We start from the raw sequence: 72,089 nt of genomic DNA on the forward strand, positions 1-72,089 counted from the left end.
CAGTTGACTGGGGGTGAGTGTTTGATTTGCTCAAACGCTCCGTCCATCATCCCCTTTTGTATCGCTTTGTTCGCCCTAAATTGGCAGGGTATGCTCGGACGCGAGTCCCTTGCTCACTTGGCCACTGGACTCAAGATAGCCTGGCTGATGAGGATTATGAATCCGAAGCCAGTGCCAGGATGCTTGTTTCCGGTCCAGGGAAGACATGGCTTGGCAGTTCGGGCTGGACTGTTCCCATGAAGCACAGGGTCAGAATGATTTGCATATGGCTATGTCTGACTGGGTTGGCTGAGTGAGCTAAAGAATGGTGATGGATTAAACCCAGATCAGTAGACTGGGGGTGAGTGTTTGATTTGCTCAAACGCCCCGTCCATCATCCCCATTTGTATCGCGTACATTTACCAAGCATTACTGCTTGGATACGGAACTCATGAATGATGCTGCAGTGGGACAGGCGGTGCTACGTCATCCATTTCAATATAGGTGAGCATGCCTTGTCATCCCACCATCCTTGCTTTTATACGCACATTTCTATATTGTGTTCATTAAGGGTTGCTTTGATTGCAGTTTGGTACTTTCTATGTTTCACATTGATATGTTATTATCTGGTGAATTTGTATATGCTGTACCATCCGAAATGTGATTGTCATTGCTTGCTACCCTGATTCAGGCATGTGAATCTATGAAAGATACCCTAATACTGGATAATAAATGCGTTACTTACCTGCAACTGCAGTTATCCAGTATTGGTATCTTTCATAGATACACATGCAATCCACCCGCCTCCCCTGGAAGGGCTCGCCTAGTTCTCTCAGTGATACACCTACTTAGCACTGTGCTTACGAAAATCTGAGGGACTAGAGTTCCTCCCAGGAAGGTTCAAGAGGGTGGTGATAGTCGATTGGCTCTTCTCTAGAGTTTGCTCCTTTTTACAAAAGTACATGGATATGTTACTAATGTAAGGCCCTTGTGCTATTACTCTATATGTCTAATGAGACATTACTTTATTTATGTACCGGGACTCCCATCCCGACGATGTGGAATGATTTAGGCATATGAATCTATGAAAGATACCCTAATACTGGATAACCTCTGTATATAGGTGTCCCGCAGGGATCTATATTGACTCCAGTACTGTTTAACATCTACATGGCCCCACTTATAGAATTGATATCATCATTCAACATTGCAACTACATCTTATGCAGACAACACTCAGCTGATTCTAACATTAAACAATCAATCACTGCTGAAGAAAACTTTCAACATTGTCTTATAGAGGTTTATCATTGGATGACTCAGAATCATTTGAAGTGTAACTCGGAAAAAATTGAAATCATGCTCTTAGGCAAAGACAACACCTTTTCTCCCAGTCGCTGGTGGCCACTAAATACCCCTCCACCACCCAATACAGTGGAGGTAGTAAACAATCTTGGGGTAAAATTTTATTCTACCCTATCCTTCCGTCAGCAAGTACTATCAGTGGCAGGGAAGTGTTTCCAATTGATCAATTCCCTGAAAATATTATTTGACCTTGTCCCAGCCACAGCAAGGAAAACTATTACAGCAGCCCTAATATCTTCTGCAGCCCTAATATCTTCTAGGCTGGACTATTGCAATAGCCTCTATGAAGGTGCCAACAAATCAATCCTAAAAATGCTACAGACCGTTCAACACTCAGCAGCCGACCTGGAACTCAAGCTGCCACGCCGCTCCTCAGCATCCGCAGCTTTAAAAGTGTTGCATTGGCTACCCATTCACAAAAGAATGCTTTTTAAGATACGCGTCATCACTTTTAGAGCCTTCAGGGTCACAGGACCCATCTACCTAAGATCTAGATTCTCGCCCTATATCACCACACATACTCTTAGATCCACCTCAGCTAATCTCTTAAAACCCACCCTTTTCAAATATAAAACTAGAGGAGGTAAATCAGTAACTGTCCTCTGGGCAAAAGCTTGGAATACACTCCCCAGCCATCTTCATCTTAACCAATCTGAAGCCAGCTTCAGGAAACCCTTAAAAACTTGGATTATTGGAGCCCTGGACTCTATGCTCCTTTCTCATTTAACCCTTTCAGTCTATCCATGGCAACTCAGACCACTTTGTACCTTTCCATCTATTTCTGCATAGTGCCAAGATACTCCTGCTGAGTGATAGTCGCGCTAAAGAAATTCCAGATACAATACAGTAAAATACCACAGGTTAGGGTACAGGTGCATGAGCCCTTTACCCCTACAGTGTCCTTTCTTAGAGATTGTAAGTTGAGTAAAGCCATAAAGAATATATGGTCTGGGCATTTGTCATTACGAACTCCACAGCACCATAATGGCTTTACTGAAATTTGAGAAGTTTAATATCAAACTTTTCAGCACATTAAACCCACACTGATAGCTGTGTGGGATTTAATGCCAAATGCACTCAGAGGGCATCTTAGAGATGTCCCCTGTAAAACGAGCTAACTCCAGTGCCCCGGCTGCTCGTCTGCTGCCACTCCCAGATAATGTTTTTGGACCCCTGGGTCAAGAGCCTCTGGCTCTCTGGGTCCTGAAACAAAGCACACCCTGGGAAGAGGAGCCATGCCTCCACCCTCAGAATGGACAGGGTTCACAAAGGGGAAGCTTCAAAGGCTTGTCGCATTTGTGAGCTGCCCCAGCCATTTGCTGCTCCCAACAATTGGCCCCCACCAGTTCGAACCCCCACTTTGGAAGGGAGAATCAGCAGGGATACCAAGATAGGAGAGGTGTGCCCACCTTTGCCAACTTCACCCCTAAGATGGGAGGACGGGGCAAAGCACAACTCCCAGTTCCCACCATCATGAAGATAGGGGGAACCCGAGCCCACCAGAGGGAGGCTTATGCCCCCCTTCCACTGGAGGGTGGCATAATAGTGGGTGTACTCAGCCCAAGGAAGGGACCCATTATCCCTGACCTGTACCTACCTGAAACGCCTCTAGGTGGTAAGTGGACTGTGGCAGCGTCCCTACCGCTTTTAAAACCTAAGCGCATCTGCATCTGCGTGTAGCTCGCATGCTTTGCGGCGCGTGAGCGTTTTATGCTTTTTATGCTTTTTTAAAAAACTTTGGACATTACTTTCTCCTCACCTGGCTGGGAAGCACAGCGTGTTGTTAGCGGGTTGTGTGTGCCCCTCGCATTTTGCTCGGCTGAGCTCTGGTGGGCGGAATACGGAGTGCTGGACTCGCCCCTCCCTCCCGCCTCGGTCTGACGCCGGCGATTAGCGCCGTTTGAGCAGAGGGCGTGGAGGGTCCGAGCCAGGCACTTCCGGTAGGGAACAGCAGCGCTCTAGTTGTTGGAATGCTGGGGGGGATATAAGGCGGATGTGCTGTCGTCAGCGCAGCGGATGAGCGCAGCGGGCGCGACGAAGGCGCGCCGGAGTTGCGCCAGAGTTAAGCCCGTCTGCGCCCGTCCGCGGCCGATTGCGGCCCAGGGCCACACCCCCTGCTTCTCCCTCTTATCAAGTCTCCTGAAGTCGAGATGACTTATTTCTCCTCCGCAGAGAGCTGGGTGGGCTCTGCCCCCACAGCATTGATGCAGGGACTAATGCGGGCTGCAGCCACTGTGATTACACCTTCAACACAGGTAAGGCGCTAACCGCAGGCCAACATACTTTGGTATGTGGTCTACTAAACGTACGCTCCCTACGTAAACACTCCCTCGACATCCATGACCTTCTCACTGAGAAACAATGGGATCTGCTTTTCCTCACGGAAACTTGGCTTGACCAAGACTCCATGCCGTAGATCATTGAGGCCACCCCTGAAGGCTATTGCCTACAAAGGCTAGACAGAATACGGGGGAGAGGGGGCGGCATAGCCATTGTTGCTCGACAAGATTACCAATGTCAGCTAGATCGCACTGTGATTGATGACAGTGAGGCTGGCGCCTTTTCCATCTCTATTAATGGCTGTTTCACCCTGAAAGGCCTGTTAATTTACCGTCCTCCAGGCTCTACCACAGCCTTTGTTGAAAAGTTAGTGGAAGGCGTCACAGAAGCTGCTTTACGCTCGGACAAATACCTGGTCCTAGGGGATCTTAACCTACATCTAGATACCCCCACGGACAGGGTGGCGAGCGAGCTATGCCACACGATGGCCAGCTTACAATTCGAACAGAAGGTATCGCAACCCACCCATAAGTTGGGCCACCTCCTGGACCCAGTTTTTGCTAACTGGAGTCAAGTGGAAGCCCAAGCCCCGATTCCTATCGCATGGTCCGATCATTTCCTCGTCCCCTTTACCATCGAAACTCAGGGACCTCACCCCAATGACCCTCCCGCTGATAAACACCCGAGGCGCAGATGGACAGCGTTCTCCCAGGCCAAATTCAATCTGGCACTTACCGAGAAAGGTCATCCTGGGGGCGATGGGGCTGATGAAATTAATTACAACCTGGACCAGCGCATTCTGGAAGCCCTGAATCAGGTGGCACCTTTGGGTATGGCGAAATCAGGCGGCCGAGTGCAACGGTCGGCACCTTGGTACAATGAGGATTTGCGAACGGCCAAAGCTGCATGTAAACGTGCCGAAAGGCAATGGAGGATTGCATACTCCATGCAGGCCAAAACAGTTTACATAGATTGCAGACGTGCCTATCACACGCTGATTAGGAAGGCCAAATCATTGTACTACTGCAATAAAATTGAGGAAGCTAAGCAGTCCACCAAGGAGCTTTTCTCTATTTATAAATCTATTGCAATAGGAAAATCTGCCATAGTACCTAAGAAACTCTGCACCACGGAGGGCTGCAATCGAATTGCTGAGTACTTTGCAACCAAGGTCTCCAACATATATAACTCCTTCCCCCAGAGGACGGACAGCGGCCTTGCCCCCTTGGAATCCCCAAGAATGGAAGGGGAACATCGGCTAACCACTTTTTTCACTCCTTCCACTACGGAGCTTCTCCGTATTTGTGGATCCATAAAATCCTGTTCCCCTAGAGATCCGACCACTCCCAGTCGGCTAAAGGACAGCTTGCCAGTTCTGGAGCCCTATGTGCGTCAGCTGCTGGACATCTCCTTTGAGTCTCAGGTGGTCCCGAAGGCCTGGAAACAGGCAGTGGTACTTCCTCTGCAAAAGAAGGCCAACGTTAGCTTCGAAAAGCTGGATAACCTCCGTCCTATTTCCCTCCTTCCCTATATGGCGAAGGTGGCGGAAAAAATAGCCAACATACAGCTCATGCAGTTCGTGGAGACGGCTTCGCTACTCCACGACTCGCAATTTGGTTTCCGCCCCCGTCACTCGACGGAATCTGCTCTCCTCGTGGCGGTGGAAGCACTCAGACAGGGAGTAGATGAGGGCCAAACGATGGCATTGATCCTACTAGACTTAAGCGCAGCATTCGACACTGTAGCACATTCCACCTTGCTACAGTGTCTGAATGGAGGAGGGGTGACAGGAGCTGCGCTTGGTTGGATCATGTCCTTCCTTTCCGAGAGGTGCTTTCAAGTCAGGTTGGGTGATTGCTACTCCAGGGAGATTGAGTTGGGCCAGGGCGTACCTCAGGGTTCGTCCCTGAGCCCAACTCTTTTTAACATCTACGTCTCCCCCCTGGCGGCTATCGTGGAGGGGTACGGTCTCCGCCTGGTGTCCTACGCCGATGACACGCAGCTGGTCATCTCCCTATCGCGCGCGCCCGGACTTGCGGCAGACATCTTTAGAAACTGCATGAAAGACCTTGCTGCCTGGATGTCTGCAAACTGTTTAAAGCTAAACGGGAGCAAGACCGAGGTGCTTGTGGTGGGGGGTGCACCGTCTGCGTGGTCGTCGGCGTGGTGGCCACCCTGTCTGGGGGAGGTTCCTGCTCCCTGCCGTGAGGCCAGGAACCTGGGCGTGTGGCTGGATAAGGACCTCACCTTTGGCCCACATGTCGGTCGGGTGGCAGGGATCTGCTTCAGTGTTCTGAGAGCTCTTAGGAAAGTACTAGATCTGCTTCCCATTTCTGCTCGTCAGACACTGGTGCATGCCTTGGTCACCTGCCGACTTGATTATGGGAAATCTGCTTTATCTGGGGGCCACAGGCAGGGTCATCGGCCGCCTGCAGGTCCTTCAAAACGCGGCAGCGCGGCTGGTCCTTAGACTCCCCAGGAGGTCATCTGCCAAACCAGCCTTGCGAGCGCTCCACTGGCTCCCCATAGAGAGGAGAGTGGAGTTTAAGGCCCTTGCCACCTGTCACCGTATTCTGAATGGCAAAGCACCTCTTCCGCTCCAGAGCCTAGTAGCCCATTATGAGCCTGCACGCAGTCTTCGGTCTTCGCAGACCGGGCTGTTAAAAGTCCCAAGAATATTCAAAGCTCGTATGGGAGGCAGATCCTTCAAATACCTTGCTCCCAAGCGCTGGAATAACTTCCGCTGGATCTTCGGCTTGAACCCTCCGAAGTCCAGTTTAGGAAAAAACTAAAAACGCACCTTTTCAGTAGATAACTTGGTTGGGAGGAGGGGGGACAGCCACTACACTTGTCATAGCGCGGGGACACGCCAGTGGCGTAACCAGGCGCTTAATAAATGTCCATTAATAATAATAATAATAATAATAATAATTTAGTATTATGAGCAACCCCGAGCTTTGCCTCCTCAGGACAAGCAAGAAGAAGGACCGAAGAGCCATGCTGAAGAAAGGAGGAGGATGACACCAACTGCCTTGGTCCCAGCCCTACTGGCCTGTTCCAACCTGCTCCCGCGGAATCAGGATGTGTCCTGCAGCCAGCAGCCCCCCCAGAACCCAGAGGACCTGCCCTTCTTTCCCTACAAAGTCTCATGTGAGCACCGGACTTGCTCAAGAACCAGACTCTGGCTCCAGCCGAATCAGCAAGTCTGCACCACTCTGCACCCGATGCCCATGGCCAGAGTGGCCCAACCCCCAGCGATCCGGACTTGGGCCCTAGTGACCCCCTGAACTAACCTCAAGCCTCCGGACGACGCCTGCAGCCTCTACCGGGTACCCCGACTGCGACCGGAGCTGGTAAAGAAAGCCGGACGCCTCAAAACTAGGAGTGGGCAGAAGTCGCGGAAGGGACTATCGTGGAAAGGCACGGAGATTGAAGCAATTTCCGTGCCTCTCCTCAATATTCCCGTTTCGCGAGCCGCCCAGCTGGCCGCCTGCTCGCTGCCCGCCTTCTTAAATTAAATGTAAAGGCTAAATACAGAACTTAAATCAAACTTACCTTATTGCGCCGCAATCTTCTCCATCCCGGCTTCATCTTTGAAGACTGCGCATGCGCTGGAGCCTACGCATGGGCAGTCCTTGCCAGGCCTGCGCATGCTCCCGCAGCGTGTGCCACACCATCCCACGCTCTCAGTAGAGTCTTCGTGACCTGGGAGATCCGGAGGCTAGGGGGTCTGTGAGCCCGTTTAAGGAAGGGGACCTTCCAGAGATCTAGTTGGGCTATGGATCTATCTTGAAAGAGCCAGCTCTTCTCAGACTCGGAGCGCCCCCACTCCACTAGATATCACAGTTGTGTAGCGCGAAAGTATTCGAACACATTCAGAATGCCCAATCCTCCCTCGTCCGGTCTCAGGTATCCCAGGTGTTTGCACAACCGAGATCTCTCTCCCCCCCCCAGATAAAATGATTAATATCTCTCTGCAGAGCCTGCAGTGTGCCCGGGGGCGGCCAGACCGGTATAGTTTGAAAGAGATACAGCGCTATGGGCAACAGAGACATCTTAACTGCCGCTATCCTACCCAGCAGGAAAAGTGAGTGTCGTTTCCATACATTTAAATCTCTGGTGGTGCGCCGTAAGAGTTTAGAGTAGTTTAGGTATACCGTATGAGACACTAACGTCCCAAGCTCAATGCCCAAGTAGGGGATGGACGTGTAAACCGGCACCCCCGCGTATGACTGAGCAACAGGTAAAAGCCCTGAATCGCCGTCCCGGAACCAGAGGATCGAAGACTTCCCAATATTAACCCGCAAACCCGAAACCTGGCCGGAATCCTCCAATTCTTACAAGCAGGCGGTCCGGAAACTCCAGGGAAGCAATGATATCGTCCGTGTATAAACCAACAGTGTGCAGATCCCCCCAAATGCAATGCCCACTATCACTGCGTTGTCTCTGATCCTCTGCACCAACGGCTCAATATATAAGGCGAAGAGGAGGGGCGACAATGGGCACCCCTGCCTGGTCCCCCGTTGTATCTCAAAAGGTGTGAAAGTTACCCCGTTCTCTCTGACTGTCGCCCTGGGTTGAGAGTAGCAGCTCGAGATCCACGTTTGGAACCGTTCTCCAAAACCAAAGTGTATCAGGGTTCTATCAAGAAAGCGCCAATCCACCCACCCGATTAAACGCTTTCTCAGCGTCCACTGATAGGAGGAGGGCATTCACTTGGTTCTGTGGGCCTTATATATAAGATGGAATATACGTTTCCTGTTCTCACTGCTCTGTCGGCCTGTTAAAACTCAGACTGATCGGGGTCAATTAAGCCTGGCATAAGAGGGCCCAGTCGCGCCGCTAGTATCCCCATAAAAAATTTGAGATAAACATTGAACAGCGAGAAGGGCCGAAAGGAACTGCACTTGGAAGTGTCCTTCCCTGGCTTGGGTAGCACCACTATGGAGGCCAATAACATCTCCTGGGGAATGGTCCCTGGACCCGTGAAGGACTTAAAAAGTCTAGTCAGTATGGTGGCTATGATTGAACAGAACTGCTTATAAAACCCAGCCGAGAAGCCGTCTGGGCCCGGGGTTTTCAAGAGTTTGTGGCGGGAGAAAGCTCCCACCACCTCCTCAATGCAAATAGGAGCATCTAATGCTTCCCCGTGTATCAGTTTAATGCAGTTGTGTGGGCATCGTAAACGTAGGCATTAATCTGTGAGCCGGTGGAGGAGGCTCTTTCGTATGGATCAGCATAAAAATCCCGGAAGGCCTGTGCTATGTCTGTGTCGTCAGTAAGCTGTCCCCCCTCTGAACTACTAATTTCTTTAACCTTAATCTGCTGTGTTTTCGCCCGTAGCTTGCTAGCCAGCATCCGGCCTGACTTATCTCCTATGTAATAAGAGTGCTTGAGGCAGAGAGCAACAAACTCCACTTTGTCTAAGTCGAGCCCCGCCAGCAGGGCCCACACATTTTTCAACTGCTGCCAGATTCGGGGCGCTCTCAGCCGACTGTGGGCTCTCTCCAGCTCCAGCACCCGAACTGTAAGTTCTTCCCTCTTGGTCCTAGGCTCCCTATTATCTGCAGCATTAGGGCGATCAGCTCGGTTCTCAAAACCGCCTTGAGCTCCACCCAAAGTGTAGCCCCAGAGGTCTCTGGGTTATAGTTAACTTCCAGGTAATCTTTGATGCACATAAGGATTTGCTCCTGCATCATCGGTTTCTGAAGCATAGTCTCTCTCAACCTCCAACCCCCGGGGGTCTAGCTATGCATGGGACCTTTAGGGTAACCGCCACTGCGTCGTGGTCCAACAGGGCCGCAGCAGTGATATAAATATCTTTCACCATCTCTCGGACCTCTGCGGAGCCTAAAAAGCAATCTAGTCTCGCTTAAGTATGGTGTACATGTGAGTAGTAAGAGAATTGGAGGTCTGAGGGTGAGACGCCCTCCAGAGATCTATCAGGCCCATCTTCCCCAGCCATCTTTTGCCCACGTCCGAAACCTCCCCCACCTGGGAATAGCAGCTACCAGACCTATCTGCTAGAGTGTCCATAAGTAAATTCAGGTTGCTTCCATCCAAAATGAAGCGATCTTGTGGCTCTAAAGCCCCAGAATGGGCAGATTTAAGGAATACCTCCTGGCCCGCATTTGGAGCGTAGATCGTAACAATTGTTAGAGCGAGGCCCTGAATCCAAAAGCGATATGCCAAAAGCCGCCCTTTGACCTCCGCTACCTTGTCTCCCACTGACCCTCTAAACTTTTTAGCCACCAGCATCGCCACTCCTGCCTTCTTATCGGTCGTGGATGAGAAATATTGATAAGGAAATTTCCTGGACCTCATCCTATGCCAATTGCGGGCCAGCAAGTGCGTTTCTTGTATTGAGCAGATGTCTGCGCTCATATTCTCTAAACAGGATAGTATGGATCACCTCTTGTGATCTATAAGATCATTCGTAAGGACCGCACCGACCACACAGGAGGAGGAATCGCTATCGTCCATAAGAAGTCAATCCGCATCTTAACCAGCTCTGACGCCAATCTCACCAACTCTGAACACCTTCACTTCCAGATCCTCATCGACCCCAAGACCACACTCAGAGGCACCCTCCTCTACAGACCACCAGGACCCGCGCAAAATTCAGTGAAGACATCACGGACTTCATCACTCCTCACGCGCTCCCCTCCAAAGACTACATCCTTCTGGGAGACCTCAATTTTCACCTTGAAAAGATCAACGACCGCAACACCACCACCCTCTTGGACAATTTCGCCAACCTCGGACTTAAACAACTGGTAACATCGCCCACCCACATCGCAGGTCACACACTCGACCCCATCTTCACCTCCAGCAATCATGTCTCCTTCAGCCACACTACGGAGCTCCTCTGGACTGACCACAGCTGCGTTCACTTCACCTACAACAAACCAAAACCCACCAACCACCTCCAACCAACTCTGCAAAGAAACTGGAACAAAATCACCACAGACCAGATCTCCGCATCGCTCCTTCTAAACATCCCAGCCCACTCTTCTAACGCAAACGAAGCCGCCGCCAACCTCACCCTATGGTTATCCAACACCGCCGACACCTTGGCACCACTGAAGAAACGTCAAAACAAACCTGCCAGCAAAAAGGCCTCATGGTTTAACGATGATCTTAAGAAGTCCAAGAAACTCTGCCGCTCCCTCGAAAAGGCCTGGAAAAAAGACCCAACTACTAGCACCAAGGACGCCTTCAAAAACGCCACCCGCACTCACCACCAACTAATCCGAAAGGCCAAGAAAACAGCATTCAAGGATCGCCTAGACAACAACGCCCACAACAGCAAGGAACTTTTCAACATCGTCAAGGAATTTTCCAATCCCTCGGCCAACTCCAACGACATCACCCCCTCTCAAGCCCTCTGCGACTCCCTAGCCTCATTCTTCCACAACAAGATTGCAGACATCCACAACAGCTTCGACAACCAACCCGGAAACCAACCCACCCTACCTTGTGCTGAACATTCTCCCCCCGTGAACACCCTTAACGACTGGAACCCAATCTCCACTGAGGACACAATCCGCCTGATGAATTCCATCCACTCAGGATCCCCCACAGACCCATGTCCTCACCACATCTTCAACAAAGCAGACTCCGTCATAGCACCGCACCTCCGAGACGTCATCAACAGCTCCCTCAACTCCGCCACCTTCCCGGAAGACTGGAAACACGCTGAACTCACCGCCCTTCTGAAGAAACCCACAGCGGACCCCACCGAACTCAAAAATTACCGCCCCATCTCGCTCCTTCCATTCCCGGCCAAAGTCATCGAGAAAGCGGTCAACAACCAACTCGCCGCCTTCCTCGAAGCCAACAAATCCCTCGACTCCTCACAATCTGGCTTCCGAGCAAAACACAGCACTGAGACCGCCCTCATCGCAGCAACAGACGACATTCAAACTCTACTGGACAATGGAGACACAGTCGCCCTCATCCTCCTCGACCTCTCTGCAGCATTTGACACAGTCTGCCACAGCACCCTTTTACAACGCCTCAATAACATCGGAATCCAAGGAAAAGCACTTGAATGGATCACCTCGTTCCTCACCGGAAGAACTCAGAAAGTCCGCCTCCCACCATTCAAGTCCGAGGCCACTGAAGTCATCTGTGGCGTACCACAAGGATCCTCACTCAGCCCCACCCTCTTCAACGTATACATGAGCCCCCTCGCGACCATCGCCCGCCAACACAACCTCAACATCATCTCCTACGCGGATGACACTCAACTAATCCTTTCTCTCACCAATGACCCCAGCACCGCCAAAACTAACCTACACGAAGGAATGAAAGAAGTTGCCGAATGGATGAAACAAAGCCGTCTGAAACTGAACTCAGACAAAACAGAAGTCCTCATCTTAGGTACATCCCCCTCTGCATGGGACGACTCCTGGTGGCCGGAAGCCCTCGGAAAGGCACCCATCCCGACAGACCACGCACGGAACTTAGGCATCATACTGGACTCTTCACTCTCAATGAACAGACAAGTCAGCGCCGTATCCTCTTCCTGCTTCAACATTCTTCGCATGCTGAGAAAAACATTTCGCTGGATCCCCACCGAAACAAGGAAAACAGTCACCCATGCTCTGGTCACGAGCCGACTGGACTACGGAAACACCCTCTACGCAGGCATTACCGCTAAACTCCAGAAGAAACTCCAACGAATCCAAAACGCCTCAGCCAGGATCATATTAGACATCCCTCGCAACGAACACATCTCCGGTCACCTTAAAGACCTCCACTGGCTACCCGTCAATAAGAGGATCACTTTCCGACTGCTAACCCACGCACACAAATCACTCTACGACATCGGACCAGAATGCCTCAACTCACGACTGTCCTTCTACACCCCCTCCCGCCAACTACGTTCTTCCAGCCAAGCCCTTGCCACTGTACCTCGCATCAACAAGACCACCATGGGCGGCAGATCCTTCTCATACCTGGCTGCTAAAACATGGAACTCACTCCCCGCTTACCTTCGCCTTACCCAGAACCACCTAGCATTCAGAAAGCAGCTTAAAACGTGGATATTTGACAAGTAATCTTCCTCCCCTCTCTAAGCGCCTTGGGACCCTCTGGGTATGTAGTGCGCTATATAAATTCTCTGACTGACTTGACTTGACTTGTTGGGGGTATGTAGACCTTTAACGCCGAGTGTGAGGATGGTTAGCTCAGATTCCTCCATGGGACAACATGTGAACAGCCCGCTCCCTGACCTGCATTGCTAGCTGACTGAGTAAACCCAGGGCCCCTCCCGTGTGGTGATAGAACTGTAATTCGCGACCTGTATAAAGCAAAGACCCCCCTTGAGCACACCAGCTCTCCACCTTCCCCTCCTTAACCCCAACTCCAGCACCCAAAACATTCTTACCCAATACAGTCCTGTGCACACCATTCCCTGTGGTGCGCCTGCGGTGAAGTAGTTCAATCCAGGGCACCTCATGGCACGAGCAATGCAGCAAGACCCATTCCCACCATCCCCCAACCCCTTCCCCCGGCCCCATCATCTTCAAATACAAGCCAAAACCCCTGATCGCCGCTCTCCTCTCCTTGGCCAACATCTCCGGCTCAGGGCTTAGGGCCACCTCCCCAGATTGTCGCCTCTCCACCGTGTGCAGCCTGTCGGGGACCGACGTTGACCAGGCGGGCTCTCCGGCGCGGGGTGCTGGTGCGGCAAACCCAAGAGTTTGCATGCTTCTGAAAGAGACGGTATCTGATGTAGTCGTCCATGCCACTTGAATATGAGTTGAAAAGGGTGCCCACACGAGTATGCCAACCCCTTCTCCCAAAGATGTGCTGTAACATCTTTGAACTCCAGTCTCTTCTGCAGTGTGCTAGCTGCTAAGTCCTGGTACAAAGTGATGGTCAGGCCTTGGTACTGGACTGGGTTCTTCGCTCTAGCCTCCCTGAGAATGCGCTCCTTCAATGGGTAGTCTAGGAGGAAGGCTTGTATGTCTTATGGGGGTGCATTGGCTCGCCGCCTCAGGCCTACTCTGTGGGCCCTATCAATACGAATCTTCGTCTCCGAGGGGGCAGCCCAAATGTCTCGAAACAGACCCTGTAGGAAAGCGGTGATTTCAGATCCTTCTGCGTTTAATGGCACCCCCGAACTCGTATATTGTTCCGCCAAGAGCGGTTCTCGAGGTCTTCAGCGTGGGTCTGTAGGTCGAGCTGCTGTTATTTTAGGCGGATCACCTCTTGTTGTAGCTGTGTTACTTCCTCCTCTTTAGCCCGCTCCTGGTCTTCCCGATGGCCACCATTCTGTCTCCGAGGGTATCGACCTCTTGCCTTCACAGGAGACCCGGGCAGAGTACGGCGCAGAATCAGCTGGTCTGCATAGCGTCGCCGAGGGGAACCTTCCTGCCCCACCTCGCGGCCGTGCACCGCAACACTCCTCTGCAGCCCGGGCTGTAGACGTTCATCTCCGGCTCCGCTCTCCGGACGCCGTCGATCCCTCTCGGGGTCCGACCCCGCACCAACGGATACCCACTTAGGGTTGGGGCAGCGCACAGCTCTTTTCGCGCCGGTGACTTTACCCGCAGCCGGTGCCGACATCAAGCTCCACAGGTCCGGGCCTAAGGCGCAGCACCAGGAGCAGTCCGCGCCCCGCCACAATCTTGTCGGCTGCAGTCTCTCCATCCATGGGGTCAAAGCAGCCTCAAATCATGGCCCCCAGCCCGATGTCTCAACTGCAAGGTGTCAATGCGGCTGTTGGGAACACCACAGGTGCTTTTTAGGGGTGTAGGTGCAGTATTTGGGGCCAGAGCAGGCAAGGCAGGCGGGGAGATGAAGCAACACAGGTCTTATCCGCTCGCCATCTTGGCCACGCCCCCCCCATGATTACTTTTAAAGAATCTCTCACATATGTCTTCCTTCAGCGCCCATGTATTTTAAGGAGCTTTTGCAAGAAGTTGGAAAGCCAATGGAGACGTAACTAGCATCCGGTTAAAAAAAAAACTTCATAAAACAGAGCATCACATCTACTAAAAAACAATTGGTTCTGAATATTAACACCAAGTATTACCACAATCAAATTTTATTTGCAACAAATCCTTCTAAATAGATTTTTTCCGTATTATGCTCTAAATCATCCTGCTACAGCTAATATTTCTTCCCTACTTAATGTTTCTGCTCAGATAGCTATGATTTTTTTTTCCAGCATAAAACGACTAAACTACTTAAATAATTTCTGATCAGATACACACTCTTCCAGTACAAGTGTTCTCCACCTCACTTTCAGTGTATCAGCCTCCACCTGGTCTCCTTTGATCCTGTAGTTCTAGATGTCATACTTTCTAAGCGTCAATCTTTCACTTAAGACTCCAATCTGATCCATGTCCTCCAAAATTAGCTAAAGCAGTTGTCCTTTCTCTTCATCCTTTCATTATCTCGCTCTGTAATACTTCAATTCTGGTGCAGTAACTAACATTGAAAAAAAAATTCCTGCAATTCCTCTACTGTAAAACGCTACACTTGATCCTGCTATACACCTATTTTACTCTTTCCCCTGTCCACTAAGATCATCGTACGCAAATCAACTGTCTTGACACATCAAGAGACACTCTTGCTTAAACCTTCTACAAACCAGCTTCTGTCCTAATCTCAGCACTAAGCCTATCTTAGTTGCAACAACAAATTACATCAGGATGATTCTGGAAGCCAGCAGTTCTGCCGCTCGAATTGTTTTAGATATCAGAGCCTTCAACATGGTTTCCCCCAATATCTTGATACCTTTAGTATAAAGGGCACAGTACATAACTGGTTCTAATTTATTTTTCAAACGATGATCCCAAGCAGTATCGCTGGCATACCTTTTATGGGCATATAAATGTATCAATTGCAGTCTCCCAGAGCTCCTTATTGAACCCTATGCTTTTAAACATTTATGTGCCCGGCTTACTGCACTAATTTTATATTGGACCTCACATTTCAAGCAGACAATATCAAACTTGTCATGGAGATCCTAACCATCTTCAAACACAGTTTAAAGGCTGTCATGGCTTGGTAGCTAATTGGATAATTGCTCACTTTCTTAGGCTCATTGCAGATAAGGTCAGTGTAACTGTAATTGCATTTATGTAGTGCTTACTACCTCTGATAAGTCATTGAAGTGCCCCATGCAGGGCAGCATTCTGCTCCACAACTCAAAGTTAGTGGTTAGTCCAGCTATTGGAATTAATCTTGTGCGCTCAAGTATACCAATTCAATCAAGTTTCAAAGGGGTAGAAGCAATTACCAGGCATTTGGTGTGATAACTAGTGAGAGTAGCAGATATGTGAATTCATGCAAACCTTTGGTTGGATTAATAGACCAGCTAGAGGAGATTAGATATCGCTGTGTTACAGGGCGATGACTTTCCAGAAAGGAGATCATTAGCTATCCGGATTAATCTTGTGTACTCAAGAAAACCATTCAATCCAGTTTCAATGTGTAAGAAAAACGTACTAGGAATTTGGTGTGATAACAAGTGGAAATAGCAGATATGTTAATTTGTGCAAATCTTTGGTGGGATTAATAGATGAGCTGGAGGAGATTAGGTATTGCTAGGTTGCAGGACGATGACTTTCCAGAAAGGAGATCTTGATCTTTGAAATTAGTATACCAGCATTCATTAATGTGCTCATCAGGCCCTTCTCCTGGGGTGTCCAACACCTTCTACAGCTCAGAATCTTTAGGTAATTTTTGATGAAAAACTATGACATACATAAACTTAGTTTACACATAGTTTTTCATGCCCAAAATTATCAGGAAAATTGCTATGTTGCTTCCTTACTTCACCATCAAACTCTTGATCTAAACCTTCATCTTGTATAGACTGGATTATTTTAACCCACTTCTCAATAAATTGCAGCAAATTCAGAATACAATAGCCAGTCTTAATATAGGGGTTAAACAAGAGAACCTGTATTTTGGTACATCTCTCCACTCTTAATTTCTTGCCAAAGTATTTTAAGGTGTTTTTCTTTTGCCATAGAATCTACATAGTTTGTCATCTGACTATAGGCCTCTCCTTTTACATACCTGTGAGACCCCTTGACTGTAGTACTAAGCGTCATGTAAACTTTCTCAATTTATCAAAGCCTGCATTGGTGGCCATTCTTTTACAGTCATCACATCTAGAGCCAGGAATGCTCTACCTGTCTGTTCGAGCAGAAAAGGTTGTGTAAAAATTTCAAAGTGTTAAATACCGAACTATTCTCTATGTAAGTTTGTCTGTATGCTGGTGGCTTCTTTAGAACCAGGACACCCCGTTTTTGTGGTATTTACAAGCTTTATAGAAACATACATCAACTCAAATGGGATGGAGCTTGACCTGCTTTCAAGGGCACACTCGTGGCAGTGTCTTAATATAAGTAGATAATTTATGTATTTGGTTTGTGGTAGCAGCATAGATGGGAGGAGGGCAGTCATGAGAAATGGGGTTTTAGTTTCCAGTCCCAGCACCATCCAATTCCCTTTCCATTATTAACTTTAGACATCAGAGTGAAGTTGTATGTTAGAGCAGTACGGAATGTCTGGGAAGGCCTTAGTTGACAGGATCTTGGTCACCAGACAGTATGTGATCAACAAAAGAGCTTACAAAAAAGTACTGAGAGAAGGGTTTACACTTCACCCACCTGTAGGTTTCCAGAGTACAGGGTTTGATAGAGCTGCAGTTGTGTGCTTACACTGAAAAGATGGTTTGTACTGCACTTTTTGACTTGTCACAAAACTTTCGCTCAATACAACAGGACAAAGTTCGATGTGGTTGCAAGCAAATGATCAAAGGCCTGATCTATTAATCTGAAATGTTATGATAAAGACAGTGGGCATGGAGTATTTATTGTGAAATGCACGTTTAACATCAATCTCAGGATGGCTTGTTATTCTTCTGTATAAAAGCCTGCAGAGAAGGATTTTATTACATGGTATATCAGATTACTGGAGTTGGCAAACATTTTTGGTTATAAAGTAACTTTTTCAAAATGTGAATATGTCAGGTAAAAATAATTTTTGAAAGTTGGTTTGATTGATGCAATGCAATTAATAATGTGAAGTAGTTGGGCCACATTTTAACAGACTACATTTATTTTCTCATGGATGCAGTTTCTGGAGTACTGTTGATCTTGCACCTTCTCATTTCCCATCCCAATCAGTATTCTGCCGCAAACCATCTCACCTCTCATTTCCGCAGAGCATCAAGTGAATGACGCCAAAGATTAAACAAGCATTGGCATAGCCTATAGGTCTCACCTTTGGGACCCTATAAGTGTCTAGCCATGCAGCACATTATCCTGGATGCTGTGGCGCCAGGGATTGAAGAGCATTACAAATCTTATGTTGCAAGGCAGAATAGAAATAAAACACCACTTAACATCATTTTATTTACCGATTCTAGAGATCGGTTAAAAGAGAAACGTGTAGTAAGGCATGTCGCGATTGCTCTGCTGTTGTGTTTTATCTAAGACCCTAATTAAATATTTCATATTTAATAATAAGCCAATGCAAACCAAATGCGGCAAGGCTACTTTCTTAGACTCCAAGAAAGCACAACGAGTTCTTACAACATACCAAACCTCCAGCAACCTGGGAATTCCCTGTGCTTTTGTTTTGATTAGTCTTAGAACTCCTGCAAGCACTGAAAGAACGGTCAGTTCTTAGTGACATCTTTAATTGACGTCTTATGTCCAACCTTACGTCAAACAGGGCACCTTCCAGGTATAAATATACCAGCGTTTGCCTTAAGCAACACACGGTGGTGTGGAGCAGAGCGGCTATCTACTTATCCGAAGCCCAGCTGATGCGAGTGCCGAAAGAAGCCGTCCCTCCCATTTGACGCACTGAGAAAGACACTGTCTTTTCTCCTGCCGAGAAAATCCAGCTCCGGTGTTTCCAGTCACCCTTGCGGATTACTGGGAGATCGAGTCCTGAGAGCGAGATACAAGACCTCCTCCATTCTAAAAACCAAGGTACGGAGCCGATTAGATCCTTAGAGAATTCTTGGGTCCGATACTTGGCAAAAACTAACTTAACAAACTGCAACCCATTTACTCCTTCCCACGTACTAGGCTTAGGTTAGGTACACCGGGGTAGCCGTATTTAGAAGCACCAGTTGAGTACGTTTAGTCAAGCTTTTATCTTTGTATGTAACTGTATATATTTTATACCTTTTAAGTATCATATGGCTCAGAAACCCTATCAATGCTTTTACAGTATTATTTCATAATACTCCTTTTACTGTACGCACTTTACTTTATAACAAGTATTGCAATCATAGCGATTCATTCCTCTTGCATGAGAAAGAAGACTGTTCAGTAAATAACACCTTTTTATTGAAAACGCCAGTCTCTCTATTTCTCTGCACTCTGGTGAAACTAAGTATGCACAACTGACTGAGTGAAATAGCTATCTATTGTTTTCACACGACTCTGGAGATATACTCCTTATTCTGGGGGAGCAAAGTTGTCATGTTTATGCGGTGGTCAGAAGCTGAATCGCTTCTTGTCTAATCAGGGAAGTTCGCTCCTCCCTTTTCATTCGAGAAAGTTTCTAGTGACCTCTGAGCTAGCTGGCAAACCTAAATTAAGTCTAACATATTCAATAGAGACCTAGTCGACCTCAGTCCTACGTCTAAACTATCGTTTAAGTTATTCCAATGCGCAGAGCCTACTGGGAAAGTAGGAACTACACTACACTGCTTTATGCAGCATTTCATTCATCCTAAGTGGAATAAGGGCCTACCAGGCACTAATCATTTAAGCTTGACCTAAAACAAAAATCCAAGCAAGGAATAGACAGTAGCTGAAGGAATGAAGACGGGCGGGCAGGCAGGCAGGCAGATAGCAATGTGTACCTCTTTACAGCGTGCTTGAATTACATGGGTGTGTGTTTGTGGAGGTGCTCTGCAAAAAGGGTGGGGGTCGTCAGGAGATCTTGCTACTGTATGAGGAGGGCCATATTAAAGCAAATGCTTTCAGTATACAAGGAGATCACATTCAAAGAGAAGTACAAGCTAGAGCAAAGGTGAGGAGGTATTTTGGTGGCAGCACAGAAAGAAGGGGCAGGTAGGCAGCCCATGTGTGCATTATACAATGAGTGGCAATGTGTAGGGACAAAGTACTGGGAAGTGCACTGGCGACAGAAACATAGGAAGAATAATGACCTGGGACTATATTGAGTTAAATGCATGGGGGACTACAGTACAAAGGACAAAGGTTTGTTTTTATATAGCTCTTGTTGAGGCACGCTATTCAGGAAGCCTACAAAGGATTAGTGGTGAATTAATATGGTGAAATATGAAGTAATTTCAGTGGTGGATATTATTCAATTACTTGGAGTGAGAAGGATAGTGGAGGGATAAAAGGAGAAGAAAGATTAGCATTCATATAGCACTTGTTACCCCTGATGGGTAGCACGTCACTCCAGAGCCCATAAAGGATTACTGTTGAAAATTAGTATAGTAAAAAAACATGAAGTAATTTGAGTAGTGGATATGTTATTCAGTTATTTGGGTAGTATATTAGTATATTTAAATATGGAATTTGAGAAGTGAACATGTTAGTCTGTTAATTTCGATTGAAAAGGATAGTGGAGGGATAAAAGAGTGAAGGATTTTTTTTTTAGGTCTTAGCAGTCAGAGGAGGATTTTGGATGAGTAAAAAGGAGTTTTGGAGGGGAGGACTCAGAGGGAAGAATTTAGAAAGCTTTGTTTTAGGGGATCGGTATAGTAAAAGAGGTGTCAGATGATGCAAGGAGGGGTAGAGTAGGAGAGAGTCTAGAAAGGGTTATTTTGGCAATCATAGTAGTGGTATGGGGTTTGGGATAAATGAGAGAGTGGATGTAGAGTATATATTGATAGATGTATAGGATGAGAAATAGGGTAGTGCATTGGAAGGAGTAGTAGAAGAAGTTTGAGATGAGTCAGAAGATTGGACTAGAAGATATATTGAGCGAAGTATAGGCTGAGAAATAGGGTAGTGCATTGGAAATGCTAAATTAGAAGAAAGTGATAAGAAAACAAGTTACTTACCTGTAACTACAGTTATCCAGTATTGGTATCTTTCATAGATTCGCATGTCTGAATCATTCCCTGTCACCGAGGCGGGAGTCCCACTGTAATTATATAAACAAAAGCAGTGCTTTATAATAATCTGTAGTAGGCTGACATGACTATAGGCCCAAAAAGAAGCAAAACTTATCTACCTTATTCTATGAAAAGGACTGAAAAGTAGTCCCAACCAATCAGCTGACAGCACCCTCTAGAACCTTCCCTGCAGAGGCAGTTCTCCTCAGATTTTCCCAGCACAAGTGAGAAGTATGTATCCCTAATAAATAATGGATAACTGTAGTTACAGGTAAGTAACTTGTTTTCTTATCCAGTATTGGGGTATCTTTCATAGATTCACATGCCTGAATCAGAATAGAAAGCAGTAAACCCATATCTGTCGTTTGCGGAAGGTGGGAGACAAAGCGTAATTCTACAGATCCCCAATCATCCGGAAGGTTATAGAGCACTAGAAATGTAAATATACATAAATGCAGCAAAAACTTTTAAAAGAAAGACTTATATTGAGATAACATTTTCCATATTAAAACAGCCTTTGATAAGCAAAGTATTACAGTGTATTATGCATACTCTTATGTCATGAATAGAATATAAGAGACCGTTAAAAGTCTAACCTTAATGAAGAAGATGCTGCAGCACCGCTTGTCCCACTGCTGTGTCATCTTGTGATGTCGATTGCAAGCAGTAATGCTTTGTAAAGGTATGGACACTCTTCCACGTCGCAGCTAGACAGATGTCCGCTAGAGTGACTCTAGCAAATAATGCTGTCGATGCTGCCATCATTCTGGTGGAATGTGCTTTTACCCTTTCTGGCCAAAGGCTTGTTAGCCTTGTCGTGACAGAATTGTATTACTGAGGATAACCACCTGGCTATTGTTGCCTTTGTCACCGGTTGTCCCAGTGCAACTGGGCCATAAGCAATAAATAACTGGTTAGATTTTCTTATGTCCTTAGTTTTTTGCAGATAAAACTTCAGACAACGTTTCACATCCAAAGAGTGCATAGCCTTTTCTGCCGGTGTGACAGGATCCGGGAAAAACGCCTTCAACTTTACCGGCTGGTTTAAGTGAAATTGAGATGGTACTTTAGGAATGAATCTTGGGTTCGTTCTCAATGTGACATCATCTTTCGAGAAATGGAGGAAAGGTTCTGAAATGGTGAAACCCTTAATTTCACTAACCCTCCAGGCTGAAGTGAGAGCTAGTAAAATAGCCACTTTCCAGGTTAAGAACTTCAATTCAGCTCTATGAATAGGCTTGAAGGGTCTCCTCATTAATTTGGACAGACAATATTGAGGTCCCATTCAGGAGGTGGAAGTCGAATTGGAGGAAATGCTCGAAACAATCCTTTCAGAAATTGCTTTAGCAGTGAGGAAGAACATAGTGAAGGCTTGTTCGAACTTCTCCTGAATCGGGATGTGGTGGCAAGATGGATCTTAATAGAAGAGGATACCAGACCCACCTTGGCTAGCGAAAGTAAGTAAGGTAGGATATCCTCAGGTGGAGCTTGAAGAGGATGGATATTATTTGCTTCGCACCAAGAACAAAACATTTCCATTTGAAACGGTATGTTCTGATAGTACTCTGAGCACGGGCTTGAGATAAAATTGCTCTACAGCTTCAGAGATTTGGAGATCTTTAAACTCTAAGAAGTCAGGAGCCAGGCGTGCAAGGGCAGCGATTGTGGGTCCGGGTGCAGAATCTGACCTCCTTCCCTTGACAGCATGGAAAGAGTTGGCTGGAGACGAATTGGAGGTTGTTGAGCTAGCAGGAGCAGCTCTTGGAACCAGTACTGCCTCGGCCAGCGAGGAGCAGTGAGGAGAAGAGTGCAATGTTCCCCTCTTCATCTTCTGCAGAATCCTTGGTATTAACATAATAGGGGGAAAAGCGTATGCATAGATTCCTGATCATTTAATGGACAGGGCATTCCCTCCTGACCCCCGTTGAGGAAATCTGCTGGCGTAGTACAGGCATTTTCTGTTCTGTTGTGTCGCAAACAGATCCAGAGTTGGTGTGCCCCAAACTCGGAATATCCAGTTCACCTGTTCCTGTTCCAGCTCCCATTCGTGGAAACCTGCGGGGGATCTGCTGAGGTTGTCGGCTAGGGAGTTTTGAACCCCTTTTAGATGCTCCGCTCTGACTGTTATGCTGTGTTGTATGATCCACTCCCACATTTCTTGAGCTTCCTGCGATAGGGATAGAGATTTCATTCCCCCTTTGCTTGCTTATGTAAAACATACTGGCGGTGTTGTCCGTACGCACCAGTACTGAAGAATTTGCAATTCTCTGAAGGAACGCTTGCAGAGAAAGGAAAATGGCGCTTAATTCGAGACTGTTGATGTGTTTCTGCCGGTACTGATGAGACCATCGGCCTTGAATCTGGAGGTCCTGAAGATGGCCTCCCCATCCCTCCATTGATGCATCCGTAGTCAGAATGAACTCCGCGATAGTTTGAAGAAACGTGAGGCCCGGAGTCAGGTTGCTTTCTCTCGACCACCATTGGAGAGCTTGCCTCATTCTGGGCGTCACTTTTATGCGATTGTCGAAAGATCCTCCTATTTTTTGCCACTGTTGTTACAATCCCTCTTACAGTGGTCTCATTCTGAGTCTTGCAAATGGAACTAGGTTGATCGCTGAAGAGCACATCCCTAGAAGAGACGCATATGTCCGGACAGAAAGTGACTTTTTTGCTGAGGTCTGTTTTGCCAGTCTTTGGAGTTTGTCCTGACGTTCCTGAGACAAGAATGCTTTGCACTTTTGAGTGTCCAGTGAGGCTCCCAGAAAGGTTAACACCTGTAGGGGCTGCAATTGTGACTTCCTTGCATTTAGAGTGAGCCCTGGACTTGAGAATAGACAAAGAGCGCTTCTGACTGCCTGTCTTGTGATCTGTTTCGATGTTCCTTTGAGCAGCCAATCGTTGAGGTATGGGAAGACTTGTATCCCCTGGGACCTCAACACTGCAGAAACTGGGGCCAAGCATTTGGTGAATATTCTTGGTGCCGACTTCAGCCCGAATGGAAGCACCTTGAATTGGAAGTGGACGCCAGCCACTGTGAATCGAAGGTATTTGCGATGCTTGGGGTGTATAGGGATATGGAAGTAAGCGTCCTCCAAGTCCAGAGAAGCCATAAAATCTCCTTCATTGAGACAATTGAGCACATCTGCCAATGTCACCATGCGAAAGCTTTGTTTCTTCAAGAATTTGTTGAGCATGCGCAGATCCAGAATCGGGCGCCACTCTCCTGACTTTTTCTTTATTAGGAAGAAGCAAGAGTAGAATCATCTTCCTTTCTTCAAGATTGGAACCTTCTCTATCGCATTCTTGCGAAACATGTTTAAGGCCTCTTTGAACAATAAGTGAAGACGAGGGGGGGTCCCTTGGGCGGGGTCGTAGGTGGTTTCTTTACGAACTCCAGAATGTGTCCTCTTTCCACTACGTCGAGGACCCACCGGTCCGATGTGATGTTCTGCCTTTGATGGTAAAAGGTAGAGATCTTCGCACCCACAGGGAGGAGAGGATATTGGACTGGCGTCCGACCTAGCTCATTGACGTTTGTTTGCATCTTGTCCTTGGTTGTTTGATCTTCGTCTCCCTCCCTGATGAGAGAAATTACTGGAGGTAGACTGTCGGTATGATGACTGGTAATACGGTTGCTTGTACTGCGATTGGTATTGCTTATTCTGTTGATTATGATAACTTCCTCTGGAAGAAAATCCACAACCTCTTGCTCCTCTAAAAGAGCCTCTCTTGTATTGCAGGTTACCAAGCGATTTTGCGGTGTCCGTATCTGTCTTGATGGCGAGCAAGGCATCATCTATGTGCTTACCGAAGAGCGAGTCCCCGTCGTAAGCCATATCGAGGATCTTAGTTTGCACCTCAGGTCTGAAGGAGGTTGCTCTAAGCCAACCCTGGCGTCTGAGCACCGCAGCACCCGCTAACTGACGGAAATTAGTATTTGCGATGTCTAGGGCGCAATCAATTATTTCTGAAGCCGCCCTCTCTCCTTCAAGCAGTATCTTACATGCCTCTTGTTGACGATCCTCCGGTATAAATTCAATGAATTCAGACAGCTCCGACCACATCTGTCGGTCGTAGCGGGCAAGAATCGCCAGAGAATTCGCTGCCTTGATAGAGGATGCAGCATTGATGGAATACTTCTTGCCTATTAGGTCCAATCTTCTGCCCTCTTTGTCCGGCGTCGTCTAGATTGGAGTGGTCGGATGTTTGGACCTCTGTTGAGCGGCTTGGGATATCACAGAGTCCGGACGTGGGTGGCCTACCAAACAGGATGGAGTTTCTGGCGGTGCTCTGTACTTTTCCTCAATACGAGGAATTACTGCAGGGATGGAAGCGGGTATCTTCATAATTTTAAGACCTTCCTGCCAAATAAAGTCTATAATGGGTATGGCCCTGGTAATCCTCCTATATCCCTCTTTAAAATCGTGTAAAAAGCAGTCCGACTGTTCAATGGTAACTGGCAGTTCAAACCTTGTAGAAGCCCATTGCATGATATTATGAAAGCCACCAATGTCCTCCGGCGGAGAATCAGACGGTTGTGGCAAAGGAGGCGAAGGCATGGGTATCACGTAATCATCCCACGAATCCACAGGTGTGTTGTCTCGAGGCAGCTCACCTTCCTCTCTTCCCTATTCATTCAAAGAGGAAGTATCCCGATCCTCTTGTGGTGCGGGCTCTGCAGTGTGTCTAGGTGACACTGGAGGCTGCGGTGGAGGAGGGGGCAGGTACGTCCGCTGGTACCAGGGGTACAATTGGCGTGGATGGTGTCGGTAGGAACCTTTGGCGATAGTCTGCCAACATGGCTTGCAAATCCTGTATCAAAGAAGGAGGGAGATGACTTGTCTCTTCCGAACGTGGAGGTATGTATGGCTGTCTATAGAAAGGTGTAGACAACTCCTCTTGGTAGTAATGTTCTTGAATATCCTCTTTGTCCTCTTCATCCTGGCATTTTATATGCAATTCGGATGGATGCCCTGCAATCCCAAAGGAACCCTCATTATCTCCGTCATCCTCCTCAGAATCTTCCTCCTCCACATATGTTTCTAAAATCCGCGATGGTAGCAGTGGAGAAATATTGGAGTAGTTTTGCCTAGGATAGGTCTTGATCTGAAAATGAGTAAGGCCAGGGTCTTGTTGGCGGAGCCTTGGATATAACTGGACTCCTTGTGGATCTAGGCGTCTTAACAAGCTGAGCTGATGGCGGCTGGTTCATTAGTGGAGGTGCCGTCGACTCGCAGTTTGGTTTCCGAGAGAGACATGGAATGGAAACAGCTCTGCTCATGGCAACAGAAGAACTCAGGAGTGTTCTGGATGCCGGAGGAAGGGCCGCCTTGGTTCTTCTGGACCTATTACTGCCTTCGATGCGGTAAACCATGGAACACTCCTGACCCGCCTGGCTGAAGCCAGAGTTCCCACTTCTGCACGAACGCTATTGGCATCCTACTTGTCTAACAAAACATTCACAGTAGAGTTGGGGGAGGCTAAATCCAAACCATTTAACTCCCCATGTGGTGTACCCCAAGGGTCCTCTCTAAGTCCCACCCTTTTCAACTTGTATGTAGCACCTTTAGTGGCAATTATAAGGAATTGTGATTTCCTTCCGGTGTCGTACGCCGACGACACCCAAATAGTGGTACTATTGCCAAAAATGCAAAAGAGACGGCAGACAAATTTAAAAACTGCATGTTGCAAGTCAATCAATGGGTGCAGAGTAACTGCCTAAAGTTCAACGGAGAAAAAAGCGAAGTAATGCTGCTAGGGTCAGATCCAGATATATCGTCCCCGGAATGGTGGCCAGATAGTCTGGGTGACTGCCCATCCCCAGTCAACAAGGTGAAAAACCTAGGTATGACAATGGACAACAAACTTTCTTTTGACGCCCAGTCAAACAAACTGGCATCTTCAGTGTGGTACATTCTGAAAATGATAAGGAAGCTCCTGCCATTTATCCCCCTTGATTCCTGTAAAAATGGTGGTAACAGCTCTGGCCCTATCAAGGCTAGATTATGGGAATGCCCTGTATGCGGGAGTACAGGCCCAGCACCTAGCAAAACTGCAGCGCCTGCAAAACGCAGCAGCGAAGCTGGTGCTGGATGTCCCCAAGTATGAACCAATTGCACACAGACTAAGTTCCCTCCATTCGCTTCCAATTCACAAAAGAATAAAGATCAAGTCTGTATGTTTGGCCTACAAAGCTATTCATGGATTTGGCTCCCAGTTTCTAAAAACTCATCTTAAACTATACGAGCCTTTAAGGAATCTAAGATCCAGCCATGCCAAACTGACTCAGGTCCCAAAGCACAATAAGGTCAGGTGAGGGGTGGCGGGGGAGAAGCTTTCTGTGGCATGCAGCTAGGGCCTGGAACCTCCTCCCACTATCCGTCAAAAATAGCCCATCACTACTCTCCTTCAGGAAAGAATAAAAATTGTGTCTATTTACCGCTGGTTAGTTATTTGTTCCTGTAAGATCCCTAGTCTCTCTGAATCTACACAGCGCCAAGACGCCCATGGGCAATCGCACGCTCTACAAATTCATAAATCAAATCAAATCAGGAGGTAGAAGAGTGATCAGTATTGTGTGGGTTTGTAGCAGGTGTGTTTTTAGTGCTGGTATTAGTTGTGTTAGGATAGCAATTGTGTAGCTGTTCTGTATTGTGTTCCTCATCAAGCATGCTTAGAAGGCATTTTGACGGGTCTGCATGTATATGTGTTGGAGATGGTGTTGGTGTGCTGTATTGCTTTTGTGGTGCAACATTGTTGTAAAGTAGACATGGGGAAGCAAAGTTGTGAGGTGTGGCATGTTGCTTATATTTTTTGCGTGTGTTTAAGGCGGAAGGTGTATCAGTCAGGGGAGGTGGTGCAGCATGAGGGTCATGTAGTAATGTTCTAAATTGTCCAATGGATGAGAAGCGGTTAGAAGAGAGGTGCTGTATTGCTGTATCTGTGTTAGGTGTGGTGGAGGGGTGAAAGCTTGGCATTGGAGTTTGTTTCTTTGTGTGGTTTGAAAGGTGGGTATATGTTTGCATTTTGTGATGGTAAGTATTATGAGGTGTTGCGCTTTGAAGATCTTGTTGTGCTGGTGTATGTGATAGGTTTTGCTTTTGAGGAGTAGTAAAAAAGGGTGCTGATGTATATGTTTCATGCAATGGATTTGGTTGTGTAGCATTGTTTGTGAGAGGAGGTTGTGACGTAGAGGGGGTGGTGACGTGTTTATGAGTAGAGTGTATGTTGTGTGTAGGAGGGAATGAAGTAGAGGTGAGAGTGTTTATCTTAGACTGGTTTGTTGCAAGAGATAAAAAGTGTGGTGGTGTGCAGTGTGTGTATTGTGTGTAAGTGTTATTATGGTAGAAGAGAGAGGAGGGTGTTTGTTGGACAACTGATGGAAGGATAATTATATGTTTCTTAGTGATAAAAGGTGGTCTGTTAGGTGTAATTACAGCGGGAAGAGTGTGTCTGAATGGGAGGTAGTTATGTATGGTGTTGATTGGCATTGTGTTAGTGATGAGTGCATTGGTTGGTGGTATAGGATAGAGTTGTGTACTGTTTGTAGGTGATGGTGGATATGTGTGATAGTTGGGATAGTAAGGTGTGTAGATGTGGTTTGGTTGGGTTTGTAGTTCATGCTGGTACATTAATCTGTGCATAGTGTTGTGTGTGATGTACATTTGGGGTGAGTATGATGCTATGTTTGTGGATGTGGATGGTGTGGGCTGTGTATTGCTAAATGAGAAAAAGGGCTGCATTTCTGGCCCTAGTCCCGACCAGTATCCAATAGGCTCTAACAGGCAACTGCCCTTGTCCTCTCTGCCCTTAACAGGCTCTAACAGGCAACTTCCCTTGTCCTCTCTGCCCTTAACAGGCTCTAACAGGCAACTGCCCTTGTCCTCTGCCCTTAACAGGCTTTAACAGGCAACTGCCCTTGTCCTCTCTGCCCTTAGCCTCAACGCCCGGGCTGAGACGCCCGAACTCTGGCCTTTTTTATAGCCCTAGTAATCAGGTGATCCCTTCAGCCAATGGGAACCCTAACCCTAACACTATCCAATCACAACACTAGCCCTAAAATCTAGAACCAATAGGAGACCAGGACCTTACAGCCAATCTTAGCCCCAATCCAAGCACCCAATCAGTTCAAAAACCCTGCTCTACGTCCAATAAAGGCCCTAGCCCTACCAGTAGTCCCAAAACAAGTCCATTGAACCAATGGCACAGGTAGCCCTAGACCTTACTTCCAATAGAAAGCCTGACCTTACTTCCAATAGAAAGCCTAACCCTACTCCAAGTCCCACACCTAGTCCAGCAACCAATCACACCAGAAGCCCTAATCGCTACTTCCAATTAAAGGTCTAACCCTAGCCCTAGTCCCACCCAACTCCCAGCAACCAATAACATAGGAAGCCCTAGTCCCTACTTCCAATAGAAATCCTAACCCTAGCCCTAGTCCCAACCCTACAATGATTGAATCACAGACCCAGAAACCAATCAGAACCCTCAAACACCCAACCAATGAGGACATTAACCCGAATCCAATAGAAACACCAGATACAACCACCAATCAGCGTAGACATGTACCAACCACTAGCAGACTATATAAGGTCCCAGCGACCTCAGACAAGGTTTGCTGGCTAGGGAGTAGGAAGCTGCTTCTCCTGTTCAGAATCTCCTAGGAGACAGACAGGCTCAATCCTCACTATGGACTCAGCAGTCCATCTTTAATCCCTCTGCTGGCCAAAAAACGAAGCGCATAGACCCTAGTAAATACAGTTTAAACATCTCACAGAAACACCCTCTGATTTGGAAAATCCATGTTGCTAGGGGGGAGGCAGGGGGCTGGTCTCACTGGCTTGTGAACACAAAATGGTGGCTGGGAGTGCACTGTTTTAACAAGCAGGTCTTGGCATAGAGGAAAGGAGAAATGTGGAGGGAAAACAGAATTGTCACTAAGGAATGAGAGGTACAAACTACAGAGGTTGGACTGCAAATTCCATAATTCAACACGCTAAATGGAGGCAATCATGAGCAGAGAAAGCCACAAGTTTAAAACACAACACAGGTGATCAAGTATGTAATTACAGGCAGGCTAAAACTGCAATTTTTAACTGTAACAACTACAGGTAAAGACAGTAAAAACAGAAAGTGAAAATCGTTTTTTAAATAACTTTTTGTCTTGGGAAGAGACAGCAGTAGTCTGTCTCCTTACCACTTCCTGGACTCTGCTCACTGCAATCTGGGGCACAGGTAGGCTGCAACTCACAGGATGGAGGAAAATGATTTGGGGTGCACCCAGCAAGGCCTTAAGGGGCCTGGGCACGTGTGAGAGGAGGGCTCCAACGTGCCTGGTAGCTGAATAGCCAATGGTCTGCTGGCCTGGTGGTGGGGGCTGGGCAGCTGCTTCTCCTGTTCAGAATCTCCTAGGAGACAGACAGGCTCAATCCACACTTTGGACTTCAGCAGGTAAGGCCTCTCTAACTTGAAATCTAACAATACTGTTTGAATACAACTTTACACCCTCTGCTGGCCAAAAACGAAGTGCACAGGCCCTAGTAAATACAGTTTTAACAGCTCACAGAAGCACCCTTCGATGTAGAAAATCCCTGTTGCTTGGGGGAAGGCACGGGGCTGGTCTCGCTGGCTTGTGAACACAAAATGGTGGCTGGGAGTGCACTGTTTTAACAAGCAGGTCTTGGCATAGAGGAAAGGAGAAATGTGGAGGGAAAACAGAATTGTCACCAAGGAAGGAGAGGGACAAACTACAGAGGTTGGACTGCAAATCCCACAATTCAACATGCTAAATGTGTCCCTTTTGGGACATGTTACAAAAAAAATCTTCCACAACCAGGATGTTCAATTCTCACGAACTCAGGGGCCATATTTGTTTTTTAAAAAGAGGCATGGTGGCTGTGCAGCCAGAGCAATAACTCAAACCTGCAAAGCAGACTTCTGCAACATGTCACACATGAGCTAAAGTAGTAATAGAAAGAATCCAGCTCGCTTCCACGTCGGACCACAGTCATGGTGACCCTAGCAAAATAAAAATGTTTAGACTGGCAGAAGTTTAGTGGGAAAGGCAACATATGTTTATACATATAATACACAAAAGTATGAGTGAGACAGTTATCACCTTCCTGCGCTAGTGAAATAGTAAATCCTACTTTAAACATCTTTGTGGTCACCTTGCTATGCAGAACGCTTAGACGGGAGTGTGGGATGAAATGGATTTATTGGATATACAGAGACCAGTATGTCCGGGACAGCCAAAACAAAACAAGCATTGGAAATGCAATCGGGCTTGGATTTATTTGAGTTTGAGCTAATGGCATTGTAAATGGCAATGTCTTTTCGCCATGTGTTATGGAGTGTGTGCATGTGGTGTATAGTGGAATTATGTGTGTTAGATTGGTATTGTAGCAATGGTGGCATGCTGTGCTGCTTTACATGAATATGTTTAAAGTAAAGTGTACCATACTGAGATTGCTACAATAGTTAATTGTGGATGCGTTAACAATTGATGCGTGCACTGATTGCTGGTGGTGTGTGTGACTGCCTGTAGAAATTGTGCACTGATTAATTAATTAATTAATTGTGGGTTTGCAATGCGCTAGAATCAACTCCCGAAGAAGTATCTCTGCGCAGTAGACCGCTGGAGAACCCGTCCTGGCTTTCCCTGTGAGATGGTCCCTACTTGGTATCTCCAAGGTGAAACCAGGCATCCCCGGCATATGTGGGGGGCCGTTGTGGAGATGAGGCAAGCTAATGCCCAGAGTTGCAGAGTGTGATCCCTGGTTAGAGTAGGCACCGAGATGAGAATTATCGAGTCAGCTGACCCTGGTTCACGACCCTGCAGCGTCGGGAATTGAACCCTGGTCCCGGGCCGTCCTCTGCTCTCGGGTTTGCCGCCTCTAACCAGTGAGCCACACAACTGATGGCTGGTGGTGTGTGTGTGCTTGGTAAAAGAGTGCACTGCCGGCTGGAGGTGTGTGTGCCTGGTGGAAGGGTGCACTGACGGCTGGTGGGTGTGTGGTTGGTAAAAGCGTGCACAGATGGCTGATGGTGAGTGTGTTTGGTGAAAGCGTGCACTGACGGCTGGTGTTGTACGACTGGTGGTGTTTGTGGTTCGTGAAAGCGTGCATTGATGGCTGGTGGTGTTTGGCCCTGGTGAAAGCGTGCACTGACGGCTAGTGGTGTGTTGTTGTGTGTGTGGTTGTGTGTGTAGTGGTGAGTCTGTGGGGGTGAGTGTGTGGTAGTGAGTGTGTTACACCAATGTGGCGCACTGGTGCCACTGCACCTGCTGCAGCAATGGTAGCTATGCCACACTAGTGCCACTGTACTTGCTGCAACAATGATAGCTACACCACACTGGTGCCACTGCACCTGCTGCAGCAATGGTACCTACACCACACTGGTGCCACTGCACCTACTGCAGCAATGGTACCTACACCACACTGGTGCCACTGAACCTGCTAAACAATGGTACCTACACCGCACTGTTGCCACTGCACCTGCTGCACTAATGATAGCTATACCACACTGGTGCCACTGCACCTGCTCCACTAATGATGACTATACCACACTAGTGCCACTGCACCTGCTGCACAATGGTAGCTACGCTACACTGGTGCCACTGCACCTGCTCCAGTAATGATAGCTATACCACACTGGTGCCAGTGCTGGTACCACTCCACCTGCTCCACCAACGATACTTACACCACACTGGTGTAGGAGAGTAGGGTCTGCAATCCTATGATCACCCAGATTTTTTGCTTTTGTTTCACTGGTTTGCGACTTTCTCTGGCTGTGGGCCTGCCAATCAGACCCACAGCCTGGCTGTTCTCTTTCTAAATTACGATATGTACCTTAGGTGCATTTACCAATTGGTACTGGGCCACCTTATCAGACCCTGTAACTCAGGGCATAGGTGTACCCAGGGCCGCCAGGGGCTGCAGCATGTATTATGCCACCCCTGGCTGGCCTCCTAAATTTGACACAACTGGCTGCATGACAGCTGGGGCGAAGTCGTGTAATCACCCTTTGCTTTAGATATAGTAGCTCTATATCTAACCATACAATGGACACCCGAGTTCCTATCAGTCACTCCTATGGCAGGCCTTGACAATCCTGAAGGCAGAGTGCATGGGCTCGTGTGAACTGTGTTCTGGCCCGAGCCGAGCCGGTTGCAGCTTGCGGAGAAAAGACCCAATGGCTGTTCCAGGATAACGCGTACCACATCGGTAACTTCGGTGTCGCGTTATCAAGACATGTCGAGTAAGGTGTCATACGAATCGGGGTGCTGGCCTGTCACCAACCCTGGCGACGAGGTTAGCATTCCGCCCTTCTAGAGGGACACGACATGTACGTAACTGTGAACCCCGGTTAAAGTTAACGAAAGCCTCAGCTCCACAAAATGGATGCTGCCACCACAGACACGAGTCTGACCTCCTGCTGCTGGGAGTCCTTCCAGCGAGGAGCGCTTGGACAAAGGGTTTCCTGTCGAGGGCGGTGTTCGCACCGTCCCAGACAGGGTTTGTGTATTCTGGGTAGGTAGGGCTTTTGCGAGAAGGTGACTGCGGAGTGGCACCCCGGTGCTCACTACGCATCTGCCGGTTAGAACCAGTTCCAGGGGCGACAGCCCTGGCCTGGGGAAAGTCCGGCAGGGGAGAGGGGTGTAACTACCCCCCTTCCTGGTCCCACCCTTAGGGCAGGACCTAGTCATGTACCCACCCCTTTCTTTAGAATAAAGACCGGAGCGGGGACCCTTCCAAATTAGATCATCTTTGAATCAAGAATACTTTCTACGAAAGGACTTCAAGACTCTTCTCAAGATTTCTCCCTTGTGGCTAAGGAGTAGTCACCCTGCATCAGCGGGCACCATCTAAGAACTCTGCGGGTTGCTGTAAGTCCTTCCTCAAGGAATCCGACGGCCCAGCTCGACGAGAACCGGCTTCCCTGGCACCTCTGACCTCTACCCACGTCATCAGCTCAGCTGTGATCTGTGGGTGCGACGAGACCTCGAGGGACCGGCCATCATCAGAACCTGCACGCTCTTAAAACCAGCACGACCATCGAGGTAACTCTCTGGTGAGTGCTCTGGGGTCCGAGAAGCCCCGACCCTGAGCCGCTCCAGCTCCGAAGTGCAGTCTCCCAGCATCTCCACGATCTGCGTGGGGCCCTTCTGCTCGCTGCTCAGCACGTTGTCTGGTCACTAGCCGCTGGCTTGTGTCCTTCTGTGACAACATCCGAGAATCATCACCGCCGGTCTGGTTGCTCCAGACTGGCCCTTGCTTCCATCTTTCCGAGAAGCACCCCGGACCCTCCTGGTCCACTCAAGACGCCATCTTAGGCCCACCACGTGGCCCTGAGATTTGCCGAGGCTTGTTGCCCCATCCTGGGCCCAGCGACGCCGACAGCATCATCCTTCGTGGGACAGCTCGCACCTCCACCGTGGTCGCCGACAACGCCGACACTTGTTTAAACGTGCACTTGAAGTATTTGCTAAAGAGATTTGGTTTGTGCTTAGTACCCTGTCCTCATAAAGAGTACAGGGCCGCTGCTCACCAATGTGAGAAGTTGGCCCGATATGCAACGTTCGCTATTCTAGCGACCGCTATGTATCGTTCCAACGACCCTTATGGTCACTGGGTGTTCAAGGGGTACATGTGTGGTAAACAGCTGGCTTAACGCGCCCTCTCGAGTCTTTAGCCTTAGACTGCTCGTATCCACGCTACTAGGATAGCTGGTCTATAGGTTGACTTACAACCAAACACCATAAGGGTCGTTGGAACGATACATAGCGGTCGCTAGAATAGCGAACGTTGCATATCGGGCCAACTTCTCACATTGGTGAGCAGCGGTTGGGATTTGAGCTTGCTGTTGGTTTACCACACATGTACCCCTTGAACACCCAGTGAAAGGACACCACACAAGTGTTATGAAAATAAACAGTATATTTATTAAGAATCACAACAGCCCTGTACTCTTTATGAGGACAGGGTACTAAGCACAAACCAAATCTCTTTAGCAAATACTTCAAGTGCACGTTTAAACAAGTGTCCGAGGACACGGAAAGGTTAAGGCAAGTCGGAAGCGAGGGACTCGGGACCCTAGAGTAAGGAGGCTATGCAGGCACCGAAATGCCGAGTTACCTAGCCACGAGGGCTGCGGCTGCACAAGTCTTACAGGCGTCGGGGTCTTCGCTGACGAGCCAGGAGCCGGAAGAAAAGGAGTTGCTGGCCGGCGACCAGTGCTGAATAGTTCGTAGAGATCCAAGCCTGGATCGGAGATTGAAGAAACCTGAAAGCAGAGGGGACCAAGTTCGTACTACTAGCCAGTAGTCAGAGGGTACCAGGAAGGCACCGGTTGGCCGTCACCTCGACCAGGTGAGTGGGTGACGCTAGGCTCTGCAGTCTCACGGACCAGGAGGCGTTGTCGGCGACCACGGTGGAGGTGCGAGCTGTCCCACGAAGGATGATGCTGTCGGCGTCGCTGGGCCCAGGATGGGGCAACAAGCCTCGGCAAATCTCAGGGCCACGTGGTGGGCCTAAGATGGCGTCTTGAGTGGACCAGGAGGGTCCGGGGTGCTTCTCGGAAAGATGGAAGCAAGGACCAGTCTGGAGCAACCAGACCGGCGGTGATGATTCTCGGATGTCGTCACAGAAGGACACAAGCCAGCGGCTAGTGACCAGACAACGTGCTGAGCAGCGAGCAGAAGGGCCCCACGCAGATCGTGGAGATGCTGGGAGACTGCACTTCGGAGCTGGAGCGGCTCAGGGTCGGGGCTTCTCGGACCCCAGAGCACTCACCAGAGAGTTACCTCGATGGTCGTGCTGGTTTTAAGAGCGTGCAGGTTCTGATGATGGCCGGTCCCTCGAGGTCTCGTCGCACCCACAGATCACAGCTGAGCTGATGACGTGGGTAGAGGTCAGAGGTGCCAGGGAAGCCGGTTCTCGTCGAGCTGGGCCGTCGGATTCCTTGAGGAAGGACTTACAGCAACCCGCAGAGTTCTTAGATGGTGCCCGCTGATGCAGGGTGACTACTCCTTAGCCACAAGGGAGAAATCTTGAGAAGAGTCTTGAAGTCCTTTCGTAGAAAGTATTCTTGATTCAAAGATGATCTAATTTGGAAGGGTCCCCGCTCCGGTCTTTATTCTAAAGAAAGGGGTGGGTACATGACTAGGTCCTGCCCTAAGGGTGGGACCAGGAAGGGGGGTAGTTACACCCCTCTCCCCTGCCGGACTTTCCCCAGGCCAGGGCTGTCGCCCCTGGAACTGGTTCTAACCGGCAGATGCGTAGTGAGCACCGGGGTGCCACTCCGCAGTCACCTTCTTGCAAAAGCCCTACCTACCCAGAATACACAAACCCTGTCTGGGACGGTGCGAACACCGCCCTCGACAGGAAACCCTTTGTCCAAGCGCTCCTCGCTGGAAGGACTCCCAGCAGCAGGAGGTCAGACTCGTGTCTGTGGTGGCAGCATCCATTTTGTGGAGCTGAGGCTTTCGTTAACTTTAACCGGGGTTCACAGTTACGTACATGTCGTGTCCCTCTAGAAGGGCGGAATGCTAACCTCGTCGCCAGGGTTGGTGAGAGGGCAGCACCCCGATTCGTATGACACCTTACTCGACATGTCTTGATAACGCGACACCGAAGTTACCGATGTGGTACGCGTTATCCTGGAACAGCCATTGGGTCTTTTCTCCGCAAGCTGCAACCGGCTCGGCTCGGGCCAGAACACAGTTCACACGAGCCCATGCACTCTGCCTTCAGGATTGTCAAGGCCTGCCATAGGAGTGACTGATAGGAACTCGGGTGTCCATTGTATGGTTAGATATAGAGCTACTATATCTAAAGCAAAGGGTGATTACACGACTTCGCCCCAGCTGTCATGCAGCCAGTTGTGTCAAATTTAGGAGGCCAGCCAGGGGTGGCATAATACATGCTGCAGCCCCTGGCGGCCCTGGGTACACCTATGCCCTGAGTTACAGGGTCTGATAAGGTGGCCCAGTACCAATTGGTAAATGCACCTAAGGTACATATCGTAATTTAGAAAGAGAACAGCCAGGCTGTGGGTCTGATTGGCAGGCCCACAGCCAGAGAAAGTCGCAAACCAGTGAAACAAAAGCAAAAAATCTGGGTGATCATAGGATTGCAGACCCTACTCTCCTACATGACCCCCCCCCAAACGTCGGAACAACTAGCTAACCTTGACCAGGTGAGTCTTCTTGTTCTAAGCAAAAAATCTGGGTGATCATAGGATTGCAGACCCTACTCTCCTACAACTGGTGCCACTGCACCTGCTGCACAATGGTAGCTATGCCACAGTGGTGCCACTGCACCTCCTGCACAAGGGTAGCTATGCCACACTGGTGCAACTGTACCTGCTGCACAAGTGTAGCTATGCCACACTGGTGCAACTGCACCTGCTGCACAATCATAGCTAAGTAACACTGATAACACTGCACCTGCTACACAACGGCAGCTACCGCACACTGGTGCCACTGCACCTGCTGCACAATGATAGCTAAGCAACACTACCACTGCACCTGTTCCACCAATGGTAGCTACCACACACTGGTACCACTGCACCTGCTGCACTAAACTAGTACCACAGCACCTGCTCCACCAATGGTAGCTACGCCTATGCCACACTGGTACCACTGCACCTGCTCCACCAAGAACAATTGTTACTTACCTGTAAACAGATGGTTCTCCAGTATTGGTGTCTTTCATAGATTCACATGCTTGAATATTCCCCGTCGTCGAAGTGGGAGTCCCACGGTAAATAAAATAGCAATAATGCTAAATATAAATATAGAAATATATATATACATAATATCAGAAAAGAAGGAAATACATAGAAAACCTCTAAAAAACAAATCCTACATAGGAATGCATGGTAGAGAGAAAAAACCATTTGTAACACCTTAGTGTCATTATGTTAGTGCAAACTGCGGCCAATCTGGCGCCAGCACCCTCTAGAACCTTCTCCTCAGAAGCTCAAGCCCTCAGATTTTCGTAGCACAAGTAATAAAGAGCGCATGAGGAGAAAAGAGCCTCTGAGGGGAGGAGGGTGGGTCGCATGTGAATCTATGAAAGACACCAATACTGGAGAACCACCTGTTTACAGGTAAGTAACAATTGTTCTTCTCCAGTATTAGGGGTGTCTTTCATAGATTCACATGCTTGAATAGAATAGTAAGCAGTAACCTCCCAGAAACTGATTGCTAGGCATAGCAGAAAAAATTAAGACAGTACTAGAATAATAATACAGTCATATAAGGCATCATAGCAATCACAGGAAAATACTAAGGAGAAGGGAACAGAGGCTCACCTTACTGAAAAAGATGGCGAAGCGCTGCCTGTCGCACTGCGGTATCCGCTTCATTGATGGCATCCAAACAGTAATGTTTGGTGAAAGTGTGCCTGCTGGACCAAGTCGCTGCACGGCAGATCTGATGAAGTGGCACACCAGCAAACAAGGCGGTGGATGAAGACATCGCCCTCGTAGAATGTGCCCTCACTGAAGATTGCAATGGTTTGCCCGCTTGTTGGTGGCAGAAAGCAATGGCTGAGGAAAGCCACCGGGCAATAGTCGGTTTAGAAATTGGATGACCTTTGCGCAGACGTCCGTAGGCAATGAAAAGTTGGTCGGACTTGCGGAATGGGGAAGTTCTGGCAATGTAAAATTTAAGACATCGTTTGATGTCTAGAGAATGTAAGCGCTGCTCCGCCGGAGATTTTGGATCCGGAAAGAAAGTCTTGAGGAATACAGGCTCATTCAAATGAAAATCCGTAGGTACTTTAGGCATGAAAGAGGGGTTGGTCCGAAGTGCCACCCCGTCAGGTTTGAACTGTAGATAAGGCGGCTTGACAGTAAAAGCATGAAGGTCGCTCACGCGACGAGAGGAGGTCAAAGCCAGCAGAAGTGCAACCTTCCAAGTGAAGAACTTGATAACCGCCCTGTGGATAGGCTCAAAAGGTGATTTCATAAGTTGAGATAGTACAACATTGAGGTGCCGCTGGAGGAGGGCAACGCACAGGTGGAAACTTGCGGAAAAGCCCTTTGAAGAATTGACGTATAATTCGTGATGAACAGAGGGATGAAGAGCCATCATGTCGGAAACTAAATATAGCAGATAAGAAAACTCTCAGTGTAGCATGAGAGAGACCTGACTGAGCGAGGCTCAAAAAGAATGGAAGGAGCTGCTCAGCAGTGGAATGGATGGAATGGGTATTGGCCGTAGCGCACCAATGACAGAATCGCTTCCATTTAAGTTTGTAAGTCTTGATGGTAGACGGAGCTCTGGCATGAGCTAGGATGTCTCTGCACTCCTGGGATATGTTTAAACCAGAGAACTCAAGGTGCTAAGGTTCCAAGCCCACAATTGTAGCGTTGAGGGATCTGGATGACACACTAAGCCCCTGTCCATGGTTAGAAGGTCCGGACGAGGACGTAGAGGAATGGGCTCGCACAGGGACATTAGGAGTAGTTCCGAAAACCATGCCTGTCTGGGCTAACGAGGAGCAATCAGCAGGATGTGGCAGGGCTGCCTCCGCATCTTCCACAGTAACCGCGGTATCAATGGGAGCGGCAGAAAAGCGTAAGCGAATAGACCGCGGGACCTTGGGTGGGGATGCCAACTTGCATAAGACGGGCATTTCCGGTTCTCCGGTGTCGCAAAGAGATCCAGATCCGGGTGACCCCATTTGCGGAACACAGGATCCAGAGTCGGTTGGTGCAGCTCCCATTCGTGTGTCGAGGAAGTGGACCAGCTTAGAGAGTCGGCTAGGAAGTTGGACACGCTCGGAAGGTGGACAGCTGTCAAGGTGATGTGATGGAGAAGAGCCCAATCCCAGATTGACTGGGCCAAGTGGGACAGAAGCGGAGACCTGGTCCCCCCCTACTTGTTCACGTAGTGCATACTGGTGGTATTGTCCGTTTGGATTAGAACTGACTCCCCGTGAACAACTGGGAGGAAGGACTTGAGCGCCAGAAAAATCGCCATCAATTCTAGCCTGTTGATATGCCACGTGCGTTGCATCAGCGACCACTTGCCCTTGATGGACAGGCCCTGAAGATGAGCACCCCACCCCTCTAAGGAGGCGTCCGTCGTCAACGTAAGGTCTGGAGCATGATCGAGGAAGGACACACCCATTCCCAGATTTGCGGGCTGCATCCACCAAAGCAGGCTTTGTTTCATGCGAGCTGTGACGGCAACAAGGTTGTTGAAGGATCCGGAGACCTGACGCCACTGTAAGTCCAGTTCTTCCTGAATGGGACGGGCGCACAACCTGCAATTTGGGATCAGTGCGATACAAGATGAAGCCATTCCCAAGCAGGATTTTAACGTCCGAACAGAAACGGACTGTTTTCTTCGAATAAGGGAGACCAGACGAAGAATCTTTAGACGTCGTTCGTCCGAGACGAACGCTTTTGAGAGCTGCGTGTCTAGGATTGCTCCCAGGAAAGTTCTGATCCGCAGAGGTGCAAACTGTGACTTTTCTTTGTTGATGGTCAACCCTAGAGACCGAAACACTTGCTGGCAAAGGTGCGTGTCCCGATCCAGCTGATGGTGGCATTGAGACTTGAGAAGGCAATCGTCTAAATAGGGAAAGATCTGAACTCCTGTAGACACAAGTGAGCCACCACCGGGGCCAGTACCTTTCGTGAACACACGAGGAGCTGAACGCAGTCCGAAGGGTAGCACCTTGAACTGAAAATGTAGTGGCCCCACTTTGAAGCGCAGGTACTGCCGATGTCGTTTGATTATTGGAACATGAAAGTAAGCGTCTTGAAGATCTATGGTCATAAAATCCTCGCTGGATAGAAGACGCAGAACTTCCAGTAGTGTCCGCATTCGGAATGATTGAGACTTCAGGAACTGGTTGAGAGCCCTCAAATCCAGAATGGGTCGCCAATCTCCGTTCTTCTTGAGTATGAGGAAGAATCGAGAGTAAAAACATCTCCCTCTTTGATGTATGGGGACCACTTTGACTGCACCCTTCAACACAAGAAGACGGACCTGATGGAAGAGCTCCTCGAGATGTGGAGGAGGTGGGCCATGAGGTGGAGTGCAAGGAGGAATCTCTGTAAACTCCAGGGTGTGACCCCGTTTGACAATGTCCAATACCCAGCGGTCCGAGGTGATCGAGGACCACTGGGAATAAAACAGAGAGATTCGCCCTCCAAAACTTTGAGAATGGCACAAGTCATTGGCGTTTCTGAGTGGTGCCACGATAGGACGACTTTCCTCTGTAAGGTCTGGAGGGTTGCTGACGAGACTGCTGGTTGGACGTGTACCGTTGGCCGCTCTGAGTGTAGGAGCGGTATTGTTGTCCTCCTCGGAAGTTGGAAGAAGTGCCACGTCCGCGCGCACCTCGAAAGAACTGCTTCCGAAATTGGAGCGTGCCCAAGGACTTCGCCGTATCGGTGTCCTTCTTGATGGACTCGAGGGCATCATCGATATGAGATCCGAACAGTGATTCTCCATCATAAGGCATATCCAATATTCTGCTTTGAACTTCCTGCCGGAAGGAGGTGGACTTCAGCCAACCCTGTCTTCGGAGTGCAGCCGCACTTGCCAGGAGGCGGAAACCTGTGTTAGTGATATCGACTGCACAGTCTATGATTTCTTCCGCAGCCCTTTGACCATCGCGGAGAATCTGTTGTGCGTCAGTCTTGGATGCATCAGGTATGAGTGCCATGAAATCTGCAATATCTGACCACATCTGCCGGTCATAGCATCCCAAGATGGCTAAAGCATTGGCTGCTCGGACAGAAGTTGAGGCCATCGTTGAGAACTTGCGGCCAATAGCATCTAAGCGTCGACCCTCTCTATCCGGAGGGGATGTGATTTGGGACGCTGGATTCTGAGCTCTACGCTGTGTGGCCTGAGTCACAACCGAATCCGGTTTGGGATGAGAAGTCAGGCAAGCTGGAGAGCCAGTGGGGGCCTTGTACTTCTTTTCAAGGCGTGGAATCTGAGCAGGTAAGGAGTTAGGAGCTTTCATTAGTTTAATGCCCTCTTTCCACACAAACTCAATAATAGGAATAGTGTGGACCTGCTTATAAGGTTTGTCTTTAAAGTCATAGAGAAAGCAATCTTCCTCGTGTTGTGACCGTGGAAGTTTGAAACGCTGAGTTGCTTTATCCATTTGAAGATGGAAACTGGCAATATCAACTGGTGGCGAGTCACTTGAAGTACCAGGTTGAGGAGAAGGCGTTTCGTTCTATAATCGTCCCAGTCGGCCATATCCAGATCACCTGCTTCATCATCTGTTTCGTCAGGAACCTCACCATCCTGCGGTTCTGCGTTCGCTTCATCATCCGCATCCTGCGGAGATACAGTGGTATGGATGCTAATAGATCTATGAATCCGGGACGAAGTCGTAGTTGGTACGACAGGTGGCAATGAAGGTGGAGGTAGCACCACGGGAGCGGGAGATTGTGCAGGTGTAGTTTATGGACTAGCAGGAAAACAGCGGTTGTAATCATCCAGCATATGCTGGAGATTAGAAATTAAGGTCAAAGGAATGGTGGCCACAGGTGTTTGAACGAACTGTTCCTCCTGTTGAAATTCTGGCTCACCGCCATCATCAGAGTCTAAGTCCTGACATTTAATTATTAAATCAGAGGGACTATGTGCTGCCCCAAACGTGTCCTCTTCATGCTCCGAGTCTGATGTAGTTGCAAACATCGGAGAAGGTAGTTGAAGCTCTGGTTCTGAGATCTGTTGGCAGGGTACTGTAGAGCGAGAATGTGAATTTTTAGAGGTCTTCAAGGGCACCAACGGTACAGAAGCAAATTAAATTGGTGCTGTCATCGACGGAGCCGTCACCGACGATGAGGCTGAGTCAGCTGTTGTGGCCGGTAATTTTGAAGAAACCTGCGTCGACGGAGAGGTCGTCGACGGTGTCACCGTCGACGAGGGATCCATTGTTGAAGCAGCCGTCGACTGGTTCGTCGCCGTCGACGGGCGTGTCGTCGACGGGTTCGTCATCGTCGACGGGCGTGTCGTCGTCGACGGGTTCGCCGTCAATGCTAGTACTGACTCCGTCGACGGAGCCCTCGTCGACGGGCCTGTCTTAGTCGACGAGATCTTCTTTGTCAATGAGATCTTGGTCGACGGTGTCTTCATCGATGAGGCTTTCGTCGATGGCATCGTCGTCGACGATGTCTTCGGATCTTTCGTCGACGAGGATTCTCCTTCGTCGACGAGATAAGAATCGTCGACGGAACAGGTTTAGACGGCAACGAAACCCTCGTCGACGTGAAGGCCGTCGATGAAACCATCGTCGATGATGAGAAAGCCGAAGTGGTAGTCAGAGTAGTCGTCGAAGATGGAGGCAAAGCCGCTCTCGTCGACGGAGCGCTCGTAGACGCTCTCGTCGACGGCGGGGCTGTGAGAGGTGAGAAGACACCTAGAGAGGTAGCCAAAGACGCCTGAGAGCCAGGTCTTGTGGGCGTAGAGGTGGTAGGAATGGCAGTAGAGACTGCAGGAGCCACAGACAGGGCTAATTTTGGCTTCTTGAGGAAAGGAGAAGGAACCTCCTGGACACTACCCCTCTTTGAGGCGGAGGAGAAACCAGAATGTAAACTCTCTGTGTCAGACACTAAAGAGTCCTTGTCCTTAAGATGCTGCAGCCAAAGAAGAAGACGGCCTTCCCTGTCCTTAAGAGTTTTGGTAGAAAAGGTTCTACAAAACTTGCAGCTGCCAGCCTCATGATCCGGATATAAACAATAAATACACTACTGGTGGGGGTCCTTTTCAAAAAGACGAAGCTTCCCACAAGAAGAACATGGTCTGAATAAAGACTTCTTACTTGACATTGTAGAATTTCTGGAAATTAGAAGATAGAGTTCTGAAAACTGAGCAGAGCTCAGGGAGACTCCCTTCACATGACGTGCGGTAGAAAATCTGAGGGCTTGAGCTTCTGAAGAGAAGGTTCTAGAGGGTGCTGGCGCCTGATTGGCCGCAGTTTGGACTAACATAATGACACTAAGGTGTTACAAATGTTTTTTTCTCTCTACCATGCATTCCTATATAGGATTTGTTTTTTAGAGGTTTTCTATGTATTTCCTTCTTTTCTGATATCATGTATATATATATTTCTATATTTATATTTAGCATTATTGCTATTTTATTTACAGTGGGACTCCCACTTCGACGACGGGGAATATTCAAGCATGTGAATCTATGAAAGATACCCCTAATACTGGAGAAAGATATTTACACCACACTGGTGCCACTGCATCTGCTGCACAATGGTAGCTATGCCACAGTGGTGCCACTGCACCTCCTGCACAAGGGTAGCTATGCCACACTGGTGCAACTGCACCTGTTGCACAAGTGTAGCTATGCCACACTGGTGCAACTGCACCTGCTGCACAATCATAGCTAAGTAATACTGATAACACTGCACCTGCTACACAACGGCAGCTACCACACACTGGTGCCACTGCACCTGCTGCACAATCATAGCTAAGCAACACTACCACTGCACCACCAATGATAGCTACCACACACTGGTACCACTGCACCTACTGCACTAAACTGGTACCACAGCACCTGCTCCACCAATGGAGGCTACGCCTACGCCACACTGGTACCACTGCACCTGCTCCACCAAAGATACTTACACCACACTGGTGCCACTGCACCTGCTGCACAATGGTAGCTATGCCACAGTGGTGCCACTGCACCTCCTGCACAAGGGTAGCTATGCCACACTGGTGCAACTGCACCTGCTGCACAAGTGTAGCTATGCCACACTGGTGCCACTGCACCTGCTCCATCAAAGATACTTACACCACACTGGTGCCACTGCACCTGCTGCACAATGGTAGCTATGCCACAGTGGTGCCACTGCACCTCCTACACAAGGGTAGCTATGCCACACTGGTGCCACTGCACCTGCTGCACAAGTGTAGCTATGCCACACTGGTGCCACTGCACCTGCTGCACAATGGTAGCTACGCCACACTGGTGGTACTACACCTGCTGCGTAATCATAGGTAAGTAACACTGATAACACTGCACCTGCTCCACGAATGGTAATTACGCCACACACTGGTGCCACTGTACCTGCTGCACAATAATAGCGAAGCAACACTACCACTGCACCTGCTCCACCAATGGTAGCTACCACACACCGGTACCACTGCACATGCTGCACCAATGATAGCTATGCCACACTGGTGCCTCTGCACCTGCTGCACAATCATAGCTAAGTAACACTGATAACACTGCACCTGCTACACAACGGCAGCTACCACACACTGATGCCACTGCACCTGCTGCACAATCATAGCTAAGCAACACTACCATTGCACCTGCTCCACCAATGGTAGCTACCACACACTGGTACCACTGCGCCTGTGCACTAAACTGGTACCACAGCACCTGCTCCACCTATGGTAGCTACGCCTACGCCACACTGGTACCACTGCACCTGCTCCACCAAAGATACTTACACCACACTGGTGCCACTGCACCTGCTGCACAATGGTAGCTATGCCAGAGTGGTGCCACTGCACCTCCTGCACAAGGGTAGCTATGCCACACTGGTGCAACTGCACCTGCTGCAGTAGTGTAGCTATGCCACACTGGTGCAACTGCACCTGCTGCACAATCATAGCTAAGTAACACTGATAACACTGCACCTGCTACACAACGGCAGCTACCACACACTGGTGCCACTGCACCTGCTGCACAATCATAGCTAAGCAACACTACCACTGCACCTGCTCCACCAATGGTAGCTACCACACACTGGCACCACTGCACCTGCTGCACTAAACTGGTACCACAGCACCTGCTCCACCAATGGTAGCCACGCCTACGCCACACTGGTACCACTGCACCTGCGCCACCAAAGATACTTACACCACACTGGGGCCACTGCACCTGCTGCACAAAGACAGCTATGCCACAGTGGTGCCACTGCACATCCCGCACAAGAGTAGCTATGCCACACTGGTGCCACTGCACCTGCTGCACAATGGTAGCTACGCCACACTGGTGGTACTACACCTGCTGCGTAATCATAGCTAAGTAACACTGATAACAATGCACCTGCTCCACGAATGGTAACTACGCCACACACTGGTGCCACTGCACCTGCTGCAAAATCATAGGTAAGCAACACTACCACTGCACCTGCTCCACCAATGGTAGCTACCACACACCGGTGCCACTGCACATGCTGCACCAATGATAGCTACGCCACACTGGTGCCACTGCCCCTGCTGCACAATCATAGCTAAGCAACACTACCACTGCACCTGCTCCACCAATGGTAGCTACCACACACTGGTACCACTGCACCTGCTGCACTAATAATAGCTACACCACACTGGCGCCACTGCCCCTGCTCCACTAATGATAGCTACACCACACTGGTGCCACTGCACCTGCTGCACAATGGTAGCTACCAGACACTGGTCATTTCAGAGAAACTTTCCTCCCCTCACCAAATCCTTGAAATGATAGAGAGGAAGGAATGGACAGATAAGCCTCCATAGGCTGCCATTATGTGTCTGGAAAAGGGATACCGTGCCTTTAAGGAACTCTCTAGAGACCCTCGGTATCCCAGCATGCACAGCCCACTCCTTTTACTTTCAGTTCTTTTTGAAGGTGCATAAAGCAAGGCCTGTAGCATACCTAACTACCATTTTCTCCACAAGGGGGGAAGAGCCGGCGCTTATGACTATAACAGAGATACCCCTACTACAGAACTGGAGTTACAGGTAAGAAACTACTTCTGTAGGAGGGGATCTCTGTGTATAGTCATAATCTAGTGAATAGAATGGCAAGCCCATCCAAAAAACAACCCGGCGGTGGACAAAAATAGACAACACCACTATTGTGCGAACAGATTCCGCAACGAAGCCTGCCCAACCTGAACATCTGCTCTGGCATCAGAATCCAGACAGTAATGCTTAGCAAAGGTGTGGACCGACTTCCAAGTGGACACCCTGCAGATCTCTGCAATGGGAACATTTCAAAGCAAAGCTGTTGTAGCTGCTTTGCCCCTGGTAGAATGAGCCTTAGGCTTACCCCCTAAGGTCTTATTCGCTTTCTGATAACAGAGCTGGATACACGACACAATCCACCTAGAGATGGACTGTTTTGAAGTAGTCAGACCAGTCCTGACCGACCCATAGTTGACAAACAATTGGTCGGACCTACGAATACCCTTGGTCTTATCCAGATAGAATTTCAACACCCTTCTGACATCCAGGGAATGAAGAGACCGTTCCGCTGGAGTGGAAGGATTCTGGAAAAATGTTGGTAAAGTTATAGTCTGATTCACATGAAAATCAGAAATCACCTTGGGAAGGAACTTAGGGTGAGTACGCATAACAACCTTAGCAGCATGAAATACAGTATAAGGTTCCTGGCAACACAATGCCTGAATTTCACTCACCCTCCGGGCCAATGTAATGGCCACGAGGAATGCTGCCTTCCAAGACAGGTGCTGCAGTGAAGGCTCGAAAGGTTCCTTAATCAGCCTGGACAGCACCACATTCAGTTCCCACGAAGGCGAAGAAAGCCGAACAGGAGGGAACACCTTCTTCAACCCTTCCAAAAAATCCTTAATCACAGGGATCTGGAAGAAGGATGCCTGCGCAGGGCATTTCCTGTAAGCAGTCAATGCAGCCAGGTGAACCCTAATGGAATGGAAATTAAGTCCAGACTGAGCTAGATGCAGAAGGTATGGAAGGATAACATCCTCCTTGCAGGTCGTCGGATCATAGTTCTTAGACATGCACCAGAAGCAGAATCTCTTCCACTTGTAAGCATAAGAGGTCCTAGTAGACGGCCTCTTAGCCTCCTTCAATATGTCCATGCAATCCTCAGGAAGATTCAAGTGGCTATATTGCACTATCTCTGGAGCCATGCCGCCAAACTCAACGATGAGAGGTTGGGGTGCACAATCTGCCCCCCCCGAACTTCGTGAGAAGGTCCGGCCGACACTGCAGCCGCCGATGAGGCAGGATCGACCGGTGAAGCAGGTCCGTAAACCACCACTGTCTGGGCCATTCCGGAGCAATGAGGATCATCCGCCCCCGGACCGGGCCAGCTTGATGAGCACCGCCGGAATCAGGGGAATGGGTGGAAAAGCGTACAGAAAGCTGTTCGACCAGCTGATCCATAACGCGTTCCCCAGAGTCCCCGGCTGGTAATACTTTGAGGCAAAGTCGCGGCATTTGCTGTTTTCGGCAGTGGCGAACAGATCTACTTCTGGAGTGCCCCACATGGCGAAGATGTCGTCGAGCACCTCGTCGTTTATGACCCACTCGTGGTTTTCGTGAAGCAACCTGCTGAGGGCGTCCGCCTGACCATTCTGCACACCTGGCAGTTGAGTCGCCGTTATTGTCAGTCCTCTGGCTAACAGCCAGTGCCAGATCGCCTGCGCTTCCTGTGACAGTGCGCGCCATCTCGAACCCCCCTGCTTGTTGAGGTAATACATTATGGTCGTATTGTCCGTCTGTACAAGCAAGGAGTTGACCTGGAAGGACGGATGAAAGGCTTTCAGTGCAAAGTGAACAGCTCTGAGTTCCAGGAAATTGATGTGATAGGTGGATTCTACCGGAGACCACATTCCCTGGATCTGTAGATAGTCTGAATGCGCTCCCCAGCCCAGGAGAGATGCATCCATCACGATAGTCTAAGTCGGGATGTCTTTGAGGAAAGGAACCCCTCCGAGGAGATTCCCTTACGAGCACCACCATCTCAGGGACTGTTGGACGTGAAGAGACAACTGGATCCAATCGTCCCAAAACCATTTCCTCTGGTCCCACTGGTCCTCAAAATATTCCTGCAGCGGCCTCATGTGTAGGTGCACGTGTGGAATGAGGAAGATACAAGAGGCCATTGATCCCAGTAGAGAAGACACCGTCCTCACTGTTGTAGATGGAGCAGCTATGAGAGCCTGAGCCTTCCGAAGGATGGATAAGCGTCTCTCCTCCGAAGGAGACACGCTTGCCGACAGCGTATTGATGGAGGTTCCCAAGTACTCCAGGCACTGTACAGGAATCAGGACAGACTTGGACAGATTTATGCGCAACCCCAGTCGGATCAGCAGGATGGCCGTCCTGTTGAAGCGCAATTGCGCTTCCTGGAAGGTGGAGGCTTTGATCAACCAATCGTCCAGGTACGGGTAGACAAAACCCCTTGTTCTTTCTCAGGTGCGCTGCCACCACAGCCATGCATTTCGAAAAAGCCCTGGGGGCAGACTTCAGTCCAAACAGTAGTACTGTGTACTGATAGTGATTGGTGCTGACGAGGAAACGCAGGAACTTCCAATGTTTCTGTGCAATGGGCACATGGAAGTATGCATCTTGCAGGTCTATCGCGCACAGCCAGTCTCCTCTCTGCAGCGGAGGATAAATCTGGTGCAAAGACAGCTTACAAAACTTTTCCCTGCGAATCCACTTGTTTGCCTGTCGCAAATCCAAAATGGTTCTCCAAAGAAACAGGGTTTTTTTCTTTTCAGGGAATACTTGCGCTCTGCTATGTTACTGACTGCCTGTCTGGCTGCTCTTGTTACAGGCCGTGGTACAGCTTTCAGTTTCTGCAATCTCTAGGGTGGTTACACCGATAAATGTGTACAAATGTCCGAATTATTCCAGGACCTCCTGTTCCTCTCCACCACGAGTCCGGCGTCTCCATGTAATGACGATTTTGAATGTCATTACACGGAGACGCCGGACTCGCGGCGGAGAGGAACAGGAGGTCCTGGAATAATTCGGACATTTGTACACATTTATCGGTGTAACCACCCTAGAGATTGCAGAAACTGAAAGCGGCCATAACAGTAGCATTGACTTTTTAAAAACAAAGATGGTTCCTGTTCCTTTCTTGCGCAAATAAACGGCGCCTAGAACACAAGTAACATTGTTTTTGCTTGAAGAAGTTGCAGGAGAAGAAATATACTTCCATTAAACAGAAAAGATACCCTTACCGGGTTGGAATTATCACCTGTCAAGTGGAACTACAATACACGCCACTATAACAAGAAAGCCCTGAAGAGTCAGAGTGACTTGTACTCTGATGAAACACGTGTCGGCTGGCGTGGTATAGCTTGAGCAATAAAAAGAAAATATTTCTCTTATAAGAAGAAGTGGACATCATTCCTTATGATTATACTGTTTGAACTGATATTTACAATACTTGATGTTGGAATTTAATTGAGTGTGTGCATGGGAATTGGTCTTTCATTGTGCAAATCCAGAATGGGTCTGAACTCATTCTTGTACTTCTTCTGTACTAGGAAGAAACGTGAATAAAGACTCTTTCCCCTTTGAGACAGAGGGACGTCTTCTATCGCCCTTTTTCTTAACAGGGTATCGGTCTCCGCCTGGAGCTCGCGTAGTTGGAACTGTGAGCCAACCGGTAGAATCGCTGGAGGCAGGCTGGTGAAACGAAGACTGTATCCATTGCAAACAATATTCAGCACCCACTTGTCTTGAGTAATGTTTCTCCACTCTGCCAGGTATTGTTGAATGCTTCCTCCCACTGGAGCGGGTAACGGATGAAGGGGAAGTAGCAGCGCAGGGCCTTGACCCAGCCAGGCCTTTGGTCACGGAGGAAGACTGTTGACCACCTCGGCCCCTCTGGCGCTTTTGTAACGGTTTCTGCTGGAACTACTGCTGTTGTTGTTGCTGTCCCGCCTGCCGACCTTGCCCTCTGCCTTGCGCCCCATCCTGCCTCTGGAACGGGCGGAAGGTCTTTTTCTCTTCCTTAGGCTTTTCCAACCCGACAGCCGTCAGGGTTTCCGCCTCCGCCTTCTTGGGGCCATCTCGTTGTCCTCATGTTTCCCAAAGAGGGTCTCCCCCGAAAAGGGTAGGTTGGCAACTCTCTGCTGCGCCTCGGGCTTCAAGGATGTAAGACGTAACCAGGCGTGGCGCATCAGGTTGACCCCATGGCAGTACCCGTGGTATGCCAAGAGGGAGGAATCCGCAGCCGCGCTTATCACCTGGTTGGAGACCAGCAGTCCTTCAGCGAGGATCTCTTGGAAATCTTCCAGTTTTTCCGGGGGAAGATGTTCCGAGAACTGTTGGAGGGACACCCACAGAGCCCGATCGTAACGCCCCAACATTGCTGAGGCACTCGCGGCCTTTATTGAGGTGGAGGCCGTCCCGCAAACCTTCCTGCCTGCCGAATCCATCCAGCGGCTCTCCTTGTCCGGAGGCACTGTCGATGTCGGGGTGATGGTGTGCTGTTTTCTTGATGCCGTCACAATTACTGAGTCAACCGCGGGATCTAAACGAAGAAAAGCTGGGTCAGAGTCAGGAGTCTTATATTTCTTCTGTAGCCTTGAAGGTGCCGATCTCGTAGCCGCAGGGGTGAGGAACAGTTCCATGGCAGGTTCCACCAGCCCAGGCACCAAGGGCCGCAACGGGCGAGATAACTGCTTCTTGTACAGAGTCTTGAAGATGACGGAAGTCAATGGCGCGGGCACACGTGATGGCCAGCTTAGTCGCCTCTCGCAGCAACACGTTTTAGAAGGAGACTATGTCGTCTACTGGAGACACCCTTGTCCGAGGGGAGTCCGACAGGGTAGGTGAATAGTCCCTGCCACTGCATGAATCCGTGTGGCGGGACCTCGACCGGTCCCTCCTGTGGTGACTGCGACTCCTGGATCTATCCCTCTGTCTAGAGCGAGATCTCGACCTCCGCGGCCTCGGACAGTCCACGGACCGTAGAGGAGGGAGCTGTGGATGCCGAAACGCGAGCCTAGATTGTGGCTGCCCCATAGGCGGCGTCGGGAGATGTGGCAACGAGACGACCTCGGCGGAGGTGGTGGTGTAGTAGGAGGAGGAGGACTATGCGGAGGAGGAGGCGTCGGGTTACGTGGAGGAGGGTCCTTGGGTAACGGAGGAAGTGTAGGTGGCCTCAGCTCGGAGGGCGAAAAGACTTGCGAGTACTCCGAGCCCGGAGACCCTTCCCTTCTCCTTATTTTCTTCGCCGGACTTGAAGGGGGGGACCTCGAGGCCATACCCCTGGTAGCAGAGTGATGGCGCCGCCGTGACCGTGTACTCGTGGAAAACGAGGACTCAGTCCTGGCTCTGGAACGCCTCCTGGAGGACGATGCCTTCCTCCTTGACGCTGAGCGACTTTTCGACGTCGATGATCGTCGTCTCGACGATGATGATCTCCTTCTCGACGCCGATGATCGCCTTCTCGACGCCGAACGTAGAGTCGATGTCGATGGTGAACGGCGGTGGCGCCTCTACAGCGAGCGCCTGCTTGAACCCTCTCGACGTTGATGATGGCTCGGCGATGAATCAGTCCTTGATGTCAATCCCCTCGACGCCGAACGTCGACGGCGCTTCGACCCAGAGCCCTGGGGAGACGGGGAGCAGACCGTGGTCATTCCTCTCGACGCAGACGCTATCACCGCTGACGGAGACCGGTGGCATTTTCTGGCCTTTTCCTTACTGGGGAGCCCCCCAGAGGCCGAAGCACGGCCAGAGGAAGAGGTCCCGTCCTGCCCAGACCCACCTGGACCATGCTGCTTTCTTTGCTCCAATCCTTGGAGCCTGATCTTCTGTCTGTCTTTCAGGGTCCTGCTGGAGAATTGCTGGCAGATCTCACAAGTCCCAGGGACATGAGAAGGAGGGAGACACAGGATACACACCCTGTGTGGATCTGATGTTGCCTTCTTCCTGGCACATTCTGGGCATTTATCAAATAAGGCAGGCATATTTGACAAAAAAAAGGGCCAAAAGCACCAGAAAACTCCAGCAAATTGAAGCAGAAGCAAAAATAAGTCGAGTGAACACACTCTAACACTTTAAAAGTGCCAAAAATTACACAAAATACCCAAAAAGGGGAGAGCTCAATGCTCCAGGGTCCTGCTAGCAGGAGCCGGAAAAAAGAACTGAAAGTAAAAGGAGTGGGCTGTACATGCTGGGATACCGAGGGTCTCTAGAGAGTTCCTTAAAGGCACGGTATCCCTTTTCCAGACACATAATGGCAGCCTATGGAGTCTTGTCTGTCCATTCCTTCCTCTCTATCATTTCAAGGATTTGGAGAGGGGAGGAACGTTTCTCTAAAGGTTGGAAACATGACAGATTGTTTTAAATGTGTTAGGAATATCCTTGGCATTTCTAGTTGAAGTACTGGACAGTGTAGCCTTGTAGGTACAGGCTGCATTATTGTCTTTAATTTTCTCGTAAGTGTCTATGCAGGACTGCAATGAAGACAGTTTAAGAGATTATTTTTGATTGCTCCAGGGTCCACTCACATGGGCGGGACTATTCACTAGATTATGACTATACACAGAGATCCCCTACTACAGAACTAAGTTAAACTATTGCTATTATGGCATTAGTCTGGGATCTAGGGTAGAGGAAATAAATAATGTGCAGATCCTGCAACAAAGTTACAGTCCTACGGTTAGGGTTGCTAGCAGATTCTTTTGATGGCCTAGTCGGTACAAAAATAGGCAGTCACCTAAAGCTGTATTTTCAGCACTTGTCTATGCATGCTTCGAACAGCAAATATAAATAGAAAGCACTTTTAATTGTGTTCAAGGGCTGCCTCAATGATCCATGACTGATAATTAAAGAGAACAAATATTTTAAAAGTCACATAACTAATGCATACATACTTTTTTATTTATAAGTCTATTTAGTGTCAAGAGGAGGTCCTTGCAGGCTCTTCAAACAAAACACGGCAGGCATTTTGCTTTTGGTAACCCTACTTTATATTCCTTTTCATGAAATGCATTTTCACACTACAATAGTAAATGTAAAATACAAATGTAAGGAATAGGCAGAGTGGGGACCCAGGAGTTACTGGAACCAGGAAAAAAACTAAGCCTCTGTAATCAGTTTACAAAGGCATGTAAATATGCAAATGGTCTTTAAAGACCTGTGAAATATGCAGGCGTGCTGGAGATAAGACTCCAGACACTGCCCAGCTGAGCCCCCAGCAGCTGGAGTTGCACTGCAGCAGCCCGGGCGGAGACACAGGCCGGGGGAAAAGGGGGTTCGATGGCCTGGGCAGACGTGTGACTGGGATGGTGCGACCCACTTTGCAACGCTCTAAGGCCCCCGTGGGGGTTGCGCGCCACAGTTTGAAGACCCCTGGTTTAAAAGGTACCAGACAATGTTCTGAACAGAAGAATCTAGAGGTAGAATTTTGTTATTACAGTAAACAACAAATTGTTTCAATGATGCTGCATAGCAAGCTCCGGTAGTAGGTTTTCTTGCTTCTTTCACAATAGTCAAAGTCTGCTGGTAAATTTAAATAGCTAAACTCTATGACTGCAGGAGCCAAATTGCTACATTGAGCTCATTTGGATTTGAATGCTTGATTTCTCCATGGTTCAGAGTTAGGAGACTGGAGGTGAGACGTAGCTTTTGATGTGGAAGTGCTGAGAGCTCTAACAGAGTGGTGTACCACGGTTGACGTGCCTATGTGGGAGCTATCAAAATCAGTGTGATTGATGCTTGTTTCCGAACCACAATTGGAAAGGGTGGTAGAGGCAGAAAATCATAGGCAAATATGTCTGACTAATTCATCCATAGCAAAACACACAGTTGATGGACAGAATGCAGAACAATGTCTTACATTCACCTCAGTACAAGGATCTGGGCCTAAATCCATCGTTTTTTTGCCCTCCACACCACCCTAGGTCAGAAAATGGCTATATGCAAATCAGCCTTGACCCTGTGCCTCGTGGGAACAGTCCAGCCCGAACTACCAAGCAATGTCTTTCCTAGACCGGAATCAAGCATCCAAGGACCGGTTCCTGGCTATCAGCCTTCTTCAGCCTGGATAGCTTGACTCCAGTGATGTGGAGAGCCTGGGACTCACGTCTGAGCATACCCAGCCCACTCGGGTCAGAATGCAGAACAATGTCTTACATTCACCCCAGTACAAAGATCTGGGCCTAAATCCATTGTTTTTTGTAATTCATCCATAGGGCATTGCCTTTAGATAGATGGTGTGGGAACCTGGAGGCGAAGTTTGGGCATTGTTCATTGTCTTCTGTGGCGAACAGATCTATTTGTGGGTATTCCCATTGTTGAAATTATGGAAGGAGAGCTTGGGGGTGAAGTTTCCACTTGTGTATTTGCTGTCTCCTTCTGCAGAGGAGGTTGGCAATTTGTTTGTTCACTCCCGGGAGGTGTTCTGCTAGAAGGTGAATCTTGTGACGGATTACCCATTTCCAAATTGTCTGAGACAGGCGTGACAGTTGGAGAGAGTGTGTCCCCGCCCCCCTATTTTTGAATAATACATAGCTGTCATGCTGTCTATGCGGATTAGGACAACTTTACCTGTGAGATGAGACTGAAAAGCTTTCAGCGCTAGAAACACTGCTAGGAGCTCTAGATAGTTGATGTGGACATTTTTGTGTTTGTGGTCCCAGAGACCATGAATTGTGTAATGAAGGAGCTGTGCACCCCAACCCGAGAGAGATGTGTCTGCTGTTAGCACGACTTGTGGAACAGGGTAGATGAAAGGCCACCCATCTGATAAATTTTGTGGGTTTCACCAATGTAGAGAGTGATGGGTGTGTCTGTCCACCAACACTAGATTTGTTAATTGGCCCTTTGACTGATTCTACTGACGTGCTAAGCATTCTTGTAATGGACGCATGTATAGTCTTGAATAAGGTACTAGTGCAATGCATGACGCCATAATTTCAGGTAGCCACATGAAAGTACCTGCTGGCAAGGTTTGGAACTGCAGCAATAGAGTAAAATGAGTAGCGAAAGGAGCCTCTATTTGATGGGGGCTGGAGCCCACACATGGATTTTGCTAGTTCGATCTCCTTTTTCATCTTTTATAAGGACTGGTCAACTACAGAACCAAACTGGTTTTCCTTGTCAAAGGGGGTGTTCAAGATAGACTGTTGAACTACAGGATTAAATCCCAAGATCCTAAGCCATGTATGCCTTCTAAGGAGAATGCTGGTATTAATCTCCCTAGCTGCGGTGTCAGCTGCATCTAAAGCACATCCGATTGAGGAGTTAGAGATGAGTTTCCCTTCTTCAATCAACTGCTGTACCTTAGTTTTGTGTTCGTCTGGGAGATATTGGAGCAGTTGCTCCATCTCATCCCAGTGTGCCCTGTCGTGCCCAGCTAGTAAGCCCTGTGTGTTTGCAATGCACCAATGGTTAGCGGGTTGAACAGCCACTTGTTTTCCGGAGGCCTTGATATGTTGAATTCTTTATCTGGGGGAGATGCATCCCCAGAGGTTTGCAAATTAGCTCTTTTGCGAGTATTGGATACTACTAGGGAGTCAAGAGGTAATTGTCCCTTGATTAACACAGGATCTGATGGTGAGGGTTTATATTTTTTGTCTACTCTTGGAGTTAAAATGTTCGGACAGGGTCTTTAAAGATATCATCTGCATTCTTCATCATGCCTTTAAAGCATAGGGAGTGTTGGACTTGACCTGTGTGTGGACTCTTGTTTCAAATAAAAAGTCCTCTTCTAATGTTCTTTATGTAAGGGCACCCCATGATACTCTCCTGCTCTAGCAATGGGCTGTTGATAAGCATATCATCTGGTGGTACTGGAGAGTCAATGGTGTAATCGTTCCATGGGTATGCAGGCAAATGAGTCATCATCCCCATGATCCATATCAAGATCTGTATGTGGAGATCCCTGAGGTGTTATGTTTAAGGGATCTTCAATTATAAACTGTGGAAATGATGGCGGTGGAGAAGGTTGTGGGGCAGTATAAACAGGGCTGGTAGCCATGTCCTTTTTCTTCTTTAAGGGAATCTTATCAGCAGTGTCTTCTGCAGGAAGCTTGTGTTTTGCTAGAGTTATAGCCAAAATATGCCAAGTATCAGGATTGATATAAAACCTTTTCTGTTTGGGATCCAATTTAACCTTAAGAATGTCTAAAATTGGTTCTAGAGGCTCAGGAACACTGTCCTTGGATTTCGGCATCGAAATAGACTTGTCTTTGGCAATGGAGTGTTTCGGTTCCAAAGAGGGGTTTGTGTTTTGAAGCGGATGGTTTCGGCTCCGAAGCAGGTTTGTGTTTCGAAGCAGAGGGTTTCAGCTCTGAACCAAATTTGTCCCTGAAGCTTGATGATATTGGATCCGAAGGTAATTTTGTCCGAGTCTGTCCCGAGCCGGTAGGCTTGACGGTTTGTTTCAGTGCTGAGTCAAGATGCAGGGCGTCGGAAACATGGTCTTGGTTTCGACCTTGGCCAGAAGGCAGAGGTGGTAGCATAGCCTTATGAGTTTTGGGAGAGAATTTAGGGGGCAAGGGGCTTCGGTACTCACAGCACCCTGTCCCAGAGGCACATCTTAGGACTCCAGATAGATCTTGAGCTCTGAATCTGACTCTGGAATGGAGAGAGCCCCTTCTTCTGCTGCAGATTTTTCAATCTCTTCTTGGTTGGATTCTTCCCCAAAGACATCTAGAGAGTGTTGGATGCTTTAACGCTGTATCTCTTGTCATTGAGCGCGACGAACACATAGTCTTCTTGGACAGAAATGACTTACAAGCATCACAGACTTCCTCCTTGAGCTCCCGAGAGAGGCGAACGTTACAAACTATGATCTAGGTCGGTGCGAGGATATATTGCTTGGCACCATGGGCAGAATTCAAATAGAGTCCGTTCCCTCGGCAGAAGGCTGCGCCGACTTGGGTAGGCCCAACGGCAGCCCACTGGGTTTTCTAATGAAAATGGAAAACCCATATCTCTCTTCAAGGAATCTGGAGTTTGAGGGCTTTTGGTACCCAAGCTTTGGCATGGTTTCTTTTTTTCACCGTCAGTCCAAGCATGGTCCATTTGGGGTATTTCGGGGCTGTGTCCTCCTACCACACATTTGGCATATACTTTTTGGCTGGTCTAGTCACCCGCTTGTCTCATGCAGACTGAAAGTGCAGTCCAGAAAGACTGTATTATCTGACAGGACTATATGATATGAAAGAATGTGCCTACCATAGCAAAGCACCCTGTATCACCCACACTCACAGTAGGGGTTTTCAGTAGGGTAATTCTAGAATAGTAAGAGCAATGTAGTATATGGAACTACGCATAAACAAAGTAGAATCCACTCAAAGTGATAGTGATCCCTAAGGTGCTGGGGAACACACAGTGTTGTTTAAATGCCCCTCACACACCAACAGGCCCCTTGGTGTCATGCTTCATCATCGGGCCTTCGCACCCCTCTACGGGATGCGGCGTGCTACGACTCACAGGTACGCAGGAGCACTTGGAAGTGAACTATGTGTGGGGGTGTGTGTATATGTGACAATGGTGTGAGTGAGGTGAAAAAAAGTGAAAGGTTAAAAAATACCTGGCACGTGGGAGGAAAAATTAATTTAATTAAATCCCCGGCTGGTATTGTTAAAAGAAGTGCAGGGCGTGGTTTAATAGATACGAGTTAAGGTATCGAAAACCACTATTAAAGGTGTCAACATGTTTCGGAGGTCACAGCCTCCTTCTTCAGGACAAGGGTTATGCACTTACCCTCCCCTTACTCACATGCACAATGTAAAAGTGTATAAAAAACAATTACCACAATGTGTAATATCCCTAACAATGTTTTGGTGTTAGTGAATGCAGTTGCGCCCAGTTGGCGATAGAACCTGCGAAGAGAAATGCATAAATAAATACATAGGTCTGAAACAGACAGTTCAGTAGAGAAGAAAAACCTTCTCTGAATGTCACCAGGTCAAACCAAAAATCATGGGACCCTGTGAAAAGTAAAAATCACACAGATGGACATAACACAATACTGACATACATATATACAAAACACATAATTACTCTCTGCTCAGATGGAAAGAGAGCAAACAAATAAGAAAGAAAAGTCTTACTCAGAGTTCTCAACTATAAGACCTCATGAGCCTAAGCGTATATTGGGGATCCTTCCTTTCTGCTCAGAAAAGACCTATAACAACATTAATATACAGGATTCAGTTGGAGAAAACGATATTCAATGCACCAAACTGATGGACAAATGCTCGTCTCTTTCTCCCAAAACTCACGGTTACTGCAACAGCTAATCGCCTGCCTTCCCTCAACGCGGCTCCGATGAAGTGAGCATAGATCGCGTTAAGGCCGTTATACATACTACCCCTGGGCGTAATTAGTGGTGGATAATTGAATGATAAGGTCCGGTAAATGCCCAAATACGGAGATCGTAATCTCCCAGGTTCCGGTGTTGCGCTCCCATTGAACTCTACCTAACGCGCATGCGTGTAAGGTCTTGTCTAATACGCATTTCTCGGCTAAAGGGAGTAACTGCGCATGCGTGGAAAACGGGCGCTATATTATGCAGCGTAAGTCGGGCAGGCTAGAATTAAAGTGCCGGAGTATAACGCTGTAGTGATACATCAAGCGTGTGTTTTACGCTGTGGTGCCAGACGGGCTTATTACGTCTGATAGAGAGTGGGGACAGCGAGTGGGTCTATTATTCAGATGGATCTTACTGTAGTGACAGTAATAAATAGAACGCATGTGCTACGCTGCAGTGCCAAGGCTACAATGAATATCCAGGAAGGCTCATACTGTCTAATAGAATAAGAGGACAGCGAGTGGGTCTATTATTAAGACAGGTCTAATTTGTTCTTGGAAACAGGTGAACATGATGGAAAGGTGACAATATGACCTGAAAGACCCCATTCATCATAATTACGGATATGAACAAACAGTTATCAGAGAGGGTTTTTTTATCTTATCTTAAGAGGTTCCATGGGATTGAATCATTAAGCCCCGTGGTGTCAGTCCCCAACCGGAACACCCATCGTTGTTCTTTTTCCAGGAGGCCCACCTCTGAGGGTAGTTGTTCAATAACCGTCCACTGCAGTTCATTTACACAGTGTTGATGTTCAATAAAGTGGGCTGACATTTTTGTTGTGAGTTTTTTACACCTGATGTTACTTTTGTATTCATTCAGTCTCACTTTTACAGGTCTTGTAGTCATACCCACGTATTCTTTTCCACATGGGCACGTGATCAAATATACAACATTCTTGCTGTTGCAATTTGTGAACACACGTTGCTCCCATTGTGTCCCATTTGAGAAGGTCAAAGTCAAGCTTTTCTTAGTAAGGTGGCAGTTATTACAATTGCCACATGGATGGTGACCATGTATGCCCTGAAGTCTCGTTTGATCCTCTTTTGGAGGGGGTGGTCTTGTGTGGACTAGCATGTCTCTCAAGTTTTTACCCCTTCTGTGGGCAAAAAGCGGTTTCTCCAAAGTCAGGCCGCCACTTGTCAGAGTGCGCCAGTGTTTGTTAACCAACTTAGTCACTTGGTTGGTTACTGGACTATATGTAGTAACACATACTGTTCTTTTTTCGGCTTCCTCACTACGAGGATTGTCCTCCAGAAGGGCATCACGGTTATTATTTCTGGCCCTTTTTGATGCTTTTTTAATCACAGTCTCCGGATATTTTCTTTGTCTCAGTTTCTTGCTGAGATCCTCAGCCTGAGATTTATATTTAGAGATGTCACTGCAGTTTCGTCGGAGACGAAGGAACTGTCCATAGGGTAAGTTCTCCCTCAGATGACGCGGATGAAAGCTGTCAAATCTGAGGAGACAGTTTCGTTGGTTTAAAGAGCGTTTCCGTTTTGAGAATTCCTGCTTCGTAATAGATGTTTAAATCCAAGAAGACCATACTCTGGTTTGACACTTGGTGGGTAAATTTCAGAAATGCATTCTGGTTGTTAAGCCAATCGATAAACTCAGTTACTGTGGTAGCGTCTCCCTCCCAGATAACCAAAATATCGTCAATATACCTCCGCCAGGTGCAAATCCTAGCCCTGTATGGATTGTCTGGATGGAGGATTCTTGTGGACTCCAGGTGATGGACATACAGTCCGGCCAGACTCGGGGCAAAAGTGCTGCCCATACTGGTCCCGTGTTTCTGCCAAAAGAGAGTGCCCTCATACTCAAAAAAGTTCTTGGTAAGAGCCAATGAGATGCATTCCAGTACTACATTCCGTGGGGTATGGTATTCCCAATTGGTAGAGTGCAGTACCTCCTCAATGATTTGTAAGGTCTCATCGTGTGGGAGGCTCGTATAGAGGCTCTCCACATCAAGACTGAGGAGCATCTGAGAGGAGGGATCAAAAGTCTGATTGTTTAACAGTTGGAGTACTGCCTTTGTGTCCCTCAAATACGTGTCAGTGGCCTGTACAATTGGTCTCAAGAAGGCATCCGCAAACTTGGACAATGGTTCCAGAATAGATGAAATACCGGAGACAATGGGGCGGCCGGGAGGATTTTCAAGGTTTTTGTGCACCTTGGGTATGGTGTAAAAATATGGTGTTCGTGGATTCTTCTGTATCAAAAACTCAGACTCCTTCCTGGTAATCCAATCGTGTGTAAGTGCCTCTTCCACCATGCCTCCTATCTGAACTCTTAATGACTCAGTTGGGTCTTCAGTGAGGATCTGGTAGTTCCTGTTATCGGAAAGAAGTCTTCTGCACTCTTTGTCATAGGCTACGGTGGTTTGGATGACTACTGCCCCACCCTTGTCAGCGGGTTTTATGGTCAGGTTCTTATTCATCCTCAATTCCTTAATGGCCTCACTCTCCATTCTGGTCATGTTCTGAAAGACCCTCTGTTTAGTTTCCAGACACTTTAATTCTTTCATTATGGCTTTTTCAAAGGTCAAGACCTCAACCGGGAGTTGGTTATCCAATGGTGTAAAAGTTGACCTCGGTTTCAAACCGGTGTCTGAGGTCTCTGTAGATGGCTCCTTATCTTTAAAGAACGCCCGTAGTTTAATAGTTCTAATGAATTCCTGCATTTCTTTGTGCAGTAGAAAGATATCGGGTTTGTTCGTAGGGACATATCCCAAACCTTTGTTCAGTACCTCTCTCTGAGAATCGGTGAGGGGCCAGGGAGTTATGTTAATAACTAGGTCCCCCTGTTGCTCGATGACGCCTGGTTCGCCGTCCTGCTCCTTGTCAAAACCCGTGGGTCTGCCTCCTCTGTGGGCTGCCAATTGACGTTGTTGCCTTTCTTGTTCCGCCCTCTGCGGGATCCTTGGCCCCAGGATAAAAAAGGCTGTTGGTTCTGGGGAGCATTGGTTTGATCTGGAACCCATTGAGGGTACATTTGTCCCATCTGTGGTGGAACAAACTGGTATTTTGGGAATTGGAAAGGGGGCTGATAAGGGTTGAATTGAGGTCCTTGAACACCACGCCAGCCTCTCTGACGTGGAAATTGGGCTCTTTGTTGTCGGAAACCTCCCCTTGGTTTTCTTTGCTGAAAACCTCCTGACTTATTGCTTGTGTTACTGCTATCCGAGTTGACACTGTCAGTATCACTTGAGTTATCTTTCATAACATAGTCAGCTCGAGTATAGGGGTAGGCTCTCTCAGGTGTAAAGCGATCTTTGTCTTTTTTCAGTTTATTAAATTTGCTCTGTTTTAAGCCTGCCTCAAATTCTTTCATTTGTTGATTTAGTTCTTCAAGACCTTTCTTCAGGTCCGCAGGTGAAATGAAAGCTTTTAGCTGTACTTCCAGTCTTTGGATCTCTGCTTTTAATTCCACTGTCTTCCTTGCGGCCGTTTGGACTATGAGTACCAGCCAATCCCTGGTACAGTGCCAAGAGATGAGTGACCATGCTTTTTTAAAAACGAGGTCGTCTTGAAAAATGAACGGTTCTGTTTTGACCAATAGACCCTGTGGGGCCATCTTGCTTCGTAAGTACTCCCTCATTAATAAGCCATGAAGGGCTGTTCTAATTTGGGTTTTTCGGGCATTCATTAGTTCATCCCAGTCTGCTACAGCAGGGCCCGGGTCACTGTTGCTAAGACCTTCAAAGGGTTTGTCATCAGCTAGGATGCGGTCGATGTCATCCTCGCTAAAGGTCAGTCCATGTTCATCCTCCATATTGTTAAGTGAGGAGAGCAGGAAGGTTTTCCAAAATAAAGTGTTTTGTATAAGTGAATGTCTGTGTAGGTCCAAAGGTGAATACTGGAAATTGGGAAGGGGCTCCCACAGCTGTGCGCTGTCTATACACGGATTCCAACAAGAGGGGGGAGAGAGAGAGTCAGTGGATTCAGTCTCCCTAAATGTATGCATAAACAAAGTAGAATCCACTCAAAGTGATAGTGATCCCTAAGGTGATGGGGAACACACAGTGTTGTTTAAATGCCCCTCACACACTAACAGGCCCCTTGGTGTCATGCTTCATCATCGGGGCCTTCGCACCCCTCTACGGGATGCGGCGTGCTACGACTCGCGGATACGCAGGAGCACTTGGAAGTGAACTATGTGTGGGTGTGTGTGTATATGTGACAATGGTGTGAGTGAGGTGAGGTGAAAAAAAGTGAAAGGTTAAAAAATACCTGGCACGTGGGAGGAAAAATTAATTTAATTAAATCCCCGGCTGGTATTGTTAAAAGAAGTGCAGGGCGTGGTTTAATAGATACGAGTTAAGGTATCGAAAACCACTATTAAAGGTGTCAACATGTTTCGGAGGTCACAGCCTCCTTCTTCAGGACAAGGGTTATGCACTTACCCTCCCCTTACTCACATGCACAATGTAAAAGTGTATAAAAAACAATTACCACAATGTGTAATATCCCTAACAATGTTTTAGTGTTAGTGAATGCAGTTGCGCCCAGTTGGCGATAGAACCTGCGAAGAGAAATGCATAAATAAATACATAGGTCTGAAACAGACAGTTCAGTTGAGAAGAAAAACCTTCTCTGAATGTCACCAGGTCAAACCAAAAATCATGGGACCCTGTGAAAAGTAAAAATCACACAGATGGACATAACACAATACTGACATACATATATACAAAACACACAATTACTCTCTGCTCAGATGGAAAGAGAGCAAACAAATAAGAAAGAAAAGTCTTACTTCGAGTTCTCAACTATAAGACCTCATGAGCCTAAGCGTATATTGTCCATCAGTTTGGTGCATTGAATATCGTTTTCTCCAACTGAATCCCGTATATTAATGTTGTTATAGGTCTTTTCTGAGCAGAAAGGAAGGATCCCCAATATACGCTTAGGCTCATGATTGGAAGTGATGAGATAAGGGCTGCAGCTATAGCTATTGATGATGAGAATACCCTTATTGACACTACCATTGATGTGGCGGTTGGTCCTAGCAAAGCAAAGGAGGGAGCAAATGACTTAGAGTCTGGTCCAAGTGAGACTATCCAGGGCTCTTCTATTTTTGTTTTTACCGGGGATTACACTGTCAAGTCTGCCAATACTGCCACTGCAGCTCCAATTCCTCAGCTGTCTGTTTTAAAAGGTTTGAAAGATTTAAAGCTAGGCACTATACCAAAACCCAGTAACACTAAAAGTAGTGCTGTAAGGCTCACACCCTCACTTAGATCATACTTTAAGGTACTACCTCAGGTCCTAGAAGTCACCTGTAGACCTCAAGAAGAAATCAGAAAGATGAGCGGTATAGATAACACCCACGGGGTTGTCCCTTCAGAAGTACCGGACACGGACTCAGGGGTTCCTGTTCATAATATCTCGGAGGAGATTGGGCTTTCATGCCAAAGGAAACATTAACGAAGCTTCTCCCTAAGTGGGTGAAACTCCAGAGACGCAGGAGAGGATTTCATTGGAAGATTTATTACATGAGATCAAAAGCGGGTTCGCTGAATCTAAGCGTAACCAGCAAGAGATAAAACCGGCATTTGATGCCCTTGATAAGAGAGTAGACCTTCTCTCGGAAAGGACAGAAAGCCTCGAAAACACAGTAGGTGAACTAAAAGCCAAATTAGATTCTGCAAATGAGAAGATATACTACTTAAGGCGCGATGGAAATGCAACAAAAGAAAGAGTGGAATCTTTGGAGAATTACTCACGGAGGAACAATATCAGAATCTTGAAGGTTCCAGAAAGAAAAGAGGGGGGAGAAATGAAAAAATGTGTTGCTTCCTTGCTTAAAGAGTCCCTGAACCTGGAGGAATCTGTTGAAGACCTGGAAAATGACATTCAACGAGCTCACAGAGACCCGTTCCGTTTAAAACAGGGGAGATCAAAACCAAGAAAGATCTTAGTCAACTTTCTAACTTATTCCGTCAAGGAGAAGATACTGAATTTAGCACTTTAATCTACAGCTCTAAAAGCTCCAGATTTCTCCTATGTTGTTAGGTCCGATTTGTCGAAAACAACCCTTGATAGACAATGGGAGTTAGGTCAGAAAATTGAGAAGTTTAGGGCTCTGGGAGCTCCTGTCCAGATGAGGTTTCCTGCCTTCCTGAGGGTTATGTATAACAACAAAATGCACAACATTCATTCCCCTCTGGAGGCAGATGAACTCCTGACATCTATTAGAGACCATCAGCAGGGAGCCATCTAGATATTGGAAGCCTTCAGATAAAATAGTAGGGAGATACAGAGATAAAAGATATTCTAGGTCCCACCTCCTCTTTTGGAGGCACTTTCTTCTACCTTATCCATTTGTGTGTCTTGCATGGTAGTAACACATTTAAGGACATGGAGTTAAAAAAGGAAAAATAGTGAAAAAATAAAAAATAAAAATAAATAAAAGAAGGGAGAAAGAAAAAAAAAAGGAAAAAAAAGGGAAAGAAATGGGGGGAAAAAAAGAAGGGGATAGGGGAAAGTGGAATCTTCACAGAGTGTGTTTAATAAAAAAGGGGAAAAAAGGGGAAAAAAAGGGGGAAAAAAAAGGAAAAGAGGGAAAGTAGGAAACAAAAAAAAATAGGGAAAAGAAAAGGGTGGAAAAAAAGAGAAAGAGAGGAGAGAAGGAAAGGAAAAAAAAGGAGAAAAAGAGGAAGAAAAAAAATATAGAGGGAGAAATAATTTTTTTTTTTAGTAATAACTCGGACTGGAAATTCTTTTGATAATTACCCACCTCTAGTATCACTACTCTCTATACCTTTTTTCATTTATGAAGGTTTCCCCTTAAAAGTATCTACCTTAGTAATGCCGGACTATATCATCACTCTCTATACCTTTTTTTCCACTTATGAAGGTTTCCCCTTAAAAGTATTTACCTTGAAAATGCCTGACTATATTCCATATTAAAAATATGTAACAGTGCTGGGCAAGGGGGGACTCCTAAGGGAGACAAATCTGGCACCAACGGCCAGGTTAACCAAGGGGGGGTTTTCCAGGAAGGGGGGGGAAGGGGTAAAATTGTAAAATATCCTCCTCGATCAGTCACTGTTCCACACTCACAAATCCTATCAAACACATCTTTGTTTAGTTTAATCCGCCTTGTGAGATGTAATTTTTACACTTACCTAATGAGTTGGGGTAGGAGTAAGGACATTAGATGATGGGAATAAATGTCTTGTCCTGGAATGTCAATGGCCTGCGTGTTAAGAGTAGGAGGTATAGAATGTTACAATATTTGAGGGACTCTCCGGCGCAGGTCATCGTCATTCAGGAAACACATCTTCAACAAGAAGTGAGGGAAATGTTGAGTAAACTCAGATGGGTAGACTGTTTTATTTGTACAAATCATAATGCGTATATTCGGGGTATTCTAATTATTTTCAAAAAGCAATTAAGAGCACAGATTCTTGCCCATGAGGAAGACTTCAGTGGTAGGTGGCTATACACTAAAGTTAGTCTAGAGGGTAGACCATACAATTTAGTTGGCTATTATGGACCCAATCAGGATGACCCCTCATATTTGAATAAAATCCAGAGCCACCTCCTAACAACTCAAGGTCCAATAATCTGGATGGGAGATTTTAATTTGGTACTCAATCCAAAATTAGACAAATCCCCCATCTCAAGGGCATTAACTTATAAGAAATGCAGGCAGGCGTTGGGGGTTGTTATGTCAACGCTCGGATTGGCGGATCCATGGAGGGAGAGAGCAGGCGATGCACTTGGCGTATCATACCATAATCACAAATATAACCACAAGTCGAGAATTGATTACGCTCTTTTCAGTTACTCATTAAGAGACCCCCTAAAAGACTTAACATACTTGCCCTCGCACTTATCAGATCATTCTGCTATATTTTTCTCTTTACAATTGGCTCAGCAATCCTCTCAGACTCTATGGTCATTTGACCGTACGATTCTCTTAGAGGATGAAGAAACTGACCTCCTTATCCAAGAAACAAAATTTTTCATGGATACCAATACAAACTCTACTCAGTTAAATATAGTATGGGAGGCCTATAAAGCTTACTTGCGAGGCCATATAACTAATAGGGCCTCTTATTGAGGGAAAATATATAGGGCAAAGATTGCCAATATCGAAAAGGATATTGCATCCCTGGACCAACGTATCGGTTCCGGAAATGGGACTAATATGGAGCAGGAGCAACGTAAGGACTTAAAAGAGAAGCTAGATAATATTCTTCAAGAGAGGGTTGCACTGAGATGGGAAGCAAGTAAGCTCTCCAACTTTGAGTACGGTGAATCTACGGGTAAGGTCCTCGCATGGAAAATTAAATCTGATCAGGCCAAAAAACATATAAAGCACATTATTGTAGAGGGGGAGGCACTTGAAAGATCTTCCATTAGAGATATTGGAGATTAATTTCTGGAGTTTTTCCAGCAAATCTATAAGGAGGAGACCTCGGTGGACCCGATATCAAAATCTAGATGGTTGGAGAAGATTACTCTTCCCACTCTTAGCTCAGAACAAAGTGACCGTCTTGATAGGCCTATTTCAGAGGAAGAAGTGAGTGAAAGTATTAAAAAGGTGAAGCGGGGTAAGGCAGCAGGCCCTGATGGTCTTCCCGGCGAACTATTGCGAGTACTGGCACCCGAAATAGTTTCTGTACTTACAAGACTCTTTAATGACATCTTAGTAAACGGTGCGACCCCTCCTAAATCATGGGGTGAGGAAATTATCGTCTTGATCCCGAAACCCGGGAAAGACCCAGCTAAGTGTGGCTCTTATAGGCCAATCTCGCTTTTAAATAGCGATTATAAGCTCTTTGCAGCTATGTTCGCGAACCGGTTAGGACGTGAGGTTGGTTCAATAATTCACACTGATCAGAAGGGCTTCATAAAGGGTAGACAGCTCTCGGACCTTACGTATGACCTAATTGGGGCAGTGGACATAGCCTCAATGTTCTCTCTCCCTATAGCCATTATGACCCTTGACGCTACCAAAGCGTTCGATCGAGTAAATTTGGCATACTTAGCCGAGACCATGAAGAAATTTGCATTCGGTCCAAATTTTCGGAGATCAATTGGACTCCTATATGCAAACCCCAGTGCAAGCATTATGGTCAATGGTTCATGTACCCAGCCTTTTCAGATCACTAGGGGAACAAGACAGGGGTGTCCCCTGTCCCCTTTACTTTTTAACATATACATAGAGCCTCTTGCGCAATCTTTCAGGGACGACCCAAGAATTTCTTCATTTAAATTCGGCGGATGGGAAAGGAAAGTAGGGCTTTACGCTGATGATAATGTAATTTACATCAGTGATCCAGCAAACGCTTTTCCCATCGTGGTCGAAAAGGCCAAGGAATTCGGAAGTATTTCGGGCTACGACATCAATGCCGATAAGACTGAGCTTATGACGTGGAATATTGCCAATCCGGGCGTTGGGGTGGCACCCTCAATTCGCTACCTCAGAGTCAAAATAACGCAAGACATTGATGTCTTAGCAAAAGTTAACCTAGATTTGGTCGCCAGAGAGTGTAGGGCCCTATTGAGATCCAGGGCGGGTCTTCGATTATCAATTTTCGGGAAAGTCAACATTGTAAAAATGTCTATCCTTCCAAAACTGACTTTTATTTTCAACACAATTCCCCTTGCATTTGACTCTAAGCAACTTCTTAAGTGCCAACAAGAAATAAATTCCTTCATATGGGCCAATAAAGCCACGAGGCTGGCCTGGAAAAAACTGAGGAGGAGGAGGGAAAAAGGTGGATTGGCCCTTCCAGACTTACAGTACTACTCTTGGGCATTCCAGCTTTCTCACTCAAAAATGCTCTTGAAGTCACCAGATCTCACTTCAAATGGGAAATTATTTAAAGCAATGCTGGTAGGGGCAAACCTCCCGTTAGACGGGTTTTTATTTAAGTTTGGAGATCGAAAGTTTTTCAAGAAAGTGAGGCTAAAGACTCTATTAACACAACTGAAGTCATGGGTACAAATTAAACGTAAAGTAGGGTTGGCGTACTACTCTAATTACGCTCGGATTTGGGACTCTCCTGGGCTCCCATTGTGCCTGCAAGATTCTCTGGCAACCCCCCTAATTACAGCTGGGTTCTCAAGATGGGGTGAATTGTTATCTGGAGGCATCTTGATAGGGTGGGAGGAGCTTAGGGAGAAAGTAGGGCCGACACTATCAAGATTTAAATACACATAAATCAGTAGCTGGGCCAGAGAATTAATCAGGAAAGACCCTAATACTGGGAGACTTAGTCCTCTAGAACAACAGTTAGTCGAAAAACAGATAGGAGGTAAGGAGGTGGCTCTTTGGTATTGGTCCATATTGGAAGAGATAGATGGGGATTTTAATCTCCCAACGGAGCTATGGGGTAGAGAAATTGTGGCACTAGATGAGGACTGGTGGATAGAATTCTTTTCCCTTTTGTATAAATTGGTTAAACCCGCCTGGCTTAGACGAAACCATTTGTTTACCTTACACCGGGCATATCTCTCCCCTTTACGTCTATCCAAATATCAAGAGGGGAAATGCTGTAACAAATGCCAACTGTTAGCAGCCTCCGACACACATATGTTTTGGGATTGCCCCCACATATCTACTTATTGGATGGAGATCAAAGCCACTTTAGATTCAATTATTAGGACCAACATTTCCTTAACTTTACCACTTGTCATTTTCGGCTTTGACCAGAATATCACTGGGGTAGCGCGGTCCTTTTTATTCTATGCTATCCTGTTGGCAAGACGGCAGATATGTATGCATTGGGTGGATACCACCCCCCCCCCACTCACTCCGCATGGCTAACCTCACTTTATGAAACTTCCAAGGTAGACTTGAAAAGAACATGTAGAGTCCAGAACCTCACATTTTGGAAATATTTGACCGAGTGGAAGTGAAGCTTTCTTTGCCTTCTTGGTGTTTCCCCCCTCCAATCCCCCAAAGATCCGATGATTAAGCCCACCTTCTCTATGGTTCAGTATTGTGGTCTGCCCCGATATCTATAGTCACATACTGGCTTTACAGGCATGAAGTTGCTTTGAGGATCGTCAACAAGGTGCATTGTATTTCCCACCAACTCGTAATAAGTTCTGCCTAGGTGTGTAGCGGCTCAATTTCCAGGGCCTTGCTCCCAATGGCAGTGAGCTGGTTGGGTTGTCTTCTTTGCATCTAAGGGACGTGTGTCGGGCAGATGAGGATTAAAAAAACAAAAAAACAAAAAACAAACAAACTTTGAGAGGGCTTGTAAAATAAGAAAGCTCATGAAAAGTATTGGGACTCTCTGCTGTGGGAGCTTTTCTCAGGCAAGTGCAGGGACATACTACTGACATTTGATGAGGAAGATGCTGAGTCCTATGACCTCATGAAGGATACCCTGATTGAGGGCTTTTGACTCACCACTGAGGAGTAGAGGATTAAGTTCAAGGAGTTTCACAAACCTCAAGTCAGTCCTGGGTTGATTTTGTTGACGTTTCAGGCAAAACAATAGGTGGGTGGTTAAAAGGAAGTAAAATACAAGACTATGATGGGCTTTATAATTTACTTATGAAAGAGCATCTGTTAAGTCGCTGTACTTCTGAAAAATTGCACTAATACTTATTGTCACTAGGTTTGGTCTGTCCCCAAGAGTTGGGGAAGAAGGCTGTACATTGGGTCAAGAATAGGGTGTCCAAAAAGTCTATTGGTGGTGGTGACCAGAAGAAAGGGGTTGCTATTTTCTTACTGAGCCAATTGCCAGCCTTAGAGCGGGCCCTGCTGATGCAGAGATGCTGACGAAGCGTCACTCAGCTGCCAGGAGGAGAGTTATGCACTGTAAGTGTGCATGATCATTTACATTTCTCCAACCCAGCTGTGTTGCACAGCCAGGTGGAGAAATGGCACAAGATCCCTGCGCCTGAGCGGGTATAAAGTCTGCCCGCTCAGGCCAATCACAGCAGTGCAGTGATTGGCACCTGGGAACCTTCGCAGTGTGCCCAGCATCAGGAGAGGAGCATATGGCAGCGGCCGGTATGTGTTTTTATTTTATTATTTCCCCTTCCTAACCCTGCAGCCCCTCCTCCCCAGCGTTTGCGTTGCCCTACCACTTTGCTGTTAAAGCAGCTGCCACTGCATCCCATGGCTAGCCTTAGAGTGGGGCGGGGTTACTGGCCAAAAGAAGGTGGATGTGTCCTCTGTAATTCCAGTTGAATGTCTGCTATGGAATGATCTGGAGACCTCAGCATGGGCTAAGGTAGAGCTACAGTCCTGTGCAGCGACACTGGGAACGTCGGAATGGGTGTCTGTAAAAACAAAAGCACATAGTAAAGCCCAGGGTGAAAAAGAGAAACTGCAGCCTGGAATAATGACCCAGTCCTCCAAGAGAAAAAGCAAGAAAGCTGGGAAACCAACTTCTGGGCAGCCACAAGCTCAGGTCCCCTCTCCTCAGGGAGAAGACCTGTCAGCCCTAGAGGGGACTGAGCCCAAGAAACTTGGACCTTACACTGCAGAGCTCTTAGGCCATGGGGGACCCTCTAGGAAACAGCTGTGCCAAGGACAGACAACGTGTTTCACTCTTGAAAGCCTGAGACTGCAAGCTGCTGCACAGGAACAGGAAGATGTCAGTGGTTCTCACAGGACCTATTGGAAGGATGGGCACATATATACTGAGGCCAGAGATCCCAAACCTGGTGCCACTAGGTGAGCCTCAGAAATACAGAGAATTATTATTCTTATTGGCCTATGACATTCCTTAAACTGGGTATCTTGACCAAGCGAAGATTTTGAGTAGGCTAGTCGCACACTTCTACTCGTCAAATATGTACCAGAAGGTGAATGAGTTTAGCAACTCCTGTGTTACCTGTCTTGTCACTGGCTTAACAGTTAACCACCTAAAGCCTCCCTTAATTTCACTCCCAGTGGTTGAGGTTCCCTTTAAAAGGATAGTCGGTTCCCGTGACCCAATAGCTTCAGGAAACAGATTTATACTGTTGGGAGTGGATCATGGTATCCTGAAGCAATTCCACTTAGGACCGTCACTGATCCTGCAGTTGCCAGAGCCCTCATCAGTGTCTCTTTACTAGAGTGGGCGTTCCTAAGGAGGTGGTGTTAGACATGGGTAGTAACCATGTCTGGCTACCTAAAAAGCATGAGGGCTTAGTGTGGGGTGACGTATACGTTTATCACCCGTTATCTCCCACAAACCAATGGTCTAGTTGAGAGATTCAACAAGACCATGAAAGGTATGATCATGAGACTCCCTGAAAACTGAGGGAGATGCAGTGTCCTTTTGCCATACCTGCTTTTCACCTACAATGAAGTACCACAGAAGGGAGTGGGATTTAGTCCCTTCGAGCTTCTGTTTGGT

Source organism: Lissotriton vulgaris, chromosome 2_1 (genome assembly GCF_964263255.1).
Source record: "Lissotriton vulgaris chromosome 2_1, aLisVul1.2, whole genome shotgun sequence".
In the NCBI taxonomy this organism is placed as follows: Eukaryota; Metazoa; Chordata; class Amphibia; order Caudata; family Salamandridae; genus Lissotriton; species Lissotriton vulgaris.